The sequence below is a fragment of the Lissotriton vulgaris genome, chromosome 10, assembly GCF_964263255.1.
Source record: "Lissotriton vulgaris chromosome 10, aLisVul1.2, whole genome shotgun sequence".
NCBI classification, from domain to species: domain Eukaryota; kingdom Metazoa; phylum Chordata; class Amphibia; order Caudata; family Salamandridae; genus Lissotriton; species Lissotriton vulgaris.
In genome coordinates, this window is record NC_141698.1 from 818,737,923 (window position 1) to 818,810,011 (window position 72,089).

Below are 72,089 nucleotides of genomic sequence, written 5' to 3' on the forward strand. Positions count from 1 at the left end.
GTGCACTGTACTTCGGACTTATCAATAAATCAAATATGCAAATAATGGAGAAACCAAATGCCATTACATTTTAGACACAGAGCACATGCCCTTTAGCACTTGTCAGCAGTGAAAAAGGGCACAGAGCCTTAAAGCCAGAGAAATGGAAGTTCAGTACAAGTCAAAAAAGGAGGTCAGAAATCTCAGGTGAAACCACACCAAAAGATGCCAGGTCATTAGGCCTCATAATGGCAAGTCAGAGTTGATCAAGTCAAGTTATTTTTCGCACCTACTGGTCTGTTCTAAGGAGTGAACATAATCTGGAAAGGAATAGGTGTTCCGTTCATTCAGAAAGTGAATGAGCAATAAAGATGCTGTCTGTTTAACAAAAGAGGTCAAATCTCAGTTTGTCTTTTTACTAATTGCTGCTTGGAAAATTTAGTTTATTGTTCATTCTCTTACTACAGGTTTTTGTCAAGTGAGCTGTCTGGCCATCATTGTGAAACACAAGTCTGTAAGGTGTCAGTTTTCTTTCTAATCCAACATTTAAATAGCATGTAAATGAATTGTACAAATATTTAAAAACATATCAGGAATTACAAATGTACCTTTTTTTGCAACTGAAAGTGTGATGCAAAGAAGATTTAAAATAGGAGCAAAGCCAATCAGACCACTGTACTTGGGGATGTGTAAATGGCACATATTTATAGAAACTCAATTTCCAAACCATGTTTGTACACTGTTTAGTTTCATCAGTAAAAGCGCATTTCAGTGGGAAATTTTGTGAGTATTCCAACGGCCCCAGCAGCGCTTGGGTGCCTGGCTTCACCTTGGGGGTGCCCAAGAGTGGACATTTCATAGGAAAGCCAAGAAGGGTTCCACAGTGGTATGAATACAGCGCTACGAGACCTCTGGGTAGAAGTGCGCTATATAAATACAAATACATTTACAATGTAAAATCTGCTGTTTGGAAAGTACAGTGTGCATTATGTCCTGTCCGTATTCTACCAACCCACCAGTGCAGACTGCGACACCTGCTAGTTAATTCATCCCCACTCCTCCCTACAGATACCCCTGGCCATCCTCCCAAACCCCCTCCCCGACTCTCCCCTTTCCATCTCCCTTTATATGCACACTCCCCTCTTTACCACCCCCTTTTTTGTTTGTTTTTGTTTTGTTTCAAACCTTACCCTCCCCATTCTCCTGTCCCATCCTCCCTCCCTTTCTCTCCTCCTTATCAACCTCCCACCCCCTGCAACTCTCTTTCCCGCTGTCGGCAATGTAGGCAGACACTTGCCCCCCTATCCAGTATGGGCAGCCACTATTGCACATCTAAAATCTGGTGCACCGACCCCCCCCCCCCCCTCAGGGACGCAGTTGATGGAGCGAGATATTGAATAAGATTTTGTTCAAACTCGCAAAGTTAAACTTCCATAATAAGTATAACAGTACTAATGGCATGGGTTGAAATAGATAATCAACTTAGTTTTAAAATTGCAGACACTATACGCGGGACTAATGTGCTTTGATGTTGCATTTGCAAGTACGTGGAAAAATAATAAACTAACCTTGTCTTTTGTTTTTGTCAGTATTAAATGCGGCTGTTTAATTAATGGCATGTGCTTTATTATTTATGTGCAATATGTTTTGTCGTGTCTTTTCTGTGGCAAAAGCTCGTGGAGAATCCTTATGGCCTGAAACAAGAAGGTTATTATGAAGCTGCTTTTTGTGCTTTGGCTAGATAACATAATTAACTTGGTTAATATTTAGAAGAGGGGGTGGGTAACAGAATGGGTCTCAATTCACTAATTAATTATTGTCTTGTGTTTCTTTCAATATTAGTTTTCGAGTGGGCCTAAGTAGTGGCTGGTAGTGCTGAAAATGCGAAATTTGACCAGAGTGAAGTCATCACTCATGTGCAGAAAAAAGAGATTTTTTCTGAACAATTGAATATTAATTCGAAAGCAGTTTTGGTCGAGTTGTACGTGTTCTTGGAGAAGAGTCCAAGGACAGGAAGCCTGTAATGCCTGCCAAGATTAGGAAGTAAAGTTTTGTGTTCGGACAAATGTTTCATTTGCAAGGAAGCTAAAAGGATGGAAAATTTAAGAACAATAAGGGCTTATGATGTGCCCCGGACTTGGTCAGAAATGAATGACATAGGATGGTCTGACACCGCTCAGCCAATGATGTGTTCGGGTTTATGGAGAAGTATGCGGGATTTAGTTACTTTAGCTAGTTGGAAAGGTATAAAAACTCGCCCTACAGGCAGGAGGGGGCTCTTGTTTCCCGATTCCTGAATGACGTGCTGATGGACGTCTGGTGCACGTAAGGACAGTAGACTTTATTAATTATTCCTTTAGGTGAAGTGAGTTTTAGACAGGGAAATCGAATTTAGGGAATGGAAACTTTATTTTGCTTTAATTCGTGCTGATTGATTTACCTTTTTAAAATGTCAGACTAATGTGCCTTTCCTTGAATGATGCTTTCAAATTGCTAATAAAATAATGATTTCTGAATAAAAATGCTCTTTCCTTGAATAAAATAAAGTTAATAAAAATTAGATTTTAGAAATCACAGCTGGTCTTGTTTATTCATGGTCTAGTTATCATTATTAGATCCATTCGCCTTAGTGACTTAATTAAATGAGGTATGATTAAAACAATGGTAAGAAGTTATAAACTGCAGTTGTATATATCTTTGTAAATAGTTTATGAATAGTGTGTTTAATTAGGTCACATGATTCAGTCGCTCAAAATTATCTCTTCAGTTTATGGGCCTTAGTAGTGATTCATGATTAATGGTGAGTATTGTGAAGATGAGTAGTGTTATTGAGACAGTTTTTCATTAGGAGCGCTGGATCACAGTCTACACTGTCTCCTCCTCAGTACCTGATATGTCCCATCTACTCCAACTCACAGAATCATTCCCTTCATCACACCACACCCTATTACCCCCTTACATATCACCAATGCTTGAGACTTACGGTACTTCTGTGTGGATCCTATAAGGCGATTCCCCCCCCTTTTCCCTTTTCCCCTCTTCTCCTTCTCTTGTCTCTCCTGACGCTCGGAGGTTCTCGCTGACTTGCAACCACCCCCCCCTTCTCCTACCCAGAGCGTCTGCCTATTGCGGCCATCATCTAGTTGCCAACGTGGGGATTGACCTATGCACCATTTATGATGTCCATTGCAACGAACCAGGCGATACGTATTAAGTTGTGCGATTCGCTGAACTGTTCATGTTAATGGTATATCTCTACATTGTCATGCACCTTCTTTCCCTCTCCTCCCCTTCCATGTCCAGCCCCTTCCCTGATTCCTCCCCCTATTGATGTATCCATCATGTTTTAGCTTCCATTTTGTATAATTTCTGTTGCACTACTGGCACCCGCCGCAATGTGAAAACTGCATGTTGTGTATTTGCAAGAACAACGTGACAGGCACTGTGCCGTGCCGGCAACCTTGTGCATGCAAATGCCGGGGGTACTATGGGTACCCCTAAGTGCACCCCCAACACAGAAGACTGCATGCCTTTCCATGGCGGCATCGCCGCCATGTAAAGACCAATTGGCGCCTACATCATGATATGGATCGTGGTGTCTTGCAGACACCGCCACCATGTTATGTTACTCTTTCACTGGCGGAAAAGCGGCGGACCGTCTTTCTGCCGCCGTGGATCCCTCAGCTATACTAATATGGCGGGGGGTCGCCCCCGCCGGGCCAGCGGTGGCTACCGACGGGGCAATCCGCCCGCCATCCTAATGGACCCTTAAGAGTTAAGTTGAGGTCATGTGTTTCCTAAATGTGGCTAGATTTGTATTTTATATGGAGAAAAAGTTTATAGTCTATTAGATAAAACAAGAGTTTTTTATACTGCAGACATGCTGATCTTGAATATTTGAAGGTGATCTCATATGTGATAATTAAGAAAACGGCAGCTCAGTAAATTAAAATATTTGCCCAGGATCACATAATTTGAAAACCAGTTAATCGGTTAACAGCATTACTTTTATGTCGAGTAGATTAAGTCATTTGACCTATATTTTTAGGATTTTACGAAGCTTGAAACATGCCTTTTATTTATTGGTGCTAGTCCATCAAAAATGTATTATTAGAATATAATCGTTTGATGCTCTTGTTGAGTGGATGGTGAATGGCAATACACTGGTTAGGCCCCGAAGCGCCTAGTGTAGAGGCCTGTATTAGAAACATGAAACAATGATCCCTAGATGAAGAAATAAAAATGAAACTTACAAGAAAGGCTTTTAACTCTTGCCACAGTTTTAAGTCCTCTGGCAGTTTATCGACTAAACGGAAGCACCCGCCACCCGCCTGATGAATGACCAACTTGAACTGCATTATATTTGTAATTATGTAAGGATAGCAGGGACTGTAGTTTTTTCACTCGCTCAGTAATTAAGTGTTTTATAACCTTCAAAGTGATCCACCAGTTAAGTAGTGGTTTCCTTCTCAAAAAACATCTGCGGGTATAGCATATTTCAGTAAATGTGCATGTAATGGCTAAGTATCCATAGAAATAGATATGTAGTATTCCTTTTATGTCTTATAAGAATGTAGAAATTCTGCTGTTTTGACCAGCTGGCTGTTTTAGTTCTTTCTTCATGTAGACTAGGCTAAATCAGATTTCGAGAACATTTGACTTTTGCGTAGCCGCACTGAATCACAACGGGAAGCCAGGGTCATCCAATCAGCTGCAACAATTTGAACCTCAACAATAATGCACAAACAAGTACACACTGTAGGAACTCGTCACCTCTGCGACATCATGTGTGATTACGAAGGTGACTGCGTAATGGTATGAGATGCAGGTTGCAGTTACAAATCAATTGGTAATGATGTGAAATTAGAGTTCTCAGCAGAAGTGGTGGGTCAGGAAAAAACTGTTTGACATTGACTTTGACAGACACGGGACAATTCAGCTTGGTATGGACAAACCCAGAGACCATGCAGCGCTTAAGTTTCGAAAGGTGACATAGTGATTGCATAAAAGCTGGAAGAGCAGGTGCTTTTATCGCAGACTACTGGGAAATTACACCATGGCTGCTGCAGTATTTTAGCTCTGCTGAAAAATACATGCACCCTTTTTAGTACAAGGTTAGTTTCTTGAAGGCTGTGTGCGCCTACAGAGGCAAAGCAGGGAATGGGAGAAAAAACAGCCTGGAAGGGCATTGTGTACAGTCTACCAGGCGTATACGTGCATAGATCTCTGAGCGGTTAGAACACAGCCTTTAAAGATCCACCCATTGCCTTCAAGCAATATATGAGCAGGCATGGCAATAGTGAAGCTGTGATTGTGTGCTGTTTGGACTAGAGCCCATACCACTTAGCGAAGGCTGTACGAGGCTGCCCAATCGAAGAGTCCCCAGACGAGGTACTGTCTGACAGGCCTGCTTATAAAATGGCGATCACTGAGGTAACACCCACATAGCCTAACGTGAGAATTGGCTAGTTGGTACATATATTGCTACAATCTCGACATACTATCACAGCCTTGATCTAATACGATACAACTACTCCCCTGGGTTGATTATCAAGATTGTAGTGTGCCCCGTGAATGTGAGGGGGCCACCAGTTCCCTGAATACAGCACAGAACTCGACCAGAAAACCCCTGCTCTGCCTGGCACTAACCACAAATCTGTGCACTATAGTGTCTTTTTATGAGCAAATCTGACATTTTAATGTGCTGCTGAACATTGAAGCGCTAGATAAGCACTAGAGGAATTGGGTCCTGGTATCACGCAAGAGTTTCACAGGATTAACATCACCCCATCATCTGTCTTCAAAATGGGCGATAAAGAAAATGGGAAAACTTCCAAACCACTGAAAGCTGACCCGCCAACACCGGTTTCCCCATTTAAAGGGAAAAAGGAATTTAGTGAAGCAATGGAAATTATTTTGAGCAGACTGGAAGAAGTTAAAGACTTGGCCAAATCCACCAAAGAGGAGGTAGTTGCGGTCAGACAAGATATTGGAGACATCAACTCTAGGCTGTCAGAGTCTGAAAGTAGAATAAGCAAGTTGGAAGATGCCGAGAACAAAACCTGCAGAGCCATTAAAAATCTCACCTTGAATTCTGACCACCTCTCAAGGAAAGTGGCGGAGTTGGAAGATAGAAACAGGAGAGGGAACCTAAGAATTTTTGTTATTCCAGAAAACTCAGAAGATTCTTCAGGCTCTTGCATAACCTTCCTCAAACAATGGTTTACACAGGCCACGAACCTCACCTTCACCCAGCCACTGGAGTTTGACCGTGCGCATAGGGTCCCGGGAAGAATAACAAAAGACCAGAAAGGTCCTAGAGCGATAGTATGTAAACCACTGAGATTCCAACATGCTGAACAAATTCTTACATTTGTCCGCAAACACAACCATGTATTATGGAAGGGTCACAAAATATACATATCGCAGGACTTCGGTAAAGAAACTATGGATACCAGGAAAGCATTTCTTGCATTGAGACCGCAGCTGAAATCACTTGGCCACGAATATGGATTCATCGGCCCGGCGAAATTTAAAGTAATAATCCAAGATGTATCCCAGGTTTTCTCCGACCCACAAAAACTAAAACGACTGCTACATAACCAAGAGGATGGTCGTATGGAAGTTACCCCACCGGATCTAGCGGGTGCGACAGCATCCGGCTATAAGTGATCACTTGCTACTGGAACTCTATAGTACTACCAACACAGCCTTTGTTCTGCTCTCCCATGTTATGTTGCTATATTTTTTGGTCATTACTTGCTGATACCCAATCAATAGCGATGTATTATAGCTTTAAGCTACTGTGGCAATATTGAGCTTCCAATTGCTGTCTAGTATGAGCACTCACTTTGGTGACATCAGGAATGGTTTTAGTTCTTACGTAGATACCTGGCTTGTTAAGGGTTTGCTTTGGCCCGGCCATTGAGTGGTATTGACGGAAATTCTACAAGTCTCAAATGTAGTCGGTGAAGAGGTTCTACAAAAGTTGGTTAACTCTTCACATCCATGTTCAAAATTGCATTTGCAGATCCTACAATGTATTGATCTGAGTAAGTTGCTTGGAGGCGGCCTCGCGGTCGTCCCCGAGTCGCCATGTTCTTCTTCTACAATTGGAGTGGGATGGGAGGGAAGAGGGAGAGGGTGGAGGGGGGGGGGGGGTAGTGGAGGAGGGTCCAGGGGCTGGGGAAGCGTTTGGTATATTTTGTTCTGTTTGCTTTTACACTGTCCATTTGGGTTTCTATTGTGTTTCCAGGAATTTACTAGTGTTCTTGCCTATACTAAAACTAGTGCTTGCACCTCACTGCAGCTGATCTATCCACAAGGAGTACACCTACCACTACTGTTCAGAATTTCCTACCGAATTGTTGGTAATGTGGTCTCATCAACAAAAAGCATGGTCATTGCCCTAGGCCTACTGTGGATTTCACTAGTTAAAAGGGTATGTTGATTAATAGGTACAATCTGTTCCTTCATATGGTATACCTGTAACACATGATGGCATCCTCCGTTGACACTCCTATAGGGACTACGAGAATAGGTAACCTTAAAGTACTCTCACTGAACGTGAAGGGCTTGAACCAGCCGGTTAAACTGCAGAAAATATTAGAATACCTTCGTAGACAGAAGGGGGAAATAGCTTTGCTGCAGGAAACAAAACTAGAAGCAAAAAATTTCCATACCTTACGGAATAAATACTATACAGAAGTGTTGGGATCTGAAGCCATAACTAAGAAAAACGGTGTAGTAATATTGATAGCAAAAAAGGCCAAAGTAGACGTAGTTTCCTCCACAATAGACACAAAAGATAGATGGATTACGGCGAAACTGATTAAGGACGATACTGAATTTTATATTACATCTGCATATGCCCCTAACTCGCATGAACCCTCTTTCTGGTCAGAACTCACAAAACAAATAGACACTATTCCGGACTCGGCGGTCCATATTCTGGCAGGCGATTTCAACCTTCCATTCGACCCTACCTTAGATAGGGACTCTAAATGTAATTTCCGACCCAGCAAAGCTCATAAAGACTTCACTAGACTGTGCAGCAGATTTAACATGATAGACACATGGCGGTTACAAAATCCCGATGGCAGAGACTACTCTTTTTACTCCCCTCCACATGATTCATTCTCACAAATCGATTATTTATTCATCACTAGGAACGCGGTAGCCAGGATCGAGGAAACAAGCATCGAGCCAAGGCTCGCCTCAGACCACTCATGCATCTCACTAACTATATCAAATGTTAAACCAATACTCCGTCAGTCAATGTGGCGCCTTAACGATGCCATCCTGAATGACGAGAAACACAGAGACACCATAGGAGCCGCCATTAAAGAATACTTAACAATTAATAAAGAGGGTGACACTACTGACTCCATCAGGTGGGAAGCTCTAAAAAGTACCATAAGGGGCCTCATCATAAAAATAACGTCCGCGGTAAACAAAAATCACAATGCTGCTTTATTGGAATTAGAAAAAAATATCTCGAAACTTCAGAGTGAATACCTGAAAAATAGATCTGCTGAAACGCTCAATAACTTAACAAACCAGAAGTACGCCTACAACAAACTAATAAGTGAAAGAGCAGGAGTCTGGTTGGACAGAAGAAAACGGTTTAAAATTTGCGAATCAAATAAGGCAGGAAAGGGCTTAGCAGCCTACCTTAAATTTAAAATACAAAAAAACACAATCAACTCCTTGATAGATGACAAAGGTATGCCCAATTCGGACCCCCTTAAGATTGCGGAACTGTTCAAAGACTTCTATGAGAAATTATATGCCAAAAATAATAATGTGAAAAAGGAGAGGGTGGGAAATTACCTTAGTACATGTAAATTACCAACACTCACCAACACAGAACGTGAGAAACTAAATGAGCCGATATCAGAGTCGGAAGTCACATGTGCGATCAAGTCGCTTAAAGGTGGGAAAGCCCCCGGCCCTGACGGGTTCACAGCAAAATTTTATAAATGTTTCTCCCAGACACTTACATCACCAATATTAAATATGTTCCATGAGATTAGCGAAACCGGAGCGGTGACAGGGACACTAGCTGAAGCGGTTATAGCTGTCATACCAAAAGAAGGGAAAGACCCCAAGCTCCCGAAGAACTATAGACCCATTTCGTTAATCAACTTAGACTGCAAGCTTCTGGCTTCAATATTGGCACAACGCATTCAGAGGGTCCTTCCATCTCTAATTCATCCCTCACAAGCGGGCTTCCTAAAAAATAGGTTATCAAGCGATAACACTAGAATCCTGGCACATGTCATCGAGAAGGCAAAATTCCTTTCCATGTCTACTGCGGCAATAACACTTGACGCAGAGAAGGCATTCGATAAAGTGGATTGGTCGTATTTGGAGGCTGTCCTGCACAAGTTTGAATTAGGTCCTTTTTTCACTAAAATGGTCATGTCATTGTATGCCTGTCCCTCGGCGAGAGTTAGGGCGGGAGGGGCTTTCTCCTCACCGTTTAAATTACAACAAGGGACTAGACAAGGATGCCCCCTATCTCCTTCTTTGTTTCTCTTAGCAATTGAGCCCTTCCTGTATCAAATCCGTAATAATGACAACATCCCTGGGATTCCATTTAATGATTGCATTATAAAGCTGACCGCTTACGCGGATGATGTATTAGTTCTGTCTGAACAGGCTGATAAAGCAATACCTGCCTTGCTGTCCACGATTGACAAATTCTCTGACGTGTCTGGTTACTCCTTAAACAAAGATAAGACTGAGGTCAAACTATTAAATAATATGAGTGGCAAAGACATATTAGGTAACTCGGGGCTCACCTGGCAACCGAAGAGTTTCAAATACTTGGACTTGGAATTTGAAAAAGGCCTAATTACGACACTAAAAATTAACGAAGAGCAACTCCTAAAGAAAGTAAATAAGCTCCTAGAGGGGTGGTCTCCAAAGTACTTATCGTGGTGGGGAAGAGCGGAGTCACTGAAAATGATGGTCACTCCCCTAATTAATTACATGGCAAGCATGCTCCCTATGACTTTCTCTGAAGACTTTCTACAAAAAATGGACAAATTATTCAGTACATTCCTATGGCAGGGAAAGAAGCCCAGGGTGTCAATGAAAAAACTACAATTACCTAAGATAAAAGGCGGCCTGGGTCTTCCCAACTTTAGAAATTATCAATCAGCTTTTTTGTGCAAACAAGGGGCATGTTGGTTTAACGAAGACTCTAGTTGTATACCACTATGGATTGAAATAGAGAGCTCCATCATAGGCAAAGCCCCTCTTACAGGGATACTCACCATGGATCTGTCACACCTTACACACTCCAAATACATCCTCCTTTACACTAGGAGAGTGCTCCTTAGACTTGACCAACCACACAATACTGGCCTCCAGATAAAAAAAACGACTTCCTCATCCCTATGGCGCAACCCAAACATCCGGATTAACGGAACATCACCCTTCTGGGAACACTGGTCAGTAAAAGGCATCAGCATGGTCTTAGACTTATACGATGGTCGTATGCCACTGCCCCACTCTACTATTCAGACTAAACATTGCCTCCAGCCAATTGACTTTTATGCATTCCTAAAGTTGAAAACAGCCTTATCCACACGATCAGTACATTCTCAGACCCATGGTTATAATCAGTACTCCATCGTCTAAAGAAAACAGGTAACTTTGTCTCGAAAGTTTATAAAATGCTTGCACCTTCGCTAGGCAAAGCCCAAAGACGGAATGAGGTTAAGTGGGAAGAAGAACCTAATACCTCTCCCAAACCAAATATATGTTGCTAAACAGGGTTTTCTGGACCCCCCAAAAACTATTCAAGCTTAACCTAAGAGACACCCCCACATGCTGGAATTGCTCCACAACCGAAGGTGACCTACCACACATGCTCTTCCACTGTCCCTTACTACAAAAATACTGGTCAAACGTCTTTGACTACATTGAGCACATATTTAAGATTAAGCCAAAGAGGGAATTTATTTACAAACTACTAGGTGCTATTGATCCAACACTAGCAAGAGATCATGATCGTCAGCTATTGGACCTCCTACTTACACTAGCGTGCAAAGTCGTTTTGTGCAAATGGAAGAGCGCCTCGGAGGTCTCGTTCACTATGTGGAAAGAATGGCTATCATGCATTAGAGGGACCGACAATGCTGCTTTGCACTCTTCCCCATGGCATGTAACTAACAAAAAACTGTGGAACGCTCTTGATACATCCTCTTTCTCGTTCGACCCACCGAAGAATGCTACCTGTACAGTAGGTCAGACTAAAAACTACCCCCAGTACTAGGAATCTAAGACACGGGTGCTAGTGCGAGTATTGCAAGTGGGCCAATTGAATGTCAGGGTATTATGCAATAGATATAAGGTCATCTTGCGGTACCTTATGTTACACACTAAAGAACACAGTCAATGGAAACACAATTTATGTCAACTGTTTTATTTTATTTCTCTACCCACATAAGCTTGTTTTACTGTCTTATATGATGACGTCTTAATTGTTACTCTATTCATTTTTTTTGTGTTGAAATTTTTTATTAGAAATTTGAAGATAAAAGTACAGATGGAAATAATGATACAGAGTAAAATCTTTGGTAAGAAAAAAAAAAATACTCTATTCATTTTTGAAAACGATGTCTTGAGTTAAGGCCTCTCCTTACGAGTATAACCTTGGACCCTCAATGTCAGACCACATTTAGGTACTCCATGCGTGAATTTGACATCTGACCTTTACGCGCTATGTGGGCTTGTGCTGTATTCACCTTATTTTGTTATCTTACTTTACTTTACTTTACTTCAACACAAATTGATCTATGTATGTATCATTGTAGGTATCTTTTATGTATTTTTGTACCATGTATGTATCAATTGTATACATCATTGTTTGAACTTACTTACTTTTCCTTTTCTTGCTCAATAAAAACGATTTGAACACAAAAAAAGAACAGAGCCTCTTTAAAAGTGCAGACGCATATGCTTTACTAGGAAATCATAAGCAATTCAAAAGTGTTTTTCATCAGAATCTGTTAGCTAGTTCAGATCGAAGCATTTTTAAACAAACCTGCGTGTTCACTGTGCTCTGTCCTAAACTAACAATAGCATTTTTAAAATGCTCATGATTATTCTTAATATATATATATCTATATATATATATATGTATATATATTACCTACTGGCGGTCGCCAGTAGGTAGTTATAGTTAGGATTTTTTTCAATGTTAAATCTCAAAATTCTATTTGGAATAACTTTGGCACCGGTTGACGAATCTGCCTGAAAATTTCCTGAAAATGGCCTCGTCGAGCTCCGGTCCTTCCTTGAAAGTTTGGGGGGGATTCGTCAAGCGGGGGGCGAGATAAAAGGGGGGTCCCAAAACGCGTTTTCCCCATGTTAATTTCCATAGGGCGGTCGATTTCACTTTTAGCCCGAACGGCTGAATGGATTTACACCAAACTTGGCAAAATTGTAGGGACTGGTAGCCCGATGTGCCTTTGCTATGTCTCAAGATATGTGCTCCAGTGGATTTTGAGTAATTTAGGTTCAAAAAAATATATATATCTATAGCAGCGCACCGGTGCGCGCACCGGAGAGCGCTCCAGGCCCGACACGCGAGGTGCGCATGAAAAGCTGATTGGCTCTCGGGTGTCTGTAAACATTCCAAACAGTCCAGAGCGGTCGCCATCTTGTGTCTCGGTAAAATCGAGACATAAGAGGCGGCTAAAACAAAGTGGGAACTGACCATAAGGCGTCAGGGATAGACCCCTTTGACCCCCTAGGTTTGATGTGGGGGCTATAAAAGGGCCCCGCGGGGCATTTAAAATATTTTTTTTTTTCGTTTTGCGCGGGGGAAGCGCACGGTGCGCGCACCAGGTAGCGCACCGGGGAGCGTAAAATGAGGGAAAAAGATGAGTTTTCAAAAAAATGAAGTTTTTATTTAGAAATTGGAGGTAGTTCTAAAAAGAACTTTTTTTTTTCTTCTTTTTGTTGTTTTATATTTTTTTTGTGTTTTTTGAACTTTTTGAACTTTTTTTGGCTTTTCAAAACAGTTTTATATTTTTTTTTGTATTTTTTAGGGGGAGAAACAAAAAAAGGGAATTGAAACTGGCTCAACTGGAGCAAAAAAACAAAAAACCCAAAAAATTATTTCTTTTTGGGGCACTTGTGATTATCACCTGCAAGGACGATGAGCTTAATACTTTGTTCCCCATAGGAGATAAGCTTGCCACAAGCAGTACAAGTAATTTTAAAATCAGCAAATCTCGGCTGAATGCAAGGCATCACCTCAGATGTTTCTGGTTGCGAGGAAGTGGGTTGGTTTCTTTGGGAGGGGGTCCTTGATGACTGGGGGAGGTTACTGGCCAGTTCCCGGAACTCTGCTCGAGAGTAGTTGTTTGGATGCTTTCTTGTCATGTGCCGAATCATGGTATAGTTACCAAAAGAATATTTCTTGTTTGGGTTGCCCCGTGAAAGTTCATCATTGCAGATGAGGCAAGTCACCTTGGGAGCATTCACCTTTTTTTTCCCCTCTGGAATTGAAAAAAACTGCCAAATAATGTGTGGTTTGGGTTTATAAGGTGTATTTTCTTCTGGCAGCCATCTTCTTCTCCCCTCCTCCTCTTCCTCTTCCTCCTGTTCTTGACCACCAATATAATTTGGAGCTGGTCCTCTTGGTGGTGGTGGTGGTGGTGGTGGGGCAGATGCACCAGCTGATGCTACTAATGAAGCCATTATTTAGAGCAAAAAAGTAGAGAGAGCAACAAACAGGTCTTCCTCAGTCAAAGGACAAAGTCAGAATAAGGAAAAAAGGTGGGGTCTTTCATCATTAAGAAAAAAAAACTGTCCTGAACCAATGAGAAGTGTTATTTTCAGGTCACAAGACCAGGGGCTTCATCATTATGAAACTAAAACTGTTATGAACCAATGAAAAGTGTTATTTTCTGCTCACATGACCCGACGCGCTTACGCTACGCGCCCGGGGGCGCGGCCCGGGTCGCGCAGCGTAAGCGCGCCGGAAGTTTACGTTGTGCGATCGTATTCGCTCGAGTACTTCCGGGTGCGCTTACGCCGTGCGTATCACGCGGTCGCGGCTACGCGATACGTCACGATCATGTTTTCGTTTGCGATATTGACGCTTACGAGACGCTCCCCGGAGCGCGCCCGGGGGCGCTTTTCAGAAATACGCTTTTCGGGGCGCACTCCGGGGCGCGCTCCGGGAGCGCTCCCCCCAAAAATAAAAAAATAAAAAATGGGATAATTGTAGAGACAGGTAGCCCTATTCTGAAGTGGTTTGTAAAAAAATTTACTTTATAAAAATATGTATTGTGCTACATTGGGCTTAATATATGTTAGAGCCAAAATGTAGCCCAAAGTAGCCCAATGTAGCCCAAAGATGGCCACCAGAGATCAAAAATTGTAAATGTAGCCCAAAATTCAACTAGATGTAGCCCAACTGTAGCCCAATGACAGAATGTACCAGAGTGTTAAAAAGAACAACTAGAGTGCTAACAGTCTTATTTATAAAGTGAAACTTATAGTTAGGAATTAGCATTAAAACAACCTTTGAAATTCACTGAAAAAAACCATAGGTTTCACACCAGTTATAGTTAGGAATTAGCATTTAAAAAACCTATTAAATTCACTGAAAAAACCATAGGTTTCACACCAGTTATGTGATGTCATGAGTGATGTCACTGACCATGTCATGAGTGATGTAATATGTGATGTCATCAGCAGTGCATTGCACGCGCAAGTTATAGTGAGTCCGACTAACTATAACGTGGGAATTTCAATGGTTTTATATCAGTAAAATTTCCAGCTAACTATAACTGGTGTGAAACCTATGGTTTTTTCAGTGAATATAGATATATAGATATATATATATACACACATATACTTTTTATTTTTATCAATACATATATTAAATATATTGGGGAAGCAATGCAGTAAAGGTCAAGTAAGTAGTTTCATCAAATACTATTTTTTGGGGGGAGAAGCCACTTTTTTTGCAAGTATGTAGCTCAAAATGATTATAAATATCTACAGGAAATGGTTACAGGTCATGTGCCTCTTTGGACCCCTAATTAGACACTACCGGAACACAGGTTAAGAATCCCAGGCTTAAATGCATGTTTGTCTGTTTGCTATAAAGCATATTTAACAGAAAAATGCCAATGGGCTGCTCGCTTCCTTGTTTTTGTGCTGCCAAAATGGCCAAATGGATGCCAATGCTTCTCGCTATATGGGTATGAAGCATTGGTCTGTTTGACATAGCTCCACCTGCACTTGTGCCAGAGTGCACGATCACACGTATGAACACACATCATGACACACAAGTTTTTATAGATTGTGAGGTACTGGTGAACAATTTAGGCAATTTTTAATGCCATTGCTTGTTTGATTTTAGCCATTACGTGATTGCAGATGAGAGAGACAAATTATGTTGCTGCTTCAGTGTAAGTCTGAAACCTAGTGTGAAAACAAGGATGTTTGTGCAACATGATGTGATTATATGCCAATTATGATGGTGTATGCCCTAATTCTATCCACCACAGTGTGAACTTGTAAATTATTGAACTGCAGCAATGGTCATTAGGTAGAAAGTACCTAAATGAAGATTTTGGGTTTGTATTTTATTTGGTCCGTGACTGTCAATATCAATAAAGGTCATGTAGTGTTTTCTTTCCTCCAGGCTAACTTAACTTTCTTCAATCTCCATTCTTTTTCTACATGCTTAGAACAATTCTTTAAATGTACAAAACACATTTTCTCAGTTTCATTAAAAACATTTTCTTCTAGAAAGATTGGCGTTACACCTATTCCATATGTGGATAGACCCTCATTTTTTGCATGCGGTAATCAATAGGGCTTTAGCATCTGTGCTCAATATAATTTCAGCCCTGAAAAAGTTCAATCGACGCGGTACGCATGAAATAGCGAATTAGACCGGTGTTGGTTGATGTATTTTGAAACTGTTTGAACACCTATTTCTCTTCTGTGTAAAACACAAATAGAAAACAATGACGAACATCATTTTACACAGCAATGAAGGGCTCTTGCTGACTCATTGTACAATCTATTAAAACATGGTAAACTGAGTACGGCCTGTGGCCACTAGCTGCCCGACAGACTTTGCTTGGCGGCCTGCGTACGATCTTCATGTGCTCGTTCTTGCTTGGGCAAGCCCAGCACAGCTGATCAATAATAGGCTTCTCCAAGGCTTTCAGTAAACACAAAAGAGGGCAGCTGGAGCTTGGCAATGCAGCTGCCCGAAGCCACTGCAGGGCGGCCGAGCTACGCTCTAGAGCCGCCTGAGGAAGGGTGGGTGTTGGGTTAACTGTCCGCGGCTCGGACAAGGTGATGGCAGCTGCCTTAGGGTTAATAATGGGGATTCTGCACAAAGGCTTAATTGCCGCGGTGCAGGAGGGATGGCGGCAGACCAATTGGCGACAGGGTGGACCGGTAATGCGGTGGCGTCCTCACGCGGCCAAGTCTTGGGAGCTTGGCCTGCGGGACAACTTGGCTCCGGACGCCGCCTGTCTCGGGCCAGTGTGTGCCAGGGGGGTTGCCCCGTGCTTATGGTGCACGTCGAGGGCGAGGGCCCAACACGTGGCCTTCGCGTCACTCCCCCTCCCCCATAGTTTTTATTGTGCTGGCAAGGGGGGCTTACCGGGCGATAGAACCCGTCCGGTGCCTGCGAGGGACCAGCTTTGGCGGCACTGACACTCCGTCTGGGAGGTCGTGCTGGTCAAATTCCTTATCGTGTGATGTTCTCCGGGTCCTCTTATACGGAGTTCAGGTTAGTGGCTCGCTTAGCCTCCCGCCCACCCTAGAGGGCCCTACCAGGGGGTTTCACTTTCTAGCGCCCGGTATCCTCAGCACGGCCTCCATGAAGAGGATACCACAAGGCGCTCCCCCCACGCATGATGTTGCGACAAACAGAGCAGTGCAGATGAGCGCTCGTCACAAGCCTGCTGCCTCTAAGTACGGCGGTTCGTCTGTGGCTTGAGGCTACCACTCCACTGAGCGTTTGCATTTGGGGTGTAGCGCTGTGTTTAGAGATGCCCTAGCTGCGCAGCGGGCCCAAGGCGTAGTCTCACAGCTGTGGGTTGGCTGCAGCTGCCATGCGTTGTGCTGGCATTGCGGTGAGGCATGGGTCCCCACACCATGTTGTGCGAGGTTGAGCAGCGCCTGCTTCCTAGTCCGGTCATTATGGCGGTGGGGAGATGATGCAGCCTCTCGGCCTCAGCTGTCGACCTTAGAACTAAAGAACCGGGTCTATCAGATCGGGTGGATGGTAAACCACCCCAAAGGACGAGCCCCCCCCCCTGTTTAATGGAACCAGCATGTTCGCATGAAGGAATGAGCTGGGGCTTAATGTCTGCGCCTTAAGTACATCCGCATCAGTAATTTTCAAATCTGCTGTTGCCCGTCGTCTGGGCGTGCATCGCCACGGGGTCCCTCCCATCACAGGAATCCTCAGGATTGTGGGGCATCGGATGTGTTGACCGGGTCGGGTAAGGGATGTCCCACGCTGGAACCCCCCTGAACTCAAAACACGAGGTCACGCAATCTCCGACCGGAACGACTTCCACTTGACACATTTGCTGTCCAGCTGGGCTGTGGTCCTCGCTGCCGCCGTGGTGGTAGCTCTGGCTTTACCCTCCCCAGTCCTCCTTCCCACATCCCTGCCCAGCGGATGTGTGTAGATAGAAGGTAGCTCAGTAATAGGGACATCCTTTGCATGTGTTGGCCTCCGGGTTCAACTGTCATCATCTCCAGGCTTCCTTGCCATGCCACCAGTGCGATCCATATAGCAGGGGGGGGCTTCAAGTTGCAAGGCGGTAGTTTGCAGGGAAGAGTCTGGTCCTTAGGCGGCGGTACACATGCCTCTGGTCACACCGCCTCTCGGACATGCTGTCCTCGTGTTGCTGCGCATTCCTGTACCTGCTGGCAGTGTTGGAACAATTTCCCTGCCACTAGCTCTGCTCAGAGGCAGGTTTTCTTAGACCAGTCACAGCGAAGTTCGCGCAATAAACAGACCACGCAGTGTTAAGCGTAAAAGGCCATTTATTAGACCAGGCTGCGTAATCTTACAAAACAGTAAACATCAACAATAACTAACTTCAAAACCCCCAGAACACTTCACTTCTCACACGCTTCACCCGTTCTACATCCTCAGAACCACTCCATGCCCCATACCGTACCTCATTCATATCCACCAATCACCTGTCATCATACCCGATCCTTGTGACCTTCCAGTCATGCCTCTAGCTGCCATTCAAACTCCCCCCCCCAAGGGATGGGTGTGCCCGCTCTTGACCCCCCTCTCCCTTCAAAGTACCGCCAACCAGGGAACCCCCTGTAGGGCGTTTCCCTGCCCCACCCCCCCACGGGTCCGCTGTCCCACGCCACTCGTGCCTTCCGTGCTCACTCCCTGCAACACCATATCGCCTCATTCCACAACTTGCTCACCACATCCCGCATCTCCATCATGTAGTACACATTCCCCAAAAGCGACAAGTGCACTCCGTCGTCCCTGAACACTAAAGGCTCCTCCAGTCGAATGCCTCCATGCGAGATCACTTTAATGTCCTTGTCCCCGCAAAAAAGTCTCATGGCCCTATTGAGTTTTCTCCTCGCTTTTTTGATAACCCTTTGTGTCTTAGCCCCCCTCCAGATTTTCCTGGGTACTAATTCCGTCCAGGCAATGCAAGTCCCTGCAAGCCTTGACTTCAATACCTTCAGATCCCTCTGCATCAGCTGTAGAAGCGCCAAACCTGACAGCTGCACCAAATCATTTTCTCCCAAATGAATAATCAACAAGTCCAGGCATTCGTTTTGCGGGACCATCTTAGCGAGCCAAGGCAATAGTGCCCCCCATCGCATACCCCCTTTTCCCCACCAGTGCACCTCATGTAAGTGTCCTTTCAGTCCCAGGTTACGGCCGTACACCTGCTGTTCTGCGTACTTAGACGCCCAGTGCACGAAGGAGTGCCCCACAATCCAAGTTACCGTCTTGCTCCCCGGTCTGCCCACGCAACCTACGAAAGAAACATACGTTAGCACAAATGTACAGCCCCCAACACCTCCCCTACCAGGTTCCACCCACGCCGACTCACTACCTCCCATACCTCTCACAACAGCGAGACTTCCATCTGCCAATCCGCCTAATCCTATCCCAGGACCACCCCAATCAGGCCGCAGCTGTCGCAGCCCCGATACGAAAGGAGTGAGTACCGAAAGCAGAAGCCTCCAAACCGAGCACACGCAAAGCCATGCGCAACAACGCAAACAACTGGCCAGCTGTCACATGTGCCCCTGAGTCATGACAGAAAATTTCACCATGCGTCACCCGTGCGGCCCCCACAAATGTCCCCCATTCAGCCACCGGGCACACTCCACCCCCACTCACCTCATTCAACCACACCCATGTACCCCTACCCAACTGATCCGTGTTAGAGTACCCCAACCAAATCCCCAAGCGTCCTTCATCCACCGAATTTCCTCATACACCCTTCCAGCTCGCGCCCTCGTGCCCAACAATTCAGACACCCGAAACACACCAAAAAACATCCACACCATACACAACCTGAAAATCCGCGCCTCAGAGAGATCATAGCAACAATCCGGCAACACCCCAACCAGCCGAACCAACAGTTCAAACGTAACTGCCTCCCGCAGTCTACCCCCCCAAGCCTACGCTCCCTACCACAACCTCGGAGCATTCTGTTCACAATCACATCCTTTGTAGGATCAAACCCCAGAAACAAAGTACAATAGAAAGAGATCCCTGACAGTTTTCCAGATATCGTAGCCGCAGTCAATCCCTTATCGATACAGCACAGCACAAAACGCCTCACACCCTGTTCCACCTCGGCCCGGTCACACAGACTCGACTCCCGGCTCCATTCCATGAATGCCCCAAACTCTGACCATGCCAGCCAATACGTCTTTTTCGTGGTGTCAGCAACAGAACGCTCGACCAGGCCAATCATCCTCATTCCCCCAAGGCCCAGATGCCGTCCAGCAGCTCGGTCTTGCACATATCCGCTCCCGGTGCCAGTTGCCGGAACCGCTGCCACTGCGAACGAGACAAAGCATCCGCAATGTCATTACTCGCCCCTGGGACATGCTTAGCCCTAAACACCACATTCAGGCGCAGGCAAGCCAACATGAACCTCCGCAACAACCGCAGCACTCTCAGGTCCCTAGCTCTCTGGCGATTCACCAGCTCCACCACCGCCATGTTGTCAACGTGGAAGAACACGGATCTATTCTGAAACTCATTCCCCCAAACCTCTAGCGCCACCAGCAGAGGAAAGAATTCCAGAAAAGCAATGCTCCTCCCTTGTTTCAACCAGTGCTCAGGCCAACTCTCCGCAAACCACCTCCCATCCCAGAAAATGCCAAACCCGCTGACCCAGCTGCATCAGAAAAAATTTGACATTGCCAAACCGCCCTTTCCTTGTCAAAGTCCAGAGAAACACAGTTGAAGTCCGTCAAGAATGATATCCAGGTCCTCAGGTCTGCCTGCACCCCCTTGGAAATCCTGACTCTGTGGTGTTGAAGCACCGCCCCCTACATGGCCTTGCCGAGCCGCCTACAGAACGTCCGTCCTGCTCTGACCACCCTACACGCAAAGTTCAAGAAACCAAACAGCTTCTGCACCGCTCTCAAAGCAATACGCTTCTCCCCGATCGCCCACCGCAGACACAACAGTATTTCAGTCACCTTGGCACCAGGAAGGCGCGCCTGCCATTGCACAGAGTCCAACTCAGTTCCCGGGAACGTCAAACAACAACTGGGGCCAGCCGTCTTTTCGGGCGCCAAAGGAACACCGAAGTGGAAAGCCATCTCTTGAAACAGTCTCCCGAGCCCACCTTTCCCAGGAAGAAGAAATCATCCAAATAGTGTGTGACCTCACGGCACCCACTAAGCCTCACCACCGCCCACTGCAGGAAAGTCCTAAAGAGTTCAAACAGGGCACATGAGATGGCGCACCCCATGGGCAAAACCTTGTCCACGTAGATGGCCCCCCCAAACTGCATTCCCAGGAGCGAAAAAGCCGCCGGATGGATGGGCAGCAGACTGAAGGCCGACTTGATGTCACATTTTGCCAATTCGGCCCCCAGCCCACACCCTCTCACCAAACGGATCGCATCATCCACGGACGCATAAAGCACCCTGGGGTCCTCTGCAATAAAGTCGTTAACTGACTGGCCCTCCGGCCACGAGAGGTGGTGAATCATCTGCTTAATTCAGACAATCTGTTCATCACCACCCCCTTTTCTGAATCGTTTTTGGCCACTATAGGTGTGGCAGGGTATACTCAGACATGAGTCCCTTTCTCACTGCACCATCAGGATTCAAGCAAGCCGGGCCGAAGACGGCTGAAATGCCAGAAACCGGTCCCCGGTAGCTTGTCTCCTTTCTGGTGAAGAATTGGCTTGGTAGTTTAGTCTGCCCTGTTCCCATAATGCACTGGGCCAGGGACAGACTGATTTGCATATAGCCAGGTTCTGAGCTGGGATGGTGCAGTGAGATAACGTGACGAACAGACACAGAAAACCCTGCACTAAAATCCCAACTGCCTACGACTATTCCGCTAACTCTTGCGCTAAGCCCCTTCGCTAAACCCTCCAGATGGTGCCAGGCAACAGGAAGAGGAAGTCCCCTTCCTCCCCTGTGCCTTATACCCACCACCTAAGCTCCTCCCCTCCCCCTGCCTGTCCTATCCCTGCGCGAATGACCCCGGGGGAAGACTAGTCTGCGACTTTGCTTCCCCCGGGGCCCGGCATTCTGCTTCTCTGTGACGGCGGCTCAATCCGCTGGATAGTTTAGGGCAGCATATCACTGCGCCATACTATGCACTGCAGAGGCTGCTGATTGATCTCCATTGGAGTGCCTTCTTGCTGCCACAGTGCCATTTGTGCTTGGAGACTGATAACATGAGCACTTCGCAATCGTGCGAGATGGGGGATGCCACGAGGTATCCAGTCCACCAGGTGGCACTGCGCATCCCATCCTTTGTTGACTCGAGGGGTCTTACACCTACTCGTGCAACGCTCCTAGTACTGGGAGATTTTTTCCTGAAGCCGGTTCTCGCGCTGGTTGGTTGGTCTACAGCCTCTCTCCATAAGGCACCCTCCCCCCTTTTGTTAAGTGTAAGCGGGTAGCGATACGGTTGCGAGATTGAGCCATGCAGGCCTCAAAGAGTATGGTCAAATCTGAGCCCACACAGGGCTGAAAACTGACATGGACGGTGTTAGGGCATTTGTGAGGGGCGTCGGTTTCACTGCTTAGGTTGACAGCAGCAGTGGCGTGGTATGTTTAGTGGCCTGCTTGCAAACTTTGCCCCAGTATCAAAAGATGAAGAAATACCTACCTGACTTGGTTTGTGAAGGGATGTCCCTTGATTAGTTTATACATGTAAATAATTTCTAAAAGGTGCATTGCATGTTTTAGTTAGGTTTCTCTGCGCCAATTGTATGCTATTTTTAGAGGACTTCCATATGTGATCACAGAGGCCTATGGGTAAGACGCTGGCTTCCTGTGGTTAAGGGTAATGAGATCGCTGCACATCTGGGGTGGAAGAATTTCATTTGCATGTCCTAGCTTTGTAATTGATGAATCAGGAAACCAGCGTTGCAGGATGTCAGCTTAGTTATTGTACCGCAGCAAATGTTGATGGTCGGCTGGCGAAACAAGGACATGCCTGGTGTTGCCTGGGCGCACATCGATTGATTAATACCTTCTCTCTGTTGGCAATGCACAGACTTCTTCAGGATGCGTGGGGAGCTCTGGCGCGTGTAGCACGGCATTTTGAAGGTTTTAGGTCAAGAGTGCATACTCATGCACTACAGCACATGCAGTAGTATTAGCACCTGCCCTTGCTGGACACTTATTTGGAGGCCCCTGTTTGGATCAGCTTTGAATTTGATACAGTCCAGATCTTTCATGCGCACTTTGGAAAGAGTTAGTGACAGTGCACTGGCACACTTCCAATTTCTAAATGTGTTTGCATGCAATATTTGGGGATGGTGAGGTGTTTGCAATACGGTAACACAGTAGCAGCTCACTAATAGTACTGAAAAGAATAGGTGACTCTACCACTTAGCATATAGGAGATTCTGTTTTGATCCAAACAAAACCTTTTAGTGATGTTGTTAGTGTGGAACACATGGCTCAAATGGCGCATGGTGAAGCTTTGCCAGGAGGCATACCGTGGTCGGTAATCGGAGCGTTGTGGGTTGGTAGTGCAACCGTTGGTGTTAGTGTTGCTCTCACAGGTTGAGAAGAATAAAAGAAACTTGTACTTGGTTGACGCCAATTTAATAAGTGATTGTGTCTTCGCAAGCACATGGATTTGGCTAACCTGTGGGTGGCTAACGGAAAATTAAGGGACCATTCATAAATGGGGGGCAATTCCAAAGGTTGTCAAATCATCCTTAGGCATCATAGGTATAAAGCATTCAAGAAGGCTATTAAGGTATTCTTTTCAAAATGCTCTGGTACCCCGAAAGGTGTGGATTGTCTCATGACTTCAGCTTTGCAAGGATAATCTCCTGAGGAGTTGCCTCGGTTCAGTGGTCTTCATTTAATTAGCATTCATGGCTGAAGTTCCAGCGTTTTCGTTTTCTGTTATGTTCAGTCATAGATTGCTACCAGCCAAGGTCACACAACTGCAGATTATGCGAAGGCAGGTAAAGAAAGCACCTTATTGGAGGTTGCCCCTTATATCAAGAGCCCTTGCACCGCATGGAGCGGTTACACTGGATATGCCTCTTTTGAGTCACTTGGCATTCTGTTAATGATTATCGGGTTTCAGATAGAAGGGACAGGTTGTCAACTATATGATATGTCTCTACAATGCCCCAGAGAAACTGCCTCTATTGGTTTCGTCTGGCTATGGCTGGGTTTACATACAATTTACCTGTTTACAGGGTGGCATGGTTGATTTCAGTTGATTGGCGGTGTTGATTAGTGTAATGGTATCACTTGCAGTTGAGCTTGCTATGCGTTGAATTGAGACATTTATGGCAATGTTCAACACGTAAGGGGGACAGACCCACCAGTTCAGAATGGAAGCATTTTCAGTATGCTACGCAGCATGCCAGAATTGTGGCTCCAGTTATCTTATACAGCTAATAAGCATTGTTAAAGCCAATGGTACTGGTGTATTTTAGGTGTACTGTGTTTTTGTTGTTTATATCCAGAACCAATGTCAGATTCTGCAAAACACCAGCCGGCCACACACTAGGCTTAGCACGAAACGCCAGCGTACGGGTCAGCCATGCAAGATTGCATTGACCGTGCAAACAGGAGGGAGCCTGTGGGGCACTGTTCTGCCAGAGGACCGAGGCTGAGGTAGCACAGACCTTGTGTGAGATGTCCGTTGCTCATGTAGAGTGGTCTCATAGGCGGGGCGTGCCTACCATCGACAGTGAGGGCTCAAGAAGCGATGAATGCTTGGTATACTCGCTTTGGCTGGCGAATTCTGGTTGGGCTTACCTCTACACATCATGTTGCATTGGTTGCACTGACTGGTGATATTGGCTGGAACCGTGCTTGGTCGTCAGTCTGTACCCTTGTATGGGAGATCATCCTGGGAAGGGGGCACATTAGGGCTTAGTCACCCTAGAATGATACGCACAACTGGCACACAGCGCGTCAGGGTTTGTGTCACACTGAACTGGGGGATGTCTCATGGGGCACACTCACTGCCTGTGGTCATGGTGCGGAATAATTATTGTTTTACTCTAGGAAACTGATCTTATGCCCATGTTCTGTCTACCTTTGCCTTTGGTTACCAGCCCAATGGTGGGAAGTATAATTCGACACTTTACCTGGAAATTACAACGCAAAGAGAGGCGCTACGAAATGCTGAGATGTATTGGGCATGAGGGCCTTTATGAGGAACATCTGCTGGCACCATATACTCTGGGTGGGCATCCCTCTGCAACCATGGGCAGGTTTCAGGTCACTTCAGTTATGACATACTCACTGACGCTTTAGCCAGGGCAGCAGGCCGGGGTGGTAGTTGCCATCTAAGAAGTGTGCTGCAGTCTATGGGATGGGATAGAACCTGAGACTGGAAGAGGCATCTTCTGCGACCGGTGTCCCAAATACGTTGATAGTCATCGCTGCGGTAGATGTACCATGAAGGGCTAATCACTACTTGGGTTGTCCCTAAGTTTTGGGGTCAAACTATGTTGGGTCATTAAGCCTACAGTCCTTAGGAAGCATCCAGCATTCCTTCAATCCAAGTAAGGGCAGCGAAAGATAAGTATCGGCGAGTGGGTAACATATACCGGCTATTCAGCGACATCGTGCCCCAGGGGCACGCGTGCATTACAAAAAAACAGAGCTGCAACCAGAAAAGTGCCAAGTGGCAACAACCAGTAAATAGGTTTAAGATGTGTCTCTATGGCCGAATTTGAGGTACGCCCAGGTGGAAATTGGGTGCTTTTCAAGGTTCTTATGACCAATGCGGTTTGTGGTCACTCCTAGCGGGGCAATTGAAGGTGTACTGCAGCTAAACAGTAAACGGGGGATCTGGGATTCTGACCCTTTTGGGGGTGGAAGCATCCAGGGTCAGAGATGGACAGTAGGTACTGTGCATCTGTGATCCGACGGCAGTTAAGCAAGCAAGGTGTGCTGCGTAAGTGGTCACTTCACGAAAAGGTAAGGTGCCTCCAATAGTGGGCACAAGACAAATATTGTTTCAAACCTGATTTACACAATTAAGGTGTTCACCAGGGTTTATCAAGCAAAGGGGTTTGTACAAGCATCTGGTCAATGAAGCATAGCAGGTGCACCCCAGAACCAAGGGTAGGTGTCATGTTCCTGCAGTTAAGCTTAATACCCCACCCGGTTAGCTATATTAGCCCCGCGGAGTGGGGACGCTGTCAGCCAACATAGTGTGCTGCCGTCCCAGGAAATGGGGAAACAAGGTCTCAAGTACAAAAGGCTACTTTGTAATAGAGCATTTGGCACATCCAGTGTTCAACAAAAATTTAAATTCAACGGGGCAGGTTATTTTCCACCCCTGGGGCTGCTCAGTGTGGGCAGTGTGAAGCCCCCCGCCCCCCTATTCGTGAATATGCTAGGGTGGGGGTAAGTAGGACTTAGTCAATCCTAAATGTTAGGCACCATATGACCGGCAGTGGGCACTGTATAAAATCAGACATTCTCTGAGCTGGTATGATTAGGGGGTTTCACCACAGAGGGAGCTGAGCTGGCTATCCCCATAAGGAATAAGGGATGCTGGGCAAGTGTAATATAGCCCCCTTGCTCATTGTCACATACTTCTAGTTATGGACACTCAGGTGCGTCATGATTTAGAAAGCAAAAGGACTGTGCAAATAAGTATAATCCTTTTCCCCCTAATAGCCTAAAGTAGGGAGACGGGTGTGGGAGTGGTCAGCTAACAAGTTGGCTGCTGTCCTTTAGATGTGGGGCACAGGTGTGCAGGACACACAGTGCTAGTTGGATGGCAGCTAGGTGAGATCAGTAAATTTATAGGGCTATGTGAGCCATAGTGTCTGAATCTGCCCCGCCTAGAGCTGGCACGGGGCAGAGTCATGTGAAGTAGTGGAACTTTCCCTTAAGAGGATTAGTTCTTGGCACAAGTTCACAGGCCAGAGGGCTTTTGGTTTCATGAGACACCAGCTGATCCTGGCTAATGTCAAGGGCTATTGGGATATAGAGGGGGTTCAACTATCACCAGTAGGGAGGGATCACTTCCCTTTGATTTGCAGGAGTCCTGTAAATGAGAAGTTGCAGGTGAGAAAGGAGCTGTTTTGGTGGGGGGCTCTGTCAGCGACGGTGGCCACCTGCATAGCTGTGGAGGAGTTACAGGGCGATCTGGAAGCAAATGGGTACAGAAGGATACCTCTGCACGGCACATAGGGGTGCCCGAGCCAAAGCCCAGGAGCCTCATGCGAGGTTCCTGGAAACCGTGTTGGCGCCCCGTTAGTCTTTCGGGCGGTTGTGGGCCTGAACAACCGGGGGCTTGCCTTGCTACGCTCCGCCCTGAACGGGGCGTGAGTAATAAGGGACCAGGTGTCAAATGATCTGGGAAGAGGATCACCAGAAGGGGCAGCACAGATGGGGTTCGCCCCAGCGCTGCTTGGCTCGTCAGGCGGCCCAGATGGTTGCCTGCCCTTGGATCGCCCTTAAGGCATTGTATGTAATAAACCTGCAGCAGTTTTCCCAAAACAAAATCTGTGTGGTGTGTACTTATTTGCATGCATGCTATGTGCTTGGGGGTGGGGAGTGTGCCATGATGGTGCTATGCGGCTTCCTGAGGCGACCGCAGGAGGCCACTCAAGAGGGCAGCCCTCTAGTGGCTTCAGGTGCCCCCTCTGAAGGGGCAGGGACTCTGGTGGAGTCCCCTTCCTGGGCATGGGCAGTGCTGCGTCATGTCTGGTGCGTGAGGCGGGGTGAGGGGTATATAGGTCCCCCCACCACGCTAACGGCCTCTTTGTTTCACCGGACATGCCACGGCCGCTGCCTCGCTAGACACACCGTTTCCCACCATACCGCTGGTGGCAGGAAGTATGGTGAGAATGTTGTAATGTTGTACTTTTTTTGTTGCAGGAGGATTTACAGGGCGATCTGGAAGCAAATGGGTACAGAAGGGTACCTCAGCACGGCACATAAGGGTGCCAGAACCAAAGCCCAGGAGCCTCATGGGAGGTTCCTGGAAACCGTGTCAGCGCCCTGTTATTCCTTCCGCGGCTGTGGGCCTGAACAACCGCGGGCTTGCCTTGCTACGCTCTGCCCTGAAAGGGGCGTGAGTAATAAGGGACCAGGTCTCACGTGATCCGGGAGGAGGATCACCAGAAGGGGCAGCACAGATGAGGTTCGCCCCAGTGCTGCTTGGCTCATCAGGCGGCCCAGATGGTTGCCTGCCCTTGGATCGCCCGTAAGATAACCCACCGTATTACATAACGTTGTATGTAATAAACCTGCAGCAGTTTTCCCAAAACAAAATCTGTGTGGTGTGTACTTTTTTGCATGCATGCTATGTGCTTGGGGTGGGGAGTGTGCCATGATGGTGCTATAGAAATTCCACTGCTCATTCTCCAGTGGCCCTCTTTTGCATTTACTTAAAGCCTCAGTAACGTCATGTGTTCAGCCCTGGTGAGAAGCAAAGGCCCTTTAAAAGTCAGATGTTGGGGGGAGGAGCTACGACAGCAAGCAAGATGGCCGCATAGTCTCCCGGCTCCGCTGACCTCCGTCTTACGCTCCAAGATCCTGTCACTTATCCTGATTTCCTGCCCCGGATCCGTGTGTGTGAACTAATCTGCACTCCGATGGTGTGATCCCGGGGTTTTTCTGACATTGTGGAGCTGAGTAACGTCGAGGACCGATTTGTGGCCTAACCCAGTCTGGAAGCCGGGGGCTCGAGTGCTGGCTTAGCCGGGTCTGCGTTGAACAACAGTGGACTGTTGAGGGCGGCAGGGTCCGGTCTCTGGAACTTTCGAATTTTTTTGGATTGCTTTGCTACCATCTGCAGCCTGGTGTTGTGTTGGAGGTGAGGAGACAAGTGACGCACGGTGCTGTGTTGCAGGGGTCCCTGACCCGGAGTCCCGGCACTTGCATCGCCGGCGCACCTTGGGTTGGAGTCTCGTCGCGCACTAATGCATGCTGACGGTTGGTCCCTCACGGCTCAGTCCTGCTCCGACTGATCTTACCCCGGAGAAGGCGCCTCTCCGTGGGGATCATTATGCCTGAAGAAATATGGAGCCGGGCGGAGCGGGCCCAAAGTGGCCCGTCAGTGCGGGAGGTGCTGGCGGCCCTAGAGGCACTTCAGGCGACTGTGGCAGCTCAGTCCTGCGGCCTGTTGTCGGCGGCAGATGGACTTAAAGGACTGAGACCGGATCCTGACTCGATGCCCGAGACCCGGCAGCCAGCTTGCCTTTTGATCGACGCCCCAGTGGCGCAATTAGACCCGGTGCTGGAAGCTGTGCCTGCCCCTACAGAAGTGGATCTACTTGAATGGGCTGTGATCGGTGACTTAATTAATTTTTTGGAATCCCCGGTTTTGCAGCTGTCGGAACATTCAACTGCTGTCCCTACCCTGGAACCTTTTCATTGGTACTGTGAACTGTTTTGGATTGTGTCGAACCCCCTCCCCAGTCGGTATATCAAGATGGCGGATGTGATAATGCCTGGCTTGAGAGACGGGGAGGGACATCGTCGGTACCAGCTGCTTACTTTGGAATCTACTGTTCTTTTTGAACTATGTTCCGACCACTTCTGTGTATCTTTTGACATTTTGATGATGGGGCTTTATTCGTCTGAGGGACTCGGCGAATTCGATCGACGGGGCCAAGGCTGAGACTGTTGTTTGGGTAGTTCATTGTGGTTTTATCGGTAACAGGACTGCTTCATTAGCTTAACGGAGTCCAGGGCAGGGTTGGTGGTTCCCCCTGGGATGTTTTTTCAGTTTGGACTATTCAGATGTGACACTTTCGGGGGGACCCCTTTGTTAGGGCGGGGGGGGAGAGACCGGGAGCACGCAGAAGATAGCCCTCCTCCATTTCCCCTCTTTGGGTGGGGTTTAATTTCTTTCTGTCTTTCTCTGGGTCTTTCTATATTTCGGGTCTCAGTTCTTGGGCTGCAGTCATCTGCAGGGGTGCAGGGTGGGGGGTTGGGGGATGGGTGTTTTGTTTTTCATTTATTTCTATGGCCTTTTTTCTTCTCATCTTTCTTTGCCCTTTTCTTTTCTTCCTTTCCAGGTCAGTGTAATGGGTTCATTTTTATGGCCATCTATGCTGTTTCATATGTGTTTCAATTCTCGCGATGTTTCAGTGCTACTGGGCGGACATTCAGCTGGTGCGAACTGTATTTGTACGCTTGCTTAAACCCTGAATAGTATGTTTTAACGCCGCTGACTTACACGAAGATGATTTAACTGTGGACATATTGCTATTTCGCCCCCCCCTTTTTTTTCGCAACTTGAGATATTGTATGGCACCTGATCCTTCTATCTTATATTATAAAATGGAACCTTTTTATCCTGTTACCAACTTGATATGTTTTACAACCAGTACGTATGGTGGACGTGGCGAATCCGCTCCCCGGGATGCTGAGTCTGGGTTTTGATTGTTTTATTGTGTTGCAACTGCTTAGCGGCCGGCCCTGGGGGTTGTAGGCCCGTGTTTGTACTTGGTTGAAATGTCAAATAAAGGTTTTCCCAAAAAAAAAAAAAAAGTCAGGTGTTGTGCATTCACAGCTGGCTTTTAAAGAACTTTCAGCAAACTCACTGCAACCTTTGCCTAGGACGTCGCCGTACGCAACCTGATGTGTCCACTCTACCAACATTGTCCACGTCACCCGTAGCCTGCTCTCCAGCACTTCTCTCTGCCCACCAAAAGTACTACACATGCAGAATGGGGCCTCCGGTGGATCAGGCCAGCCTGCCTCGCTCCTCACCGAACAGCTCGATTCCCTTCTTTGCCAGCCTGCTCACCTAGCCAGTAAGCCTGCCTGCCCTGTACAATCAGGTCAGTGTGTGGCCTATTTTTCAACTGTTTTGGAGTCTTCTGGGCCAGGTTTATTGGTAATTTCCCTGATATGGAATGTAACATTGTGTGCAGCGAGCTCAAATCCATGCAGTCTTCAATACCTTGCAAAAACCTTATATAGTATGTCCTTGAAAGATAAAAACTCCTGATTTGCTGGCATGGGCCACGTTTTTAGTTTTCTAATTTACTATAGAGGGCAATTTTTATTTTGGTACCCGGGTCTAATTTATGTCCCAGTCCCCCATGTCAATGCATGTCTCTTCTGTAGGTTAAAACCAGTCTCTCTATCTCTTGTCTGGTGAGCAACATCCTTCTTGTTTCTGCAAGTCTGTTTACAGGTGAATGCTGGCTCACCTGTAACTACATGTGTGTTATAGGTGAACAGTACTCCTATCATTGCAAATAAACCTCTATCAATGAGTGCTTTACCAAAGGTAAGTAAATGGTTTATTTCTATATAATAAAGTGTTTCTTCAGTGTAAGTGCAGCACTAGCTTGTAATTCGCAAACATGGCCCAATTATTAGGTCTTGCCTAGGAAGCGCTTGCTCTATTCAGGATGGGGCATGAAGCTCTGCCCATTTTCAGCCCATCTTTTCAATTGGGTCCTGTCCCTGTCCTTTGTAAATGGTGGCTTCTCAATAGTCAATAGGCTTAGTAGTTCCTCTTTAGTACCACCTTTTCTCTTCTTGCAACCTCCCATGAGGACACCCCCTGTTCCATGTGTTGTTACTCTGTAGGCTTTAATTACAGCCCTCGATCTCTATGGCCATTCTCTCCCTCAATGCATTTTTTTTCATTTAATTTCTTCAGCGGGGCACGCCGCGCAATATTAATAGCGGGTGCACTTTAAAAAAAGTTTGCTGTCTGAAAGCGGCTGCATGCCTTTATTTTTATGTTAAAAAAAATAAGAATGTATGTCATTACATCGCATACTAATACCACGCATGCCATTACAACGCGGGTATTACTACGCGATGTCAATGACAACGACATGCCATTACATCGCATACTTTTACCACAAGTATGCCTTTACCACGCATGCCATTACAACGCAAAAGCATGCGTGGTAAAGCTATACTTGTGGTAAAAGTATGCAAGGTAAGTTATATCCCTATCCCTACGCCTACACAACAGACTACTCCCACCCCTACACTACCCCAACCCAAAAACACTACCACACTACTACACTACCCACACTACTCCCACCCCTACACTACCCTAAAACACTACTATGCTACCCACACTACTCCCACCCTTACACTACCCCAACCCAAAAACACTACCCACACTACTCCCACCCCTACACTACCCTAAACCCTAAAACATGACTACGCTACCCACACTACTCCCACCCCTACACTACCCCAACCCCAAAACACTACCACACTACTACACTACCCACACTACTCCCACCCCTACACTACCCTAAACCCTAAAACACTACTACGCTACCCGCACTACTCCCACCCCTACACTACCCTAAAGGCTAAAACACTACTACGCTTACCACACTACTCCCACCCTTACTCTACCCTAAAACACTACTACGCTACCCACACTACTCCCACCTTTACACTACCCTAAAACACTACTACGCTAACCACACTACTCCCACCCCTACACTACTCAAAACCCTAAAACACTAGTACGCTAACCACACTACTCCCACCCCTACACTACCCTAAACCCTAAAACACTACTACACTAACCACACTACTCCCACCCCTACACTACCCCAACCCAAAAACACTACTACGCTACCCACACTACTCCCACCCCTACACTACCCTAAGCCCTAAAACACTACTACGCTACCCACACTACTCCCACCCCTACACTACCCCAACCCAAAAACACTACCACCCTACTACACTACCCACACTACTCCCACCCCTACACTACCCTAAACCCTAAAACACTACTACGCTACCCATGCTACTCCCACTCCTACACTACCCTTAACCCTAAAACACTGCTATGCTACCCACACTACTCCCACCCCTACATTACCCTAAACCCTAAAACACTACTACGCTACCCACACTACTCCCACCCCTACACTACCCCAACCCAAAAACACTACCACCCTACTACACTACCCACACTACTCCCACCCCTACACTACCCTAAACCCTAAAACACTACTACGCTACCCATGCTACTCCCACTCCTACACTACCCTAACCCTAAAGCACTGCTATGCTACCCACACTACTCCCACCCCTACACTACCCTAAACCCTAAAACACTACTACGCTACCCACACTACTCCCTCCCCTACACTACCCTAAACCCTAATACACTACAATAAACAAACACTACACTACCCTAAAACCTAAATCACTACACTACATAACTACTACACTACACTCCCTAATACACTACACTAAACAAACATGACAACACCACAACACACACTAAAACGTTTTTTAAAAAACACACACAACACAAACATTACCACACTAATTTTAAACCGCCCTAAACCCTACACAATTACCCCCCTTGCACAAACCCCCTTACCTCTCTCCTTCCCAGCGTCGCCGTCGATCCTGCTTCCTCCTTTCTGCTTGCTTCACGTTGTTGTGAGGAAACAGCCTAAGTTTCCTCACAACGGCGTGGATAGCCACCCCCGCCGCTGCCATTACAGATTACATTGCATGCGTTGTAAAAGCGCATGCAATGTAATGGTTGCATGGTTTTACCACGCGTTGTAACATCGCATGAGTTGTAATGCATGCGATGTAAAAGCAACGAGTGGTAAAACCCGCGTTGTAATGGCTGTTCCCCCAAAAATAATAATTGCTGGCACCCGCGCTTGAGCTTTAGACATCTCAAGCTAAAGCGCGGGTGCCGCGATTGCATTAAAAGTAAACAATAAAAAAAATAATTATTGTAACACAAGTAAATAAATAGAGAAAACAAATGCAGCCAACAGTTTATTTGATTTATTTAAATTTGTTACAATTGCAGCACTCGCGTTTTAGCTTTCAACATCTTAAGCTAAAGCTCGGGTGCCGCGATTTCTTCAAAAGTAAAGGGGAAAAAATTATTTTTCTTTTTCTCTACTTTTTAAGCTATCACCGCACCCGAGCTTTAGCTCACGAAGTTGAAAGCTAAAGTGCGGGTGCCACAAAAGTCTCGCAGTTGCAAGAGTTTAAGCTATTGGCATTGCCCGTTATTTGTGTTTACAAAACCTAAAAGCGGTGTTTACGCACCGCTTGCAGGTTTTTTAAACACCTAAATAAAAGGCAATATCATTTACAATGCCAATAGCTCAGACTTTTGCAAATGTGAGACCTATTGCATTGCAAATGCTTGTTTCAGCTATGTAATTCACAAATGGGGGACACTTTTATTTTGGTGCTGTTCTATTTTCTGTTCCAGTCTGATGCTGCTAATAAAAAAAAAGGATTGCTGATAATTATAAGGGTGACTTAGTTACTGTGTTTGGGCCTCTACAGAGCCTTAAAACAAGTGGTGTCACCCTGGGGAGGGAGATGTCCTTGTGGAGCACTCCCAGTATTTGCCTTAACCCCCACCTCTGCCTCCTCACCACATGCAGTCAGTAAAAAAAACTAATTGGCCTCCCAGCCTGTGAACAGGCATGTTGTTTTTTTATTTTCACATTTATATACTCTTGAATTCGGTGTTTTATTATTTTTTTCTAGGATGTTGTGCTTCTGTAGTTATTGTCATGCAATATATTATTTCTGTGTGCTGTACGGTGACAGAGCTGCCTCCATATCTGTTTGCGTTCAGGTTGTGCACAGGTGTTTATAACAGTGCCCAGTTGAGAACTGTGCAGTTCAAGCCTAAGGCAAAACAGACTTCTCACATTACCCATTAGTGAGTCAATATTGGGTTCAGAATACATGCTCATCCAATCCTTGGATTGTCTCTGCAGAGAGCAATGGTCAGGTGTGCCAAATATAAACGTGCTTCTATGTGAAAGTATGTGGATGTGGAATACAACTGCTGAAATATTGCTATGGCAAGAGAGGTGTGTGTGTAAATGTATGTATATATATAATATATGCCCGTTAAAGATTTTATCTGTGCATTGTCCTTTAAAAATCAGTTCAAGAGGTGAGTAAATATCCAGTATTTTTAGCTGGGAAAAGTGCCAATCCTACTTCTGGTACATAAAAAAAATGCTTTTCCTGAATACTTCTCACCCTTAACATATGCTGCAGTGCTGTATTAGTTTGGTTTTCTTCCATTATTTTCTTCCACAGTTGATTTCCATTTTGTAACCTTCCCTTTTTTTAAGGTCAAATTGCAGACAGTCTGCATGCGCAGCTGCTTGGCGACTTATTGTTCTTAAAAAAAAAATCTAACAAAGGGGTCTTTAGCCCGCCGATCACTTATCATTTGTTGACATTATTATCACTCCTCTTTGCAGCATTCTAATTCAGTGCTGTTTGATACTATTACTTCTGGGGAGGGCAGACAAAGTAGATGTTGTTAAGTGTGCCCCCTTTTAGCCATGAAACTAGGATACCCGTCAAGTTGCAAGCATAGTTGCAAAAATTCCTTTTTCTAATGTGCGTATATGGTATCTATGAATGGACCAATGCCAAAATGTGTGCTAGAAATTAAACGTATAATCGCATTGTGCATGCCTCAGTTTTTACACACCAGTTTATATTGCTTTGGTGTTTCTCACAGAGGTCTGTAGCTGAGATATGTTGTCAGTCCTTTTGTCACAAACCGAGGTATTGGTCCTTTTGTCATGAGACTGTGTCGGTCAATCGATTGCGAGACGGTGATGGTCAATCGGTAGTGAGACTGTGTCGGTCTATCTGTCAGAGGTACAGCCAGTGAAAAAATCTTTCTATCCGCAGCCGAAATTCTATTTGAAAACTATTGTCATAAAGCCATCATTTTAAAGGAAATAGGTGCATTACAGCTTTTGGATTCCTCTTGTGCACGCAGAATCGAGGCAGTGGGATAAATATCGAGGAGAAGGTGATCAAAACAGTCGGAGTCACTGTTCATTAGCATGAGTCAATAGATATAGGTAATGTGGCCCAATTACCAGTTTGGGTGAGGAATTTGGACCAATCGATTCACCCAAAAGAAGAGTTCCTGTGCCTCCTAGTACTGAAAGAGCAAATAAGAGTAGAAGCTATAGTGGACAACATTTGTAACTTCTTTGAAACACATCACATACTATTAAACAATCTTGTCAACTTCACAACAGATGGGGCCCTTGCCGTGGTAGGCCGTGATAGAGGTTTCTCATCTCTGTTTAAAGATAAGCTCACTGGATAGACTGTCATAGACTATCACTGCATTATGCCTCCAGAAGATCTGTTTGCATAATTAAGGCAACAACTGAATAATGTCCTAAAATGTGCAGTGAAAATTGTTAATTTTATTTGTGCCAAACCCTCAACCATAGACTTTTTAAAGCAATGCTGCATGATTCCAAAGCTGAATATATAGACCTCTTAATGCGCATGCTATGCAAAAGGGAAAGTTCTCGAGGAGTTCATCGCTTTCCATCCTGAAATTAAACACTTTGTAAACAGTAGAGGTTCATCATTCCCAGAACAAAAGGATGTAAAATGGCTTATAATACTCCCTTTTTTTTCTGATCTTTTCGTACACTTCAATGCACTGAATTTGATGCTGCAAGGCAAACAGCTTGTGTTCTCCATGATGAATAGTATTTACTCATTTGAAAGTAAGCTTGTACTGTTCAAAGAACAACTGATTTATGCTGACTTCACCCACTTTCTAAAACTGTTGTAACTCCAAGGTTTCCAAATGCACAGGAAATGCTGCCAATTGTAAACCTTGGTGCATGTCTGTAGGACATTTCTGGTGAGATCAAAAGGCAATTTTTCTCAATTCAAAGCCTTCACCCTCTGTTCAGGCTGGTTGAAAACCCCTGAATGGTGAGTGCATGAAATTCTGAAGTTGTTGCCCTTATTGGCATGAAGTGGTCGCAAGCAGAAATAGAGCTGATTGCTATGCAGCACAATTCAGCTCTCTAAGCATCTGTTTAAGGCAGGCACCAGAAGAATTCTGGAAAACCATGCCCTCTGATAACTCTCCTCTTCTTTTTACAGCAACCCAGAATGACATTTGTACGATTGGGTCAACATAAGTTTGTTTTTCACAATGGGTGTGTTGAAGATTAACCGCAGAAATATTCTTACAGACTTGCATCTAGATCAGCTCTTGCAGCTTACCGGTTTGAGACATAGTATCAGATTACAGGACTCTAATAGGAGACATGAAGTGTAAAATAAGTTCCTAGTATATCTGTCTTTAACTTCCTATTTTTCAGAATCAGTTAAACCTGCGCTCTGTTTGGCTTGTGCTCAGTGGGGGGTCGTAATGTCGACGAGTAGTGGGGCAGGCACGCACAAGCACACTCCCTTCCTCCCATCCCTCACAAGCACCCACACACACATACTCACTCCCATCCATCTACATGTGCACTCAAACCCATCCATTCACAAACGCACACATACACCCATCATTCGCTAGCACATACCCATGCACACACCCATTCAAAGCACACAGCACTAATTCACATACATTTTTTTTGAGCCCACCACAATTTATAGTATGGGGCATCGGATCAGCCCCCTTTGAGCCAGTGTCTCAAATTTTCATGAGTTGCAGCATTTTTGCTTGCGATCCATGTGCACCTTTACCATAAAATTAGCGCCCTTCAGTGTTACGGCTGGTAAACCAGTGTTCTGGCTACATTTTTATGAACGTTTAGTTTACCTCCTTTTCAGTATAATACAAGGGAACAAGAGCTTTAAAATATTACAACCCCGGCAGGTGCAACTTCAATGACTTCGACAGGTCATACAGCCCATACTCAAACACTAAAATGTGCTGGCCATTTTGGGATGCTTTTTTCATGCAATAAGTTCAATAAAAATCAAGACAAATTACTACTACACAATCGCGGCTTGCATTACGGGCGGGTGGAAATGGGGTTGTCGTGCCGCGGAGGGGATTGGGGGAGGGGTTTAAGGGAAAAATATAAATTAAATAAAAGTTTAACTTACCGTCCGTCCTGCTTTTCCTCACGTCTCGAGGCTCCCGACTCCTGCCGTCCGGCTTTTTGAATGCTGCAGCGCTCGTCATCAGGAAGGCTGCAGGAAACCTCCCTCCCCTCCACCAGTTGCAGCCCCACCCAGGTCATGCAGCTTACAGAGAGAACAGGGAGAGTGGGCGGTGTTTCTTGAGAGCAGGGGGGAGTGGCTTGCCCATTATTGTTCGTGCTAACTGTTTGGGCAGCCTCAGGCTGCCCAAGCATTCAGTAGGAACAACAGTGGGCAAGCCACTACCCCCTGCTCTCGAGAAACACCGCCCACTCCCAACCAGGAACTTCAGCTTTCTCACCGTGCGAGAAGGCAGAAACAGATGGCAATTATTACCATTTATGTTTCTGCCTTCTCGCACTGCGAGAAAGCAGGGGGGCGGCGCCCAAACACCCCTATAGAAGAGCCGCCACTGCTTGTGCTGAATATCTGGTCAATGAGGATTGCCATGCAATGCCTCTTGACCTTGCTATTGCCTGCTAATAAAAACCTATTATCAAAATGTCAATAGAATGTGTTTTTAGAAAGTGTGCATATCTTTGAAAGGTCTTTCAGTTGTTTCAAAAGCTCCTCCTTGTAGTTTTGTAGTTACATCTGCTTTTGAAATACAGCATTGTCTAATGTTTTGAAAAGGTATTTTTTTCTTTTTCTCTAGTAGCCCCAACCCACCCACAGGCCCATCGGTGCGGCCCTCTGTCACACACCAGGCTGTACTTTTGGCCTTGAGAAAACTTTAGTGAGTACCATGTAACAAAAGATACATTTAATACTTGGTATTCTAGACCATGGCAAGGATGAATGGAACGTCGCTAGTACAACACTGATTGTGATTTTACTCAAGACTGATTCCAAAAGTGCTCCGATATATTTTTCACATTATACAATACATGGAAATAACAGTAATTGCTATAAATTCGGCTGATCTTAAGATAAATTTAGTTGAGTTCTGCCACTGGGAAAAGGTCATACCCACTACACCACATAGTAACCCATAGAAAATAGAGACTTTCCAATGAAGGGAACCTATTCGAGAAGGAGTTACATGCCTAAAAGTCCTACTTTGTCAATTTAATTTGTCAGAAAATTAGTCTGGCGGCTGCATTTTAAATGACTTAATGAGTTCAGATTTTTTTCTGTTGTGCCTAGGTGGAAACAACTCTATCAATTCTCAGTTTTTTACACTCGCATTGACCACCCAAATAAAATATTTTAGGTTGAGAAATGGTGAGCTAGGCTCAGTTTTCAGTAGACAAACCAGGAACTCCTAACTGTGGCAAATGGGAGCTCTAAGGAAAGATGTCTGTCCATAAGAATATCTGAGTTTCAAACTGTTTTAGGAAGAGCCAGCGAATTCCTGTGGAGTGAGACACGTCTTCCAGGTAGAGAAGTGTTGCCTATCAGTTGTTGTTCTAACTGTTATAATTAGATTTACAACGTTTTTTCCCATCCACAGCCAAAAGGCAGCAAGAGATTTGGTGATCACAGTGGCCTAAAGAGTGCACTTTAAGAGACAAGGATTGGGTGAAGTGAATGTGTATGATTATTCAGGACTGTTGCCCTGGCCTCTGGGCTGTGCAGAGCATTTATGTCCTTTTGGATTGATATACTGGCCTCGTTTACTGGCACGCACATCTGGCAAAATATGCAAGAATTAAAAAGTTGCTATCAATCATAGCAGTAAATTGCAATTCTAATAAGGACACGGAGGCAAGGATTATGCGGTAATTTCTTCAATTTATTTTTTCCAGCAGCCTTAAAGCACTTAAACAACCTTTCCCATGAACACTTGGGAAAAGGTGAAACAAAATGTCAACCAATGAGAGCCCACATTGCCCCTCAAAGTCGTCTGTCTGCTGTCATGCTCCCTCTTTCTTAGTGTGACAGGAAGTAACAAGCATTGGTATAGCCAATAGATCTCGCCTTTGGAACCTTATAAGTGGACTACTGTTAACAAGTAGGCAGTAGTGCTTGTGAAAAGCACAGCGCTCTAAAAATAAAATAACATGCAAAAGAGAAAGTAAGGCGCGTTGTGTAGATAGTAACCTGACCCACGAGGAATGCGGCTGCCAACCTGCGAGTGGCTGCCCGCTCCTGAGGCTCCTCAGTGCCTCCGGGAGATCTATTGATTTAGCCTATTTTAGTTGTTTTGTACAGTACGTGCACAATTTTAGTAAATGTTATGATATAGCAGTATTGTTGCATTATTTGTTACAGTGGTAGGTGTGATATACAACCAAAGCATCCTATAATCGGAAGCTGAAATGCGGAACATATGTGTAAGCGCTGAAGTCAAGATTCAACCTAGGATCTACAACCCAAGGATTATAGTCAACAAGAAGACTAGAGGATCCTGCTACTGTTGGGTGGAAATCATTCAAAGAGATGCGAGATAAAGTTTATGAGGATTCGGTGGTCCTATGATATTTGCAAGCCAGTGAGTGCGAGAGCTAGGGCCCCTGTAATGAAGTGTGGACCAAGTAAGAGAGAGTGCTGTTGTGGAGAATGAAGGGGTAGAGTGAGGAAGGGCAGTGGGGCTATTATGAGTGGAAGGAGAGGAGCCTCTGGCGAACTGAGCCACAGCGAATGAGTGAGATGGGGATAGAGAGCATCCAAGGGGTAGAAAGTTTGAGGAAGAGGGCAGGGCAGTGTGTGGTAAGGGAGGAGAGCCTGTGATGAATGGGAACAAATACTGAGCAGGGAGAGAAGAGAAAAAGAGCTGATGGTGAATGGGGAGACGTAGTGACAACGAGAAGAGAGATGGGTTGTTTCTGCAAAAGAAGGAGAAAGGATGAGAATGAGAAGAAGGAAAGAGCAAGTAAAGTATAAAGACAGAAAAAGTGGGATGAAGCGTAAATGGAAGTATGTAATTAAAAGAGACTATAGCAAACAAATCCAAAACAAAGCTGCACTGCACCAGCTGCCTCAGGCAGACAGCACCAACTATTTAAAGCCAGAGAACCCAGTGGTGGCACGAAACTAGAAGGAAGAGGTGGCATTGGGTAGAGGTGGAGGAATGAGGTGGATGAAATGCAATAACCCGATTTAGCAACGGGGCATAAGCACCAATCTGGTAGCATGTCAGTTCGGTACGTGGTCGGAATAATAGATGCCTTAAACTAGACCTATGAAAGTAGAGACCTGAATGTTGAGTCTGAAGGGAATGGAGTAAACCAACAGAAAATGCAGCAAACCCTGAGCCTATTGCAACTGAGTGCATGCCAAGGGATCTTCTATGTCCAAAGTTCGAAAATAAAAGTTTCCAGCTTCATGCTCACGCTATCATGAAAGCGGCAACAAAAGAACCACCTGGATGGTTCTTGGCTGTAAAAAGCACTTTAAGGGTCACTCTTGGGTTCAGAACACTAAACGTTTGAAAAAATTAAGGGCAAATGCAGAAAGGAGATTGGCTACAGGAGTCTTGAGACCCGTGTGTGAAAAGCCTGCCCATACACAGCTTACTAAGAAATGGTTAATGCAGTGTCGGGGGGAGGAGGGGTTTAGGATGGCAAGCAGCGACGTGGCCTAAAAAAATAGATGCCTCAAACCAGACCAAATGGAGTAAACCAATAGAAAATGAAAACAACCCTGAGCATATTGCGGCAAACTGCATGTCCAGGGAACTTTTATGTTCAAAGTTTGAAATAGAAAGTTTCCAGCTTCCTGGCACGTCCTCATGAAAGCGCCAACAAAAGTACCGACTGGATTGTGCTCAGCCATAAAAAGCACTTCAGATGGTGCTATCAGGTGCAGGCTGCCGTAAACTTATGAAAAATTGAGCAAAAAACGCAGAAAACAGATAGGCAACGAGGGTCCTGAGAACACTGTGTGAGCAGCCTGTCAGTCCAGCGCAAGAAACAATTACAAAGCGAAGGCACAGCGCGTTGTGTGTAAATAGTAACCTGACCCATGAGGAATGCAGCTGCCCCCCTGTGCCCAGCTGTTCGCTCCGTGAGCAAAACGCAGTGGGAGTGAATAGTACGAAAGAGCTAGGACATGCACCCATCTTTAGCCATTTGTGTGGTTTCATTATTGGAAGACACAGGCAAAAGCCAATCCAATGTGTGGGAGGAGTCAGACCCACACAAAGTAAATAAAAGAAGCCTCGCAGAGCAGCGCATGCGCGCTGCTAGGCTCGACCTAAAAATTGATAATTTTTCAGTCCTGCTTTGAGCTGTCATTCCCTGCTGACAGTGATAGTTGCCATTGTATTCCTTGTCTGGTGTAAATCACTCAGCATCACATAAACAACCAATGCCTGTATTAGTCTTCCAAGAAAACATTAATAAGTAACATTGCCAGAGACATTCTTTACAAACTGTATTTAAATCACAAAGGGAATACCTACCAGAACGTAACAAACTAGCTCACGATTATCTTTAGTTAGCAGCTCACAAATTTGGTAGGGAAGAGTAACTTCCAGTGCTCGAGAGGAATAATCCTCGGCTCTGAGTCCTTAGTAGAATTGAAACTTTCTGTTCCGACTTCTAGGCTATTTTTCTATACCAGGACAGAAGGCAAGAATTATACTGTACAAAGCTTCTTTACCACCAGGGAGGCAACATCCACAACTGGTTTGAAATAAAACCCTCTTGAAGATGGAACCTAAGAACCAGTCAGTAGCATTAAGAATATGCTCCAGTCTGGTGCCCCGACAAAAGACCTTAGAAGCCATGACACCTCTGACAGAGTATGGCCTAAAAATTCTATCATGTGTTATTTCTCCATCTGAGTCTCCATGGGAATCATCCCTGGTGGGTTCAGCATTATTCCCACGCTGGAGATCCCCAAAAGACAAGGAGTGTGCCAGGAAGGCTTTTAGCAGCCTATTGAACACATCCAAGTCTACGACTGGCATGTGGTGCTGTTTCTCCTCTACTTTGGGATGGGGGGGCCGAGCCAGGATGCCTTGGAGGTTGTTTGATCCATAAGGGTCCTGGTAAGCCTTCCCTACAAGGCCTCTTGGAACTCAGTGTCAAAAGGAATATAGGAGGTGTATACCTCCTCAATGTAGGCCTCATTGTTTTCATCAGAGTGTTGCATCCTGTCTGATGGAAGGCTATGTATTAGTGGGGGGACAGTTAATATAATGTATGAAACCTGAAGGCTCAGTAGGGGTAAATGCCCAGGACACCACATGGTCTTCTAAATCTCTCAGCCCACACTCTTTATAAGAGCAGAGAGTGGGTGCTCTCTCCTGCACCTGTGTTGGTGTCCATGAGCTCAGTGAGCTACTAATCAAAGGACAGAGTCCCTCAACTCACAGTGAGCAAAGATAACTACTGAACCCTTCATAGTATTCAATGAGCCGAGTGTTCAAGGCACCATGGGGCATATGTAGGTAATTTCAATTTTGCGATTCCCAAATAGTGATTTTTAAGGAATCGCTATTTGAGAATAGCAAAATTGAATGTAGGTAAAAATTCGCAATTTTTTTGCGAATCTCTAACATTCCTTAATTGCGATTAACAAATTGCGAAACGCAATTAAGGAATGTGTCCAATTCATTCCCATGGGCTAAGAGGCCCATAGGAATGAAAGGGCATGTCTGTGCGCCACATGGCACTTTGAATTTTTTAAAAAAATGCATTTTTGAAGGAATTCGCAAAGTACCATCTACTTGAAGTAGGTGGTATTTTGAGATTCCTTATGCAAAAATCGCAATTTTTAAAGCACCGCTACATAGCATTTAAGGAATCGCAAAATTGCGATTTCTTAAATGCTATAAGCAAAATAAGGAATCACAATTTTTGCGATTCCTTATTTTGCTAAGTGGCACCTACATATCAAAACGCTGGGTGCGATTCGCAAACGCTGAAATTCGCTGAATTTCGGCATGTGCGAATCGGAAACGGCTACCTACATATGCCCCCTAGTCCCTTAGCCGACTGTGAGCAAGGATGAGCATGGAACTGCTTGGGGCGTTCCGACTCCAGGCTGTGGCAGGTATTTAATTACTTCATTCTTATTTGAAATACAAGGTTAATTTTCGAGAGACTCCTTCATAGAAAGGAGCTCTTCTCCGAATCACATTGGTTACACAGCGGCCGGTCGGAGCTGTCCTTACACCATCAGTGAGGGGAAATGCAAGTTGGAGTGCTGAAAGTGGCCAGAGGACTGCAACCACACACTATACTTGAGAAGGGAACTGTGATAAAGAATGGAGCATGATGGCGCCTTTGTGCAAACTGTGAAATCCCACAATAGTATTAACCAGTGAAACAGCCAAATATATGCAAAGTAAGATATGTCAGATATATATGTATATAACCCACTGGTGGTCGGAAGTAGGTAGTTATAGTTCCTACTCACCATAGGAAAAGCTTTTTTTGTTTTGCTAATAAGTTTTGCGCCATTTGACGAATCATCACAACATTTTCAAAACTACTTTAGCACTCACTTCAGCTGCTGTTTGGAAAGTTTTTGAGTGATTCGTCAAGTAGGGCCCAAATAGAAAAGGGGAGCACCCAAATAGCATTTTCCCCATGCAATTTCGCATAGGGATTTTGAACACGACTACAGCCCAAACCGCTGAACGGAATTACACCAAGTTTGGCAGTAGGATAGCTCTTGGTCCAGAAAGAGCTCTAATTGTAATTTGGTGTAAATCCGTTCAGTAGTTTTGGAAATATTAATGAAAAGATTTATAGATATCTGGGGACGCGGATACACAAGGGTGGATTGGGGAACAACCTTTACAACGCAACTTTTACAACGCACTACCATTACAACGAAACTTTTACAACACAACATCCTTTACAACGCATGCCATTACAACGCAACCATTACAACTCATGACACTACAACGCATACCACTACAACGCATGTCATTACAACGCAGTCATTACAACGCATACCATTACAACGAATACCATCACAACTCATAGTCCCCTCACACTATCCAACACTTACCCTACTGTTGCACCCCCTGGAGTTAAAATAGTAATTTTTACCCCTACACTATCCAACACTTACCCTACTGTTGCACCCCCTGGAGTTAGAATAGTAATTTTTACCCCTACACTATCCAACACTTACCCTACTGTTGCACCCCCCTGGTGTTAGAGTAGTACATTTTACCCCTACACTATCCAATACTTACCATACATGCAATATAATGGTATGCGTTGTAATGGTATGCGTTGTAAAGGTAGTATGTGTTGTAATGGAATGCGTTATTAAGGTAGTTTTGAGAAATGTGTTGTAATGGCATGAGTTGTAATGGAATGCGTTGTAATAGATGTTGCGTTGTAAACAATTTGTTGTAATGGCATGCGTTGTAAAAGTATGTGTTGTAACGTCATACAACCGGGTGGATCCATGGCCCAACAGCAGTGCCGTGATTGGCTGGCTAAAACCCGATAGGAAAGTTGCGGCCACCATTTTATAACACAGGACAAGGTCCTGAGGGACTGAAAATAAATCTGAAAACTGTTAGAAGGGATCAGGGTAAAGGTACCATGACCCCATGGATCTCATAGAGGGGTATATATATATATATATATTTATTACCCAGTGGCAGTCACCGCTGGGTAGTTATAGTTAAGGTAGTGTTTCAATAGGAAATGCATTTTTTTGCATTGGCTAATAACTTTGGTGTTGTTTGAAAAATCTGCACAAAAAAAGTGTTCTTTTTGCCTAGTTTGTGCATGGAAACTATCGGGGTGGTCATCAAGAGGGGGCTCAGGGAAAAAAAGGGGGGGGGGGGTCCAAAACACATTTTCCCATAGGAAGTTTAGACACCACTACAGCTTAAACCATCAAACGGATTTACACCAAATTTGATAAAAAGCTAGATCTAGGTACTGACAAAGTGCCTAGTAGGTTTTGGTGTAAATCCGATCAGAAGTTTTTGAGCAACTAATGCTCAAACTTTGTATATTTAGGTATGCAGAGTCTCTGCGGATCCTTATTGACTGCCATCACCTCAACTAGGAAGTGGTGGCAGCCATCTTAGGACTCATTTCCGAGTCCTGAAAAAAAGATACAAGGGGGCAGGTTAGGAAACTTGGTCTCCCATGGTAATTTTTTTAATAGCCCCCCAGGTGGGTAGGGGCAGGAGAGGAGAGATGTTTAGGTTTTGGGTAAAAAAACCTGCATGTGGCCCCTCCCTCCCCTTGTCCATTTCAGTCACAGGGACCACATCCCCCGGGGCCCACTGCACTTTTTTGGCGGAGGGGGGGCACACCCCTTCCCCCGGTCCAGCCACATTTGTAAAGTGGGCTCGCAGCCCCCTTTCCCATGATGATTTCAGTCCTGGGGACCCCTCCAGCCAGGGTCTGCCCAATCTTTTTAGGGGGAGAGGGACCACATGGACCCCCTCTATGAGCCTTAGGCGACCCCATCCCCTGGGCTGGGTCAAATGGTATGTCTGGGGAAGTCCACCTTGGGACATAGCGGTTTTCCTGCCCCAACTGGCACGGGCAGGGAAACCTGTGTTTACTGTTGTTTAGCGCAAGCATTTTCAAATCTCCTGCCAAGCAAGAGCAAAAACAGTCCACTTCCAGCGATTGGGAGCTGCAAAAAAGGCTGCTGCGCGCTGGGAGCAGACTTTTTATCTGGTAGGGAAACATGAAAATATTGCTACCGCCCTAAGGGAGCAGCATTAGATGCTGCTCCCTGCTGGTGGGAGCAATACCTACTCCTGCTGGACGCAAAGAGCTGGCTGGGGCCTTGGGTATCTAACCACAGCCCCTAACAACTCAGTGATGAGAAAGGGCACCCACCTTTTATTTTGACTAGGCGATCGGTACCCCAGGGCCAAAACTGGCCTGGGGAAGGGGGCTGCATGCCCCCCTCTCCCTTAGTATGATGTGGGGGGATGGGGTTCCCCATGCTGCAGTCAGCCTGGGTAGGGGCCTGCATGCGCCATCCCCCTAAAATTAACATTGGGATGTGGGGTCCATGGGGCGGTAACAGTCCTGGTTTGGTTGTCATGTGCCCCCTTCTCCTAACATTGCTGAGGCAGGGATCCCCCGGGGACGAAATGGGTCTGGGGAGGGAGGGCCATATGCCCCCTCCCTCAAAATATCACTCCGGAAGATGAGGTCCCCAGGGACGAGTCCTGTGGCGAACCACCCACAGCGCATAGCTGTTGGCCGTGTGCAGTGTGGGCTTGGCAGCCTATGGGGGAGGTGGTGGCCTGGGTGCCCCACTGCGCATGTTCGAAGACCATCTGTGCTGCGGGGGGTTGTGGAGACCACAGACCAGGCCCCGCAGCCAACTCCCTCCTTGTGTGGCTGGGGATTGGATTTACGATCTGTAATTAAATATGACTTTACATTAAATAAAGACCCTAGAAATTCACTGAAAATACCAAAACGTTAAAGTAACGTTATAGTTAAATGAAAAGTTCAGTACCAATGTAATGTTTATAAACTCTCAAACCCCCAGATGTTCATAAGTTAAAGTTTTTTCATGTGACTATAACCCGTGCCCTTTGTTATCTGTATCTCATGCCCTCGCCATGCATTGCTAATTACCACATATATTGCATCACTTATTGCATATTCTGCCCCACCATTGATAATATCACTGCAACATTTGCAGTGAAATTATTGATGAGAAAACTGTGCATGGAGGGGGTGTGAGTTACAGTTATTTTAGGGCACGAGTTATAGTTATTTGAGATAACTGTAACTGTTAATTACTGTGGTTTTTAGAGTTTAAAACTTGACCTTGTTACTGAACATTCCACCTAACTATAACGTTACCTTAACCTTTATTTTTTTCAGTAAATGAATATATATATATGCGCATTCAGTGTGAACTTTCAGTTCATGAATATAGGAAAAAATACTTTCCAACATTTGATCTGTTCTTTATAATGAACAATCTTAAACACTCAATTGAATGAAACAATAAAATGTCAATTGACAATAATATTTAAATTAATTTGCCATTCGGATCACAACATGCAAATAAGAATAAATAAGAAAGAATGAGAATAATTTTCATCTTATCTGTGTCAACATATGCATACTATAATTTGAAGGGAATAGATTAGCGCAGACCCAAACATGTAGACAGTGAAAGTTAATGTAAAACAATAAAAATCTAAATGTATTTACAAACTAAACAGTTCCCAAAGTGAGTGAATGACCACAATCTTCATTAATGGCAATGTTATCATCACAAGTGGAATTTATAATGGACCATTCTCTATTTGAAATAAAAAAAACAATGAATTCATTGTTGAATGACAGAGAAGTCCATCAAAGTATAACAACAAATAAGTTGACCATTCCTAGTAAATTGTGCTCTATCCAATATACAAAATAACCAGAAAGCTATGAAGTGGTATAATCATTGTGGCCCTAAGCAAGTGGACTTCTTATCCATCAAAATCTAACAAAGCTTCATTAGTGTTTGTTACGTTTGCATACTTCCTTGAACCCTGATTTTTTTTTTTGTGTTATACCAGAATAAAATATTAAGTAAAAATTGACAGACCTGAATGTCAGACACCAATAAGAGAAATATAGGGAGATCAGAATGAAAAGAAATATCTGTAGGAAAAGGAAAGAGAGAATCCCTCATTGGAAAATGACCAGGTCAGAATTAACCTGGTAGGAATTGACAGATCGATGAAGAAAGACAGACATGAGAATTTGCATCAACATAGATAGGGGAGACATATTACAGGATATACTAACATCAGAATTATTTAACAATCTCTACTCCAAGGGGAACTGCCAATTAATTTTCATTGTTCAAACCAATGGGACGCCTTGTGTTTATTTCGATAATGTAACGTGATTTCAAAATTTGTAGCTCTTTTACGGTCACCCCCTCTGATGTGATTGATGACTCTATCAACACCAACGAAACTTAACAGTTCATTGTTACTATCATGTTTGAGATAGAAGTATCTAGCCACCGGCTAGGTATAGTCAATGTTCTTGATAGCACGCATGTTCTTCAAAACTATATTTTTTTACATCAGTTTGAATGGACACTCCAAAACATACACTGCAAATTTGGGTGTGCATGTAATGGATTTAGAAATTATTTTACTTTTTCCGTTGGAAGGGTATATTGGTATGATTTTTAATCTGCATGTTTTTACATGAACCACATTGCAAAAAAACACCCTGTTAACTTAGCCAGGTAGATGTTTTCTTTGAATCCAGGTGGCTATGTATCAACATGTTTCTGATTGATCTAAGCTTTTGTTAGAAATGGGGTTCTCCAGTTGGCAGAGGTAGATACCTTTTATCCAAGTAGGGACCCTTCTTGCTAGTCAGGATCAGGGAGTTAAACTCATAAAATAACTCCTGTTAACCCCCTTGGTAGCTAGGCAAGAGCAGTCAGGCTTATCTCAGACGCAGTATGTAAAGCATTTGCACATAACCAACAGTAATACAGTGAAACACTACACAAGGACACCACACCAGTTTAGAAAAAAATCCAATATTTTAATATATCCAAAGCAAGACCAAAAACGATTAGAATCCAACATACAGTGCTTAAAAATATATATTTTGCAAGATATACTGTAAAATTGGAGAAATGTGAAACAAAACACAGTTCTTTCGAGTCGGTAGCTCCGTCCGGGGTTGCCGCGATGTTGAAAACAACAGAGTCAACAATTCCAGCCAACTGCGTCGGTACGGCCAGCTAAAGCGTTGACAGACTGGCAAACAGTACCTCTCTTGTTGCGGCCAACAAATGAGGTTGAGGCGGTCGTTGCGGCTGCGTTGGATGGAAGTGGTACAGGGTGCGGTGCCCTCACGATGCAGTTCATGCAGCGGGTCAGTGATGATGTCCAGACGGCATCGGTGAGACCAAGGCTTACGTTGCAGGGTGAGTCAGTGCTCGGTGCGGTGCAGGCAGGTTGAGGTGCATGTGATGGAGCCGGTCGATATTCGGGACAGGGAGCAATGACGTCCTGGTAGTCTTAAACGAGGCGGTGCAGAGTGCAGTGCCCACAGGACGCAGTGCAAGTATTGGCTTGGTGGCGGTGCGGTTCATTGTCATTGGTGAGACCAGCGTTGCAGTGCATGATGCAGCAGTGCCTTCTGCTGTGCCTGCAGGACATAGTGCTAGCGACGAAGTCAGTTGCTTTTCCCTTCTCTGTGGCAACTGAAACAACGATTCCAGAAGCGATACCCAGAGTTTGGTGAAGTCTTTGCAGTTCATGAGTCTTCAGAACAGGAGGCAAGCTCTACTTCAAACCCTTGGAGACACTCAGCACAGGTAAAACAAGTTCAGTCCAGTCCTTTCACTGCCCAAGGCATAAGCAGCAACTGCAGGCCAACCCAACAAAGCAAAAACATAGCAAAGGGCTAGTACTCCTCCTGGCAGCTCTTCCAGCTCTTCTTGGCAGGTTGCATGATTCCAGTGAGTTCTAAAATCCGTTGTTTTCTCAGGCAGAGAGTGTCTGTCCTTAGTCCAAACCAGTTTGGTCCTCTCTGGCCCAGCTTCCCAGCAGGAGGTGGAGACAGCATTGTCTAAAGCAGACACAGCCCATTCAGGCGCAAGGGAATCTCCTCCCACTACTCTAAATGCAGCGTAGGTCTATTCAGCCCAGCCTGACTCATCCAGGAAAGGCAGGACACACCTCGACTGGCTGTCTGAAGAGAATGCCCATCCCCAGCCCCTGTCAATACAAAGCCAGTCAATCCACAAACCCAGCAGATGCACACAAGATGTTTAAGCAATAAAATACCTACTTTCTAAAAGTGGTATTTTCAAACACAGAACATAAAAATCATCTTTACTCAAAGATGCATTTTTACATTCTGAGTCCAGAAATACTAAAATTCCATTTCCCTATCTCGTTCCCACGCGAAGTTTCGCTTATAAGATGTTATAAGTAAAACTCCCATTCTTTCTTATGGGACAGATAGCCTTGCAGGGGTGAAAAATGAAATACACTGTAATTCACCAATAGTACATGTCACACACATCAGTACATGTCCTATCTTTACCATACACAGCACCCTACCCACAAGGGTACCTTGAGCCTACTTTAGGGGTGACTTACAAGTAAAAACAGGGAAGATTAGGGCCTGGCAAGTGGGTGCACTTGCCAGGTCAACATGGCAGTTGCAAACTGCGCACAGACACTGCAGTGGCAGGTCTGAGACCCCTTTTCAGGGCTGCTTGGGTGGGTGGCAGAATCAGTGCTGCAGGCCCACTAGCAGAATTTGATTTACAGGCCCTGGCACTCTCAGTGCACTTTACTAGGGACTTACAAGTAAACCAAATATGCCAATTATGTAAACACCAATCCACAATACAATTTACAACAAGAGAATTGCACTTCAACACTGAACAGCATTGAGAAAGTGCGCAGAGACACATAACCAGCAAAAACAGAGTCAAAACTGGGATGTAAGAAAGCAAAAAGCCAGGGGAAACATGCCAAAGGTTGCCAGGTCACACAGCTTTCTGTAGGTGATAGCTGGTTAGCTTCCTAAATCTTTATCTATGACCAGATCAGCACTTAATAAACCCTGTGTTGTTTCATACTATTTCTTAACTAATGCAATTGTCTATTGCATATAGTAACATACCTGAAGGTTTCTTTTTTGCTGCCATAGACTGGAATTCTCATTAAAAGGACATCCTCCTGTTTCTTAGCCTGTATTTTGTGTTTAGCCTTTGCCAAAATCCTATAGGATTACCTCGCTGTTCAAAAAGTCACTATCAGGTCTGCAATTGTAGTGCGCCCTAAGGAGTTCCTTATAGGGGATGCTCCATTTTGGGTAGTTAGGATGATGGCTACCGGTCTCTAAGGCACTATTACCAGCTGTATACTTTCTATGTAATGAAGTTATGAGTTTGTTGCTGTTGACATGTATGGCAGTTTCCAAATACAATGATTTTTGATCATCTTGTCTGTGAAAGTGAGGGTCTAATCATCCTGTCCTAGCATGTTGATGAACTCAGAGGCTAAATCATCGTCCCCATCCCAAAGTAGAAAAAAGAAATCCATTTATCCAAACCAGATGGGTATATGTTTGGTGTACATCTCATTTGCATCTGTCTAGACCACATGCTCCTCCTACCAGCCAAGGTAAAGATTTGCGAAGGAGGGGCCCATTGCACTTGCAGAAACACTGATGATATAGGATCTCCTCAAATAGGAAGATGTTTAGTTCCAGACAATAAGTCATCGTTTTCTGTAACATGATAGTGTGGTCAAGTTATAATATATATATATATATATATATATATATATATATATATATATATATATATATATATATATATATATATATATATATATATATATATATATATATATATATATATATATATATATATATATATATTTATATATTTAGAACACAAGGAGGGCGGCACAACCGGATACTTATTCAGAAGCCTTTATTAACACTCCACCGACGCGTTTCAGCCTCACTGCTTTTCTCACTGTCAGCAAGTCCTTTTTTGCTTTTCATTTATACACTGCCCCATTTTAGCCTCTAAGTGGCATTATGGGATACGTAGTTTATAAAGCAAAACATTTAAAAGAAACAATATTAACAGACAAAGGACTGGTGTGTTCTGATCATTCAAGTATAGTATGTTAAACTGTTATGTTATGTTATGTTAAACTGTATTTTGTATAGCGTACGGCTACTCAGAGAGTGTCCCGACGCTTTAATTTGCACACCAATCATATAACATAACAAGAAAAAAACACAGCAAAAGACAGAAAAGAAACCAACAGATCAAGGGAAACTAGGAAGTAAAAAGCCAGGTTTTGAGCCCTTTCCTAAAAGCCAACAGGTTTGAAGTGCTGCGCAGGGCCACTGGTAGCTTATTCCACAACTGGGGCGCCAGCAGTCTAAAGGAGCGGCCTCCAATGCGTGCCCTCTTGACACGGGGCACAACGGCAAGAAACAAGGCTTCTGACCTCAGCGACCTGGCTGGGTGGTAAAAGGTCAGTCTTTTTTGGAGGTATTTTGCTCCGGAGGCGTGCAGGGCTTTATGTGCCAGAGTCAAGGTCTTAAACATTATCCGCTTCCGGACAGGAAGCCAGTGCAATGCCTCCAAGAGGCACGAGGCTCTAGCACGGCGAGATAGTCCATAAATGGCCCGTGCTGCTGAATTCTGGACCACCTGTAACCGTTGAAGCAGATACTCAGGCAGGCCAAGATACAAAACGTTGGAATAGTCAATTCTCGAGCCAATTATCGCCTGCACTGTGATCTTCCTGTGTTCCTCCGATAACAAAGGGAGAAACTTACGCAGCATCCGGAGCAGACCAAAACAGGTGTCCGTGAGGCCGACTATCTGTGAGCGCAGTGAGAGGCCGTTATCGATCTTAATCCCAAGGTTTTTTGCCACCTGGGATGAACTTGCTGGTGGAAACATATTCTCAGGCCACCACACTTTCCAGTCCGGATCCGAACTGCACCCAAAAAAGAGGACCTCGGATTTGTCAGAGTTACACTTGAGGCTGTTATGTTGGAACCACTGAAATACAGCCTCAAGGCAACCCTGAATCCTACCTCCATCGAAATCCGCACCCTTCTCACAGGTGAAGAGGAGCTGGGTGTCATCAGCGTAGGAAACGATCTGGGCCCCGAAAGACTCCGCCAGAGCCGCCAGAGGGGTCATGAAGATGTTAAATAGAGTTGGGCTCAATACTGAGCCCTGAGGAACTCCGACTCCCAATGGCGACATCTCGGCGGAGCAAGCAGAAGCCCAGACCGTTTGCCGACGGCCTGCCAGGAAAGAACGAAACCACTGGAGCACCGTCCCCCTGAGACCAATCTCTGAGAGTCTTACAAGAAGACCCTCATGGGGGACGGTGTCGAAGGCCGCCGACAGGTCTAACATCACCAGCATCGCCCTGCCTCCCGAATCCAGCACCTCCTTAATCGCCTCCGAGACTTCTAGGAGGGCTGTTTCGGTACTAAGATTGGTGCGAAAGCCCGATTGAGTAGGGTGCAGTAGGTCATGGGACTCCAGGTAGTCGGCCAGCACCCTGTGCACATGCTTTTCAATGATCTTGGCGAAAGCAGGCAGGAGCGAGATAGGCCTATAATTCGCCAACACCTCCGCATCCAAACCAGGCTTTTTGAGCAGGGGGATAATCATCGCCTGCTTCCAAGACTGGGGAACCACACCCTGTACTAAAGAACAATTCAGCAGGGGGTTCACGTAAGGGTTAATGATAGCTGCCATTTTTGCCAAAAACTTGGCGGGGCAGGCATCCCGAGGAGAACCTGATTGAAGACAAGCCATCAGATCGAATGAAGCGGTCATAGAGAGAGGCGGGAAGACAGCCAAGGCCGCACCAGCACTAGGCAGGGTCACAGCGGCATTCTCCACCCGACAGGGCGCGTCAGGCTGCTGCACAGGGAAAGAGTCCTGGATCAATTGGATCTTGGAAGTAAAAAAGTCCGCGATCGCCCTGACCCAAGGTTCAGGAGGGGGAGTCTGAGTCGACGCAGCACGTGAGGTGGTAAACTCCCGCACAATAGCAAAGAGCTCCTTGCAGGAATTAGAGGCAGCTTCGATTTTTCTCGCGAAATAAGCCTTCTTTGCGGAAAGGATATCACAATGGTAAACTTTCGCCAGGGATCTATAAGCAAAATTCGCTGTCGGGTCATATTTCACGCGCCATGCTCTTTCTGCTATCTTGCATTGTCGGCGTGAAGCCGCCAACGCTTCTGTAAACCAAGGGGCAGATGCACCTTTGTCAGGATTGCGCGGAGGCCTCACAGGAGCAAGGTCATTTAACCTCTCTAGGAGCCAGGCCTGCAGCCGCTCAACGTCCTTATCCAGGTCCCCAGTCAGAGCACAAGGATGATCCGCACAAGACTGTGCCAATAGTTCCGGAGTAACCCGGTGGAGTGCCCTGAATCCCTGAAAAGCTTGCCGGGGGGCACCGGACGACTTCCTGACTTCCGAAAAAAAGAATCTAATCAGCCTGTGATCAGACCAAAGCACCTGAATGGGAGCATGCATTTCTATAGGGGTTGTAGAAAAAGTCAGATCCAGGGTGTGTCCCTTCTCATGGGTTGGCCCAACGTGATAGGGCACCAGGCCCAGAGGGGCTGTGACGTCCCGCATTTTAATCGCGTCGGCGTCCATTTCAACGTCCATATGGACATTAAAGTCCCCGGCGACTATGCAGTGCTCGGACGTAAGTAACAGAGATGAGATAACTGACTGGAACTCTTCAAAGAAAGAGCCCGTAGGCCCAGGAGGTCGGTAAACGAGGAGGCCTTTCACAGATTGGTGTGGTGACAGGACAATAGAAAAGGCAAGGGATTCACACTCCTTAATCACCTCAGAGGAAATGATAGTACAGGTGACCCTTTTATCTACTATCAGTGCCACCCCGCCTCCACGCCCCTTCAGTCGATCCTGCCTGTAGATGTTATAGTCAGGCGGGATGGCTGTGGCAATATCTGGATTGGATGACTCACCGAGCCACGTCTCGGTGAGCATCAGAAACAGTGGTTTTTCCGATTCCAGCAGATCATAAATATCAAGGGCATGACGGCCGAGAGATCTGGTATTAAGCAATAAGCCCAGATATTTGACGGTGACAGCCGCCTTCTGCGGTGCATCAGCCAGATGTTTCTGCGGTCGCCAACCACACTCAGGGCAACGACTCTTACCCTTGTAACGCGCAGGGAAGACCGTACAGCAGGAGCCATTAACCTGTTGCCAAGAGCGTAACTCCGACCCCGAATAGTGAAGCATGATGCTCAGATGCACAAACAAAGTGCAAAACAAAAGCCCAGTCCTGCCCGCCGCCTCGGAAGCCTCCGGGACGCTGACGGGCGCAGACGGGCAGGACTCTGGCACGACTCCGGCACAGCGAGGCACGACCGCTGCGCGATACCGCTGCGCTCCCGAGGGAGCTTTAAATAGGCGTACTGTGCGTCCTAAGTTAGTCTCACTTAGGGCATAATTTTTAGAGTATATTTAGAGTCTTTGTACATGTGTATCGGGTATAGTACCCTTTTACAATCATCAAAAATAAAGCTGAGTTCATGTTCACTCCAGGTGTATGTGGAGGTCTTCTCCAAAGTTCATGCCTCTGGGATTTTTTGTTCGGAATCGAACAATGAAACGTGATTCCATCTGTCGAAGAAGGCGGACAGTGTCCCCTCCTCTGTCCAGTTTGGTCAGCATTTTCAATCCATAAAAGTTCATAGCTAGCCAATCCCCATTTTGACAATTGCTTAGGTGTTTCGCTGTAGCATACAACATGTTTGAGTTCTTTACAGCCCGGATGTGCTCCAGTATTCTTTTCTTTAACATGCACGTAGTGGATCCAATGTACTTTATTCCGCGTTTGCATTCAATGACATACACCACGTTTTTGGATGTACATGTGATGTATTGTTTGATTGGCATTACTTTTCCATCTGGTTCCATTACATTCTTCATTCTTTTGCCTATCTTGCATGCTTTGCATGACGTACATGGTTTGAAGCCAACGTTTGTTCCGTCCACCATTTGGGTTGTGGCTTACTCTGAAAATGGCTTTTGACTAATAGGTCTTGAAGAGATGTGTTCTTTTTATACGTGATGGAAGGATGTTTGCCAGCCAGTGGCCCTATATCCGGATCACTGGTTATGAGGTGCAAGTACTTTTTCATTTTTTTTTGCTATTAGCCCACTTTCCTTGTTGTATGTGGTTATGAATCTTGGCGGATCCTTCTCTTGTGGGGGTTTTGGCTTTTCGATCAAAGTTTCTGCTCTGCTGATCTTGTCTACCTTCTTTTTACATTCTTTTAGCACATAGTCCTTGTATCCTCTTGACTGGAATCTTAATTTGCTTCCGAGTATTTTGTTTTCGGCATCTTCTGGTTTTGAACAGTTTCTTTTTAATCGTACAAATTCTCCGTATGGGATACTTTTTAGTAGTGCTTTCGGGTGGAAGCTGGTGCCGTGGAGCACACTATTTGTAGCAGTTTTTTTGCGGAACAGTGTGGTTTCCAATTTACCCTCCGAGATATAGACCTTGGTGTCTAAAAAGTCTATTTCCTTCTTATTAGTTGAGCATGTGAATTGGAGTCCAACCTCATTGTTGTTTAGTGTGGAAAAGAATTTCAGAAATTGATCATTCGTACCATTCCAAATTACGAAGATGTCGTCAATATATCTGACCCAAAGAATTATTCGGTCTAATTCTTCCTGGTCAGTGTTGTTCCATGCTATCGTTTTCTCCCACCATCCCATGGTGATATTTGCGTAATTGGGAGAAAAAGATATCCCCATGGCAGTGCCACATTCTTGTCTGTACAGATCATTAGTAAAAAGAAACACATTGTTCGTTAGACACAGTTCTATCATTTTTAGAAGCATTGATGTATGTTCCATTTCTTTGATGCTTCGCTGTTGTAAAAAATGTTGGCACGCCTTCAAACCTACTTCGTGTCTTATTGATGTATAGAGTGACACAACATCAATTGTCACTAGAAGATAGCCTGGATTCCATGGCATATCCATTAGGATCCTCAGAACGTCTCCCGTGTCCTTCAGATAAGATGGCTTACTCTGAGCAATTAGAGCGAGGAAAGTATCAGCGTACCTAGAGACATTTTCATATAATGAGCTGCAAGACGATACGATCGGTCTCCCTGGTGGATTGATTAGTGTTTTGTGGATTTTTGGTAGAAAATAGACACACGGGGTGATTGGATGTTCCGTGGTCATGTATTTCCTCTCTTCATCGTTTATCAATCCTTTGGCGTGCCAGATTTGCAATTGCTCTTTTAGGTCGGACGTCATCTTTGTTATTGGGTTGGATTTGAGTTTACTGTAATGTTGTTGTACCTTTAGTTGTCGTTCCGCCTCTTGAATATAATCACCAGTATCTTGAATAACGATATTTCCCCCCTTGTCGGCGGGTTTTATCGTTATGGTTGCATTGTTCATCAGATTTTGAACGGCCTTTCGTTCCTTAATTGATAGATTTTGTCTTTTGTTGTCTTTTAGCTTTATAAGGTTGTCCAATTCTTCTGTCATGGCATCTGAGAACAGATCAATTTTATTTCCAGGTGATAGAACTGGGCAAAATCGAGATTTTTTCTTCAATCCAGTGTTTTTGCTTTGATTAGTTTGAATGTTCATTTGTTCCAACATTTGTGAGTCCGTTATTGTATCCCCCTCAGGATTGAACATCGCATCGAAAGTCTCTCTTAAGTCAGATAGTTGTTCAATGGTAGTCATACATTCCTCCTCTTCAGCTCGTTCTGTTATTTCGTTCACATCATCAGATATCACTTTGTTGGCATGGATTTTGGCCAATTTTAGTTTTCTCACGAACTTGTAAAGATCAATTTTTATTTGTGGGTAATCGAAATGGGCTTCTGGGCAGAATGATAAACCCTTATTTAATACAGTCTGTTCTTCGTGTGTTAGATGGTACTGCAATAAATTTACAATCAGGTTTGTCACTTCCTGTTGCGGAGGGGGTATTGTCTTCTTTCGTTGCTTTGACCTGCGAGTTTTGCGGGTGCTGGTGAGGGACTTGGTTGGTTTTGTGTGCCTCTTCCTCTCCCTCTGCTCTGAAAGGGCATTCTCCCACTCCCTCCTCCTCTGGTGATATTCTTCTCTAGGTTCACCATTCTTACTTCCTCTAAAATATTGAAGTTTTTTGACTGATCACGTGTTGCTTCTGTTATGCTTGCATCAGATTCACTTCCACTAGACGCCTGTATGTTAGGAGGAAAGTTTTTCTTCAAATTATCGTAGCGTCGTGCAAAGGTAAGGACACGACCATGCTGGTAGTCTAGTTTGTCCCTTTTGAATTTCCGCTCTTTGCGTTCTTGTATCTCCACTTCATATGAATCCAGTCTCGCTTCCATTTCTTGTCTTAACTTTGTAACTTCTTGTTTTGTTTCTTTTGAAAGAAGTTCCTCTAGTTCCTTGATTTTTTCAGTGATATCATCAATGTCCATTTTTGCATGTTTTATGAGGATGCGCATCATGTTTAGGGAACACGTCGTGTTATTTTCCAACCATTCCATGATCAATTCCTCTTTAGTTTCTGGATGTGTTGGCATCGTGAATATTCTTAATCCTCGCGGAATTCTTTTGCCTTCCACATAGTTCTCGAGCGTTATGATTTCCCAGCTTTTGTTAACTTCTTTTTTGTATAAGCGTTCCAGTGCATTGATTTGCTGCTTTAACGTGACATTGTCATTTTCAGGTGTTTTTGTTTTACGTGTGACGTCTGCCACTGTGGCCCCAGGTTTGAACATCGTGGACGCTTTTGTAGCGCGTTTAGCAACACGCGCTTCCATGGTTGTAAGTTTCTCACAGTCTTGTAACAGAACACACCTCTACTGCAAGAGTGTCCTTTTGTAAGTGGTTTTCAAATGCTTCACTTTCTCCGGTCCGACTTGCAATAAACTGTCTAGCGTATCGTTTACGCTTCGACGTGTTCAACGTTATTACTAAGTACGGCCACTTCAATTACCCACTCATTCAGTTGCATTCATTGCTCAGGAACGCTCACCTCGTTGTGGATCTTTTCAAGTGCCAGATGCCCCGACGTTTGAAAGGCGTACCTGAGTGCTTGCAAATGCGAGCGCCACATGGACAGAGGGGGCCTGAGCAGCTGGTAAATATTGGCAGAGGAAAGCGGTGCTGTGTAGGCATTTCACCTTACTGGGAACTTTATTTAGGAGGTGCAGGAGCGGATTCCACTTGGCTAAAGAACTGTGAGTCTTTCTTGGGCAGTATTAAGAACTACCGTGACCAGCATGCCTATTATCTGTGACGCTCACATGGGCGGGACTTTAATTACAATAAAATAGATGCTCTAATGCATCCGCGTCTTGCCTCATTGCCGCCAGTGATCAAGAGCTTGTTGTAGCTCGAAACGCGTATGGCAAATGAAATACCTGCGGCCCGCTGACTACACTGCTGCCTGCTGTGATTTGTGCAGTAACCCTGATGTGTGCGGCATCTCCTAAGAGGGCAACCTTGGTGTGTGTGTATATATATATATATATATATATATATATATATATATATATATATATATACACACACACACCCTTACATACACCATACCATACCCTGCAGGCCTAAAAAGACCCCCCCAGAGTACTAAATTCTACAAATTCGGCTGTTGGACTTGGCCCTTCCTTCAGGGTCATCCCTGGAGACTGCTAAAGCTTTAAACAGTAGATACATTTGAAGAAGGTTCCCACAAGAACCTCCAATAAGCATATTCTGTTAATTGTTCAATGTCCCACTTTTCAATACACTAGTCTAATAAATTAAACATTTTCTGTTCTTAATGTCCTGGTTAGATCATGAGAAACATTTTCTTCAATAAGCCTTAATTTTACTAAACATTTTATGTATCATAGTACATAGCATGGTGACTTGATTTATTATGATGACATCATATGGTGTGGGGAAAGAAACAGCAACTTTTCTGACAATGACACCTTCTACAGTTAAATACTAGAATAAATCAGTAGTTTTAAAAGGCATTATTTTATTAATGGGAATGAGAAGGTAGAGCAAGAAGGAGGAAGAAAGAAAACATGACACCTAGTCATGTAAGCACTATGGAAATGGGAGCTTTCTGCTGAACCATAAACTGCACATTAGTTTTTACACATTTAAAACATGCACATATTCCTACAGTTTGTTTTTGTTAAACATGCTCTACGTTATTATCTAGGGACATTTTAACATCCGTGTAAGGTTAATATTGTCTAAATATTTCAGCTCTAACCCAGCTTATCTCATCCTGGGCTTTCAATGGTCATAGCAGTTCACTTGACCATCTAATTGGATGCTCCCATAAAGGGACAGACTACCTCTCCTCTTAGTAAGAACACAGGTTTTGATAGGGAGGAATTCCAAATGCACACACATTAAGATGCAAGTTTCTTTAACTGGCGTTTCGACGTCCCTTACATCCATTTCTTTTATGCTCCTGGTGAGAACAAAATAAATAAAATTGGGCATGATGATCCTGTCTGCTGCTGACATTGCCATCACAAGAACATTGTCTTCTCATTTTATCTGCCTCGTAATGTCTATCCAATTCTAGTGTATATTCAAAGACCTAATACACATAAATAAGGTTTTGTTTTCCCCGGATACAACTTTCCTGCACGGGAAACTACTCAACGACCCTTACTGGGTGGTACGTGCTAAGGGCACTGACGGGGGTTTTGAGGGCATAGGACAGAAGCTGTAGAAGGGAAAGGGTAGGCTGACATGAGCTGGGTGGACCCTGACACTACTATGTAACTTTTATTCTTCACCCTCCTCTTTTCTATACCCTTTTTGGCTCTTAGCACTCTGCGCACCTTACCAGTGCTAAAGTGCTTGTTCTGACCCCTTAAAACATGGTTATTTTGGCTTAGATCCAATTTCCGTTTTTAATTACCTTATAAGTCCATAGTAAAGCGGTACCGCATGTACCATGGGCCTGTATATTAAATGCTACTAGTGGGTCGGAAGCGCTAATCGTGCCACCCACTTAAGTAGCCTGTCAAGCATTTCCCAGACCTGTCTTTGTAGGTTGTTTTAAACTGACATTTTAACCTGGCGAAATAAACCTTTTGCCAGGCTAAATCTTTTTTGTATTTTTATATATGTAAGTCGCCCTTAGGGTAGGCCCTAAACGGCCCGTAGGGCAGGGTGCAGTGTATTTTAAAAAAGTTGGTCATGTACTTTCAACTTTTACATGTCTTGATAGAGAAAAACTCTTAAATTCATTTTTCACTAATTAAAGGTCTACCTCTTCTATAGGATAACAATGAGTTGCCTTATTACACTTAATAATTACTAACTTTCAATTGTCGGCAGGTAAAGATGTTGAGTTTGGTGTCTAAAGATTTGTCATTTAAACCCCATTTTAATGTTAATGCTGGTGCGTAAGTTCCATTTCTGAAAATCACACTTTTACATACGTCACATTGCTGGGTGTAGCTGGGGTTGGGCCATCTCTGAGTTGATAGGGGGGGTGGAGCTGTCACCTATCACACTTGAACATCACCAAGACTATGCCTAAGCATACTCACAAAGGGTTTGGCATTAGTCTTTTGTGCCCCCAAGCTGGGGCCAGGGCAGGGAGGCAGTACATTTCTACCACTCTGGGGTGAAAAACTCCAGAAACTTCTCCTACTTCAATGCAGGCACCAAATATAAATGTTGGTCTCTCAGATCAAACTCTTCTGTACACCTCTGGAAGACTCAGAAGGACTGTTTTTCTGCTCTTCCAAAAGGACTGCTACTCTGTTGCGTGCTGCTTGAGTAAGAAGGACTTGACCTGCATCTTTATCCCAGGACCACCAAAGTGACTCCATGGGATATTTGATTGGCCTCCTGATCAGAGCTTCAGTGACATAAAGGGCTCCAACCACCTTGATCCCAACACCTGAAATCTCTCTGCTGTGTGACTTGCTCTCCAAGTGGTGCCACCCCAGCCCTGGACACATGGAAGTCATCCTGAAGGTGCTCTGCCAGGCCAGCTGTAGGCCTGTGAGCAGAGCGGACTCAGATGAATGCATCTCACAGCTGCTTCGGAACAGCCACAGCGCAACGCATGACCTCTCATCGCAGCTTCCTCAGACCCGTCGCTGCGTGACTCATCCTCAACTCAGGCCTTTGCTTTGCAAACCCTTTATCTATAGCAACCTCGACAATGATGCAGGACTTTGCCTCATAGCTACGCGTATCTGCTGTTGTGTGATGCATCCTTGTTGCATTATCTTGCAATGCCTCACAAAACAGGATTTAAGGTACTTTGTTAAGCAGGCATGACTTAGGCCCTGTATCCGGCCAGCGCTTTATCACGATTGGCCTGAACTTGTGACTTTGTGGCCGTCTAGCACAACCAGATAACCGCAGTTGACACTTTGTGATTTTAGGGATTGGTTAATATTAACAAAACAAAATATATGGTCTTCAATGCTACCACCACCAACTGCCCATATCCTCTGATGGATGATAGACCGTTAGAGCAAGTTAAAACATTCGATTATCTGGGTCTGTCATTAAACGACAAGATGGGATGGAGCACCCAAATTGCCAAGGCAAATTTGAAATTAATACAAGCTGTAGGAGGTTTAATATAGTCCACAAGTCCTGTACGGCAAAGATTAGAAGCCCGTTACTTGAGATTTATAAAGTCCAAACCGGCTGCCACTTACGGGGCAGAACTCTGGGGCCACTGCTCGCCTAAATGCCTCCAACTTACGGAAAATAAGCTTACAAGAAACATTCTAGCTTTACCAACAAGCACCCCCCTGGTCCCGCTATGAATGGACTTGGGAATTCTCCCAATAGAAGATCTTATCTCGGCTAGGCCGCTGCTATATTGGCGGCGGCTGAGGAGCACACCGGAATTAAGGCATTATAGGGATGAACTGAAAGCGGGGAACGTGTGAAGAATGCTGCTATGCCTCCGATATCCTGAAAGAAAACTCGTGTCTCTCTGACCTTTGATACCGCCTGTTGCATAATAAGATTGAGTTGGTGGGCGTAACAGTGCACAAAATGAGCATTAGGGTACACATCTCTAATTCATCTGTACTCCACTAAGGCTTCCACTCATTACGGAGCACCATCATATCTTTGTGCGATAAGTTTTTGTTTTTGAGGCAGGTCCGGGAAAATTAAGTCCAGTTGACACAGTATTGCTTCAGTGATGGTTGCTGCACTAGAGTCACTTAAATGCGTGAAGCCATAAAATCTTTCCACAACGTTTCTGTCACTGTCAAGGTACCGAAACACTAACACGGACTGTGTTTTAGTGGACACATCAGTGGTGTCATCAGCCTGAATAGCCACAAAGTCTGTGTTTCGCAACTCTTGCACAATATGGCTTCTTATAATTTCGAGCATACAGTCAAGGAGTTCATTTTGTATTGTATTAGAGGTGCCCTTAAAGACTGTAGCTCGTGCTAAATGTCTTTCCAAATCCTGGTCTATGGTTGACATTAAATCCACTAGGCCTCGGAAGATCCCAGGTTTTGAGGAAATTTCTGATTCGTCATGGCCTCGCAATGCCAGTTCGAAAGCACCACAGAAACAAATGCAATCAATGATCTTGGATAGATTTTGTCTGTTCTTATCACGAGCTTCATTGTGTTTTTGAATGGATTTGCGATACGCTTCATTTATCTGCTGCTCAATTGGTACGTCTTCCCCCAACATTCCCAGTCTTGTCCGGTTTTCCAGATGATTTCTTGTGAGCGCATGCTTCTTTATTTTTTCAGCGATGTGCTTCAGGTCTACCAATCCTTGCCGTGTCCAAGAAAAGTCATTGCCAAACAGCAAGCAGGGGAAGCAGAACAGAGAATTTCTTATAGGGCACCCTGTAAGCCAATCAGCTTTTGTGTACCAGGCATTTGAGAATGTACCTTTTGACATTTTTCCTCTGTCCTGGGTGGTTTGCTGTAGGTTTATTTCAGGCTGCTGAGGTCCTAATTGCTTTATCTGTAGTTTTGTTCAAGTGGCCGTGACTGGAATGACCTTGCAATCAGCTCTTGTACTGTATTCATGATGGTGTGTTGCTGGCCTTACCAATATATATATATTAAAGAAACCTGTCAATAATCAAAGTACAACGTATAAGGTGCAGTGCAATAATATCAAATTTCAGTATAAATACATTATACATATATCTTGTGCATTATCCTAATACATCTCAAATGACTGCTAAAAATAGAGCCGTACTCGCTCCTGCCTCTCTGTGCCATAGTGGTTGCTGGAGGCACTGAAAGGCACTGCTTGAGGGACTTGAGAGTGACCACATACATAGGTAGCCCTAACTCCCATGTCAAAAAAATATAGCATCAGTTTCCTTACCTTTAACACTGGTGTTTGCTGGGTTGTAGCCGGGGTCGGGTGAGAGAGCAGCAAAGGAGGTTGGGGTCCTCTTGTTGTTTGCTGATAAACCTGTCAATAATCAAAGTACAACGTATAAGGTGCAGTGCAATAATATGAAATTTCAGTACAAATACAAATACATCTCCAACAGCTCCCCTTCCCACAAAATGACTGCTAAAATACAGCCGTACTGCCTCCTGCCTCTCTGTGCCATAGTGGTTGCTGGAGGCACTGAAAGAGACACTGCTTGAGGGCCTGGAGAGTGACCAGATGCATAGGCCTAACTCCCATATAAATAAATATATAGCATCAGTTTCCTTACCTTTTACACTGGTGTTTTCTGCGTTGTAGCCGGGGTCGGTGAGAGAGCAGCAAAGGAGGTTGGGGTCCTCTTGTTGTTTGCTGATAAACCTGTCAATAATCAAAGTACAACGTATAAGGTGCAGTGCAATTAAATGAAGAAATGGATAGTTTTGCGGGTTTGCTGCACAATTTTCAATAGATTTACTTCGTTATTTTGTACTTTTACACTTCTCAACACTGTCTGGGCATTGGGTGCACCTCAGTAATACTGTTCAATTCCTAAATATAACAATAAACAACAGAAAGGTGACCGCGCAAAAGTCCTACCACTGCGAGGAATCACATGCAGATGCGGTTTTAGTAACTTTGGAACTGTTTTACCTAGATACAAATATTTATTGGTCAAACTCTGCCGATTATGTAACAGATGATGGATTATAAGGCAAATGGAGCAAATCTATAAATATGCTAACATTGCTGCGGCCGCACAGTCACATAATTCCAGTGGGTTGTCAGTTAGCAGGCCCCACTGTAAGTGAACCACACCTCAAGTGGAATCTCTAACGTTCATGCACCCATCTCTGCAATTTAGTACTGCCACCATATCAAGTGTGGCCCCCTCGAACCTTTAGTCTTCGGTTCAGAACTTTGATAGGCATATAAGATGCTAAGAAGCACAACATCTGCCTGACTATGAAATGCAGCCATGCTTCTGACTGTGTTAGCTGCACGTATACAGAGGAGCTGGCGCAGCCCCATCTCTTTGCATTCCTGAGAAGTGATACTAATGAAATTACCAATTTAGTAATTAAAAGTAAAGCATGCCTGGTGATTCAAAATTCTTACTTACGATTAAAACAGTAATTGCTACCAGAAACGTTTTTCCTGTGACTAATGACTGAATTAATGTTGAACTTTTCCATACTTCAATATATTAGTAAGGGAAATGTATAAACTGTTCAACCCTTAACTTATGGCAGAGGTATTCAATTCTGCACCAACTCTGTCTCTCGGTCGACAGATCTTTGCCATGGTGTTAGAATGGAGCACAAATCAAAATTCATCAATTTCCAGCAGTTTAGAGGTGACTCGATGATAGGTTTGGTATAGTTTTATATCTCATTAACAGATTAGCAACAGTTTTTGTCTTTTAATCAGATATATCCAGTTACAGAAATATCAAGAAAAATGTATTTAGAAGCAGCAAGGAAAATAACATTGCACTCCATACAGGAAATAGTCCTATCTTAATCTGAAAGGACTAACCTAGCCTAGCATCAAAACCATAAAGAGTTCCTTTTGGAAAAGAGCAAGGGTTCAGCACAATGGAAAGCACATCTCTCATTAAGAGCAGTTCTGGAAACTCAGTCGAGTACCCCAACAGTTGCAGTAGCAACCGTTAATCCAAGTTAAAAGGAAATAAATCACAGCAGTAGCTGTGATTTAGCATAAAGAAATAACGTCTCCTCATGAATGTTAAGGAAAACAAGACAATTCTCCAGCAGTAGCTTACAGTAATTCACGCAAGCACACAAAGGTACTAAAGGGCAAAGCAGTGTAGGTGTGCATAGAATGCATTAACTTTCTAACTAGGAACACGTACAATATAGAAAGCACAAAACATATTTCGCAAAAACAGGTGCTTAAGTCTTTTCAAGACAATGAAGAAGTGTCTTCTGATGGTCTGTCTCCTCTCCTCTCGGTTCCAACGGAAAACATGCAAGTTGGGGTAAAGTTACCTGGAGACTGCTAAAGCTTTAAACAGTAGATACATTTGAAGAAGGTTCCCACAAGAACCTCCAATACGCATATTCTGTTAATTGTTCAGTGTCCCACTTTTCAATACACTAGTCAATAAATTAAACATTTTTTGTTCTCAATGCCCTGGTTAGATCATGAGAAACATTTTCTTCAATAAGCCTTAATTTTACTAAACATTTTATGTATCATAGTACATAGCATGGTGACTTGATTTATTATGATGACATCATATGGTGTGGGGAAAGAAACAGCAAATTTTCTGACAATGACACCTTCTACAGTTAAATACTAGAATAAATCAGTAGTTTTAAAAGGCATTATTTTATTAATGGGAATGAGAAGGTAGAGCAAGAAGGAGGAAGAAAGAAAACATGACACCTAGTCATGTAAGCACTATGGAAATGGGAGCTTTCTGCTGAACCATAAACTGCACATTAGTTTTTACACATTTAAAACATGCACATATTCCTACAGTTTGTTTTTGTTAAACATGCTCTACGTTATTATCTAGGGACATTTTAACATCTGTGTAAGGTTAATATTGTCTAAATATTTCAGCTCTAACCCAGCTTATCTCATCCTGGGCTTTCAATGGTCATAGCAGTTCACTTGACCATCTAATTGGATGCTCCCATAAAGGGACAGACTACCTCTCCTCTTAGTAAGAACACAGGTTTTGATAGGGAGGAATTCCAAATGCACACACATTAAGATGCAAGTTTCTTTAACTGGCGTTTCGACGTCCCTTACATCCATTTCTTTTATGCTCCTGGTGAGAACAAAATAAATGAAATTGGGCATGATGATCCTCTCTGCTGCTGACATTGCCATCACAAGAACATTGTCTTCTTATTTTATCTGCCTCGTAATGTCTGTCCAATTCTAGTCTATATTCAAAGACCTAATACACATAAATAAGGTTTTGTTTTCCCCGGATACAACTTTCCTGCACGGGAAACTACTCAACGCCCCTTACTGGGTGGTACGTGCTAAGGGCACTGACGGGGGTTTTGAGGGCATAGGACAGAAGCTGTAGAAGGGAAAGGGTAGGCTGACATGAGCTGGGTGGGCCCTGACACTTCTATGTACATCTCGTATGGCCGTATTGGTGGTACAGGAAAACGATCTTGTTGAGCCTGGAGCCATGGAACCTGCAAGGACAGGGCGGCTGGTGATCGAGATGGGGTGGGGGTGCGGATTTTGGAGACCTTTCTGTATGGAGATGGGGGATACTAGGCAAGGTTGCGTTGTGCGGGCTATAAGCAGGGGCGCATGACTTTAGGTGCGAGCAAGAGCGGCTTGGTGGCATCGTGCCTGCTTAATTAGGGGTGTTCATGGGACTGTCGTGCCCACTATGGTTCTAAAGTGGCATGGGATTGACCTCACGTGAAGGGTTGGGCTTGACCAGGCTTGGGCAAAAGCAGAGGGACGCGACAGGTGGCCCCCAAAATGACCCTGATGAGGATGTAGTGGACTTCTCTGCGGGTTACTCGGGGAGGGGGGCACTTCTGTCCATCTGAAGCCCATTAACACTTGAGGAGTGAGGGGCTGATAGGAATTGGAGGAGACACGAAACCTGACAGGCGCTTGGGAATGAGGCGTGAATGTAAGAGGATGTCTCAAACTTCAGGAAAATATATTGGTCGAATGACCTTGTACGGTGTTCGACACAGTACGAACCGAGGTAACGAAAAGAGACTGTGACGAACGATACCATCCTACACCAAATGTGGCAAACATTTGCATTTTGAAAAATGACCCTGGCATTCTACGAGGTGAACTGCCTCCTCAGCGAAGATCCCAGTATTCTGTGTTTTGGGGTGATCGGCACGTTGTGCAAATAGCCTGTCAGTCTAGGTTTGAGGTGGTTTGCCCCCTGTGCGGAGAGCCTGGCATTCAGTGTTCGAGGCAACCTGCAGCAATGTTTTAGGTGACTTGGACCCGATCCAACGAGGAGATGCAAACGACCACAAACTCATGCATTCATTCACTTAGGCCATAATGGGGTGACTTGCTTTTAACAACCGGAAGATGTATTATCATAATACATCTTCCGGTGTCTAAAAGCGCAAGTCACCCCATTATGGCCTAATTGAATGCATGAAGGGCAGCCATATTCCCACCTGGAAGGTTTGTGCCATTCATGAAGCTGGAAAGAGCAGCACAGCACTGCGTGATTGTAAGGCTGAGCCAGGCACAGCGCTCCATAAGGCCTTAGACTAGACAGCAGAGCTATCGGTCTTGTTACACATTTCTCAGTGAGCCAACCAGCTTTTCACAGGCCTGCCTGGCCTGCCCCCGCCCAAGTGCGACCTGGCTGCACACCGTCACCTACTTTTTTCGAAGTCAGTCAGCCCGCTGGCGACTCGGACTCGAAGTATTGATGAATGAGTGTGACGATGATTCGATTGACGATTCTCTCCGTTCTTCTCAGAGTAGTACTGTTGACTCAAATAATTGCACAATGTCTCTCTCCCAGTCTCTCTACGCTGCTCACGTGGCGAGTCGCGATGAGACAGAGAGAGCCCCCGCCCCCACTTGCAACTTAAGTAGTACAGCAGCAATTCAGCAAACGTCACGGCACGCACCGCGCATGTCCCCTTTTCCCCGAATCGGAATGGCCATGGCCAATCACTGAATGGCTTCACATGCTGAAGTCACAGTGATTGGCCATGATGATAGTGCGTGGCCTGAGCCAGTGTGCCACCACCCACGATGCATGGCATCCAATAGTGGATTGCCTGTCCTTAAGCGCGTGTACCAGCCAATCCTGGCACTGCATAAGCACCAGGATTGGCTAGGGGAAACACAACAGGTGATGGACCGAATGTGGATCAATGTCACACACTCACCCCAGTCCAAAGATCTGGGCCCAAATCCATCGTTTTTTTGCACTCCACACCACCCTGGGTTAGACAATGGCGATATGCAAATCAGCTCTGACCCTGTGCCCCATGGGAACAGTCCAGTCCGAACTACAAAAGCCATGTCCTTCCCAGAACGGAATCAAGCATCCGAGGACCGGACAGGTTTCGAGGTAACACCTCTCATCAGCCCGGCTAGCTTGACTCCAGTGGTGTGGAGTGCCTGGGACCCACGTCTGGGCATCCCCAGCGCACTTAGGGCGGAATATGCAAACACAACAGGTGATGGACCGAATGTGGATCAATGTCACACACTCACCCCAGTCCAAAGATCTGGGCCCAAATCCATCGTTTTTTTGCACTCTACACCGCCCTGGGTTAGACAATGGCGATATGCAAATCAGCTCTGACCCTGTGCCCCATGGGAACAGTCCAGTCCGAACTACAAAAGCCATGTCCTTCCCAGAACGGAATCAAGCATCCGAGGACCGGACCGGTTTCGAGGTAACACCTCTCATCAGCCCGGCTAGCTTGACTCCAGTGGTGTGGAGTGCCTGGGACCCACGTCTGGGCATCCCCAGCGCACTTAGGGCGGAATATGCAAACACAACAGGTGATGGACCGAATGTGGATCAATGTCACACACTCACCCCAGTCCAAAGATCTGGGCCCAAATCCATTGTTTTTTTGCACTCCACACCACCCTGGGTTAGACAATGGCGATATGCAAATCAGCTCTGACCCTGTGCCCCATGGGAACAGTCCAGTCCGAACTACAAAAGCCATGTCCTTCCCAGAACGGAATCAAGCATCCGAGGACCGGACCGGTTTCGAGGTAACACCTCTCATCACTCTGACTCCAGTGGTGTGGAGTGCCTGGGACCCACGTCTGGGCATCCCCAGCGCACTTAGGGCGGAATATGCAAACACAACAGGTGATGGACCGAATGTGGATCAATGTCACACGCTCACCCCAGTCCAAAGATCTGGGCCCAAATCCATCGTTTTTTTGCACTCCACACCACCCTGGGTTAGACAATGGCGATATGCAAGTCAGCTCTGACCCTGTGCCCCATGGGAACAGTCCAGTCCGAACTACAAAAGCCATGTCCTTCCCAGAACGGAATCAAGCATCCGAGGACCGGACCGGTTTCGAGGTAACACCTCTCATCAGCCCGGCTAGCTTGACTCCAGTGGTGTGGAGTGCCTGGGACCCACGTCTGGGCATCCCCAGCGCACTTAGGGCGGAATATGCAAACACAACAGGTGATGGACCGAATGTGGATCAATGTCACACACTCACCCCAGTCCAAAGATCTGGGCCCAAATCCATTGTTTTTTTGCACTCCACACCACCCTGGGTTAGACAATGGCGATATGCAAATCAGCTCTGACCCTGTGCCCCATGGGAACAGTCCAGTCCGAACTACAAAAGCCATGTCCTTTCCAGAACGGAATCAAGCATCCGAGGACCGGACCGGTTTCGAGGTAACACCTCTCATCAGCCCGGCTAGCTTGACTCCAGTGGTGTGGAGTGCCTGGGACCCACGTCTGGGCATCCCCAGCGCACTTAGGGCGGAATATGCAAACACAACAGGTGATGGACCGAATGTGGATCAATGTCACACACTCACCCCAGTCCAAAGATCTGGGCCCAAATCCATCGTTTTTTTGCACTCCACGCCACCCTGGGTTAGACAATGGCGATATGCAAATCAGCTCTGACCCTGTGCCCCATGGGAACAGTCCAGTCCGAACTACAAAAGCCATGTCCTTCCCAGAACGGAATCAAGCATCCGAGGACCGGACCGGTTTCGAGGTAACACCTCTCATCAGCCCGGCTAGCTTGACTCCAGTGGTGTGGAGTGCCTGGGACCCACGTCTGGGCATCCCCAGCGCACTTAGGGCGGAATATGCAAACACAACAGGTGATGGACCGAATGTGGATCAATGTCACACACTCACCCCAGTCCAAAGATCTGGGCCCAAATCCATCGTTTTTTTGCACTCCACACCACCCTGGGTTAGACAATGGCGATATGCAAATCAGCTCTGACCCTGTGCCCCATGGGAATAGTCCAGTCCGAACTACAAAAGCCATGTCCTTCCCAGAACGGAATCAAGCATCCGAGGACCAGACCGGTTTTGAGGTAACACCTCTCATCAGCCCGGCTAGCTTGACTCCAGTGGTGTGGAGTGCCTGGGACCCACGTCTGGGCATCCCCAGCGCACTTAGGGCGGAATATGCAAACACAACAGGTGATGGACCGAATGTGGATCAATGTCACACACTCACCCCAGTCCAAAGATCTGGGCCCAAATCCATCGTTTTTTTGCACTCCACACCACCCTGGGTTAGACAATGGCGATATGCAAATCAGCTCTGACCCTTCCAGTCCGAACTACAAAAGCCATGTCCTTCCCAGAACGGAATCAAGCATCTGAGGACCGGACCGGTTTCGAGACAGAAAGATATGGCTGTTGTAGTTCGGACTGGACTGTTCCCATGGGGCACAGGGTCAGAGCTGATTTGCATAAAGCCCTTATCTGACCCAGGGTGGTGTGGAGTGCAAAAAACGATGGATTTAGGCCCAGATCCTTGTACTGGGGTGAATGTAAGACATTGATCTACATTCTGTCCATCAAATTGTTTTTTGTAATTTTCTCCCTGAGTGTACTGGGGTAGCTCAGACGTGGGTCCCAGAGCCTCCACACCACTGGAGTCAAGCTAGCCGGGCTGATGAGAGGTGTTACCTCGAAACCGGTCCGGTCCTTGGATGCTTG